At 39.7% G+C, this 64,534-nt stretch overlaps 4 protein-coding genes across 14 annotated transcripts in view; 2 read left to right on the plus strand and 2 right to left on the minus strand.

Annotated features, from left to right (window-relative positions):
• The window catches only part of unc5a (unc-5 netrin receptor A), a 171,900-nt gene extending 163,822 nt beyond the window's left edge, over nt 1-8,078 (plus strand). For all 4 annotated transcript variants that reach the window (XM_008419931.2, XM_008419932.2, XM_008419933.2 and 1 more), the window contains 3 exons: nt 1-85; nt 206-384; nt 4,619-8,078. The exon at nt 1-85 is cut by the window's left edge and continues 80 nt beyond it. In XM_008419931.2, coding sequence (XP_008418153.1) covers nt 1-85; nt 206-384; nt 4,619-4,784 — 430 coding nt within the window. In that variant the 3' untranslated portion in view covers nt 4,785-8,078. The remainder of the gene's footprint in view (nt 86-205; nt 385-4,618) is intronic.
• A 1,486-nt stretch (nt 8,079-9,564) lies between these two features.
• On the minus strand, nt 9,565-49,078 carry pdlim7 (PDZ and LIM domain 7). 3 transcript variants are annotated; one of them, XM_017307191.1, is made up of 11 exons: nt 48,903-49,078; nt 45,139-45,237; nt 32,493-32,644; nt 27,001-27,028; nt 25,957-26,153; nt 15,428-15,480; nt 14,552-14,795; nt 13,959-14,139; nt 13,701-13,821; nt 10,794-10,909; nt 9,565-10,502 (listed from the first exon to the last, which is right to left on the minus strand). In XM_017307191.1, exons 2-11 carry the CDS (start codon nt 45,232-45,234, stop codon nt 10,416-10,418), a joined length of 1,275 nt encoding a protein of 424 aa, XP_017162680.1. In that variant the 5' UTR covers nt 45,235-45,237; nt 48,903-49,078; the 3' UTR covers nt 9,565-10,415. The 3 variants fall into 3 exon arrangements, with proteins under 3 accessions (XP_017162680.1, XP_017162678.1, XP_017162679.1); XM_017307189.1 differs by having other exon boundaries at nt 48,919-49,077; XM_017307190.1 differs by lacking the exon at nt 48,903-49,078 and adding an exon at nt 47,203-47,306.
• Nucleotides 49,079-50,804: 1,726 nt separating this feature from the next.
• cltb (clathrin, light chain B) lies at nt 50,805-56,944 on the plus strand. 6 transcript variants are annotated; one of them, XM_008419936.1, is made up of 7 exons: nt 50,805-51,231; nt 52,555-52,589; nt 52,695-52,812; nt 52,922-53,033; nt 53,338-53,358; nt 53,810-53,863; nt 55,805-56,944. In XM_008419936.1, exons 1-7 carry the CDS (start codon nt 51,075-51,077, stop codon nt 55,974-55,976), a joined length of 669 nt encoding a protein of 222 aa, XP_008418158.1. In that variant the 5' UTR covers nt 50,805-51,074; the 3' UTR covers nt 55,977-56,944. The 6 variants fall into 6 exon arrangements, with proteins under 6 accessions (XP_008418158.1, XP_008418157.1, XP_008418160.1 ...); XM_008419935.1 differs by having other exon boundaries at nt 50,805-51,230; nt 52,545-52,589; XM_008419938.1 differs by lacking the exon at nt 53,338-53,358.
• A 492-nt stretch (nt 56,945-57,436) lies between these two features.
• Nucleotides 57,437-59,318, minus strand: higd2a (HIG1 hypoxia inducible domain family, member 2A). Its single transcript, XM_008419941.2, has 2 exons — nt 58,975-59,318; nt 57,437-57,904 (listed from the first exon to the last, which is right to left on the minus strand). Exons 1-2 carry the CDS (start codon nt 59,159-59,161, stop codon nt 57,738-57,740), a joined length of 354 nt encoding a protein of 117 aa, XP_008418163.1. The 5' UTR covers nt 59,162-59,318; the 3' UTR covers nt 57,437-57,737.
• Nucleotides 59,319-64,534: the final 5,216 nt, after the last annotated feature.

Genomic DNA, 64,534 nt, shown 5'->3' on the forward strand with positions numbered 1-64,534 from the left:
CACCTGCGAGCTCACCTGCCAGCTGTGCGTATGGCAGGTGGAGGGGGAGGGCCAGAGCTTTGCCCTCGACTTTAACATTGCCAAGGTAACAGTCGGAGCATGCAACCGCTGCGATCTCGCTTTTGGATTACTCACACACGCAGGCTGTTTTCGGTTCTGAGCTTAGAAAGGTGTGTATCTTGTGTCTTTCGGCCGCTCTCACCAGGACACGCGAGGTCTGGACTCCGAGTTCCTGCTAATGGACAGTAATGCGACGGCTCTGGCTGGGCCCAGCGCCTTTCAGATCCCGTATCTCATCAGACAGAAGATCTGCGGCAGCCTGGATGCGCCCTGTCCCAACGGAGCAGACTGGAGAATGCTAGCACAAAGACTTAAACTTGAAAGGTAAATGCAAACTTTGTAATGATCTAAAACGCGATCCGATAACCCGATCTGAGAATGAGGGAACTTGCAAAGAGTCATCTTAGACTATAAAGCGCATCCTCAGATATGCAGACTTCTTCTGTGGAAATGTTAGACATCAGTGTATAAAGGAGTAACCTTTAAAGGTATTCAAATATTTAAAATTTTAAACTGTCCTCATGGTGAAACATGGCTGGGGTAGCTTCATGGTTTGGGGATGCTTTTCTTCATGAGTATTTGAAAGTCCATCTGGAGTTTGTTGCAATGAAAGTTATTTAACTCAGAAAGGCTGCAGAATCAAATGACTGCCATGCTTTTAAAATTTATATTTGTAAGAATAACATTGTGAAACGAACTTTCTTTTTACATTTTAGGTCATAATCATACACTCAGTTGTACATAAAATCCAGAAAAAACGATTTGTATATTTTTATGTGACACAATGTTGAAAAGCCCAGCACTGCATTTAGAAAACAGAACCGGAGTTTCATGGGGGGGTTTTTTCTATGTATTTGTAAAACTCTTCACCATCAATGAACGTGAAGTGCATCCATGTTCGTCCTAAAGTTCAGGTAAACAAGGTAATGCCTTAGCAAACTAATCCTCTTTCGACTCAGCTAACATTATGGGATTAATGTGGACTTGATGGATACAGCTATCATTCCTCCAAGAAAACATGACCCCTGTCTTCCCTTTTCCCTCAGAAACAGGTAAGCAGCTTAAAGTCTGCCGCTAAACTTCTGGCTGCGACATCCTGCTTAACAGCTGTAATTGGAAAGGCTGCAAGCTAGCTGCCCATCAGCGACCGAAAAGAAAAAAGAAAAAAAAACAGAGATGGAATAGTTTTGGATCTGTGCCGACCTCAGTCCAATTTGTTCTCCCGGTTACTGTACTTTATCACCCAAGCATCTGTAACAGAGTGAGGCCAGACATTGATCCCCTATCCGCCAATTTAATTTCTACCTCGTAATGAAATCAAATAGGAGCACCTAATTTGTCCAATCAACTTTATTTACCCCAATTAATTCCAGCCTGGAATTGATGCGCTGCAGGTTTAATTAGCGACGTTCAGCTCAACATAATCAATTCTCATTTAGGTCCTAAGGAAGGAACAACTTCTTTGTTGTTTGATCTGTCCTTAACAACATGTTTTCCTGAAAAGGCGGCAGCTGCTTGGCATTCTGTCATGCTGTATTTCTGTGTTTGTCTCTGACTGCGTAAAGCGTTCAGACCAAGCGGAACAGGACCGATCAATAAAACTTAAAATGCCAAGAACCTTTTATTTGATCTTTCTCTCTCCCAAGACCGAGCTAACGTCTGTGTCTGAGCTGCACAAGATAAGCCGGGGTTTCACACAGCGAGGTGAATAAGCACKGCTGACGCGTTGGACGCCAGGCTGCTTTTTTTTCTTCTTCTTCTTCTTTTTAAATCTGGTTAATGACACAGAAGCTCATCTCCAGATATTTTTTTTTGACCAACACTCGTCTTTGTTGTTCTCAGGAAGTCGCTTACGCTATAAAATCCAGCTGGCTCGAAATGACACAGTGTTGTCGGCACTGCGTGTACAGCCAAAGCAGTCACATGTTCGTAGCCGTCGACGAAACGCTCCAACAGGCAGACGGCAGCAGACGCGAGGAAACAACAGACTCTTTGGCTTTTCTAAAACACATCTCATTGTCTGTCTCTTCCCTTACAAAAAACAAACAAAAAAACCACTCCAGAGTGTGTGCTGCTCTTTTAATGTCATACGTGCAGACCCTGGACATTTGGGGAACAGAAAAAGGCTTTTAAATCAAACAAGCGTCCTCAGCTACTGCAGGGATCAGGTCCCGCACGACATCAAAACTGCAGCCGGCCGGGGCCACCGCTTTGTTGTCATTGATTGGGTTTGATTGAGGAAGGTGCCGCGCCTAAGACGGAAAAGGTCACCTCCGACTTAACTGTCAAAAGTTCATATAGGATTTGCCGTATGAGATTTGGGGGCCAATTGTAGCATCAAATAAAAAGCGGTGAAGGCTATGCAGTAAGCACACATGTGGACAAATTCGCGATTGTTAATGTTGTTTTAAAACAAAACAAAAAAAAAAAGTCTTAAAACGAGTTCTTTTTTTCATGGAAGAGTAGCAACATAAGGGAGAAAGCAATCTTTAATGTGCATTACATTTATTCAGTSAAGAAGAAAAATCCTTATTAGGTGACATCATTGTTGGTACTTTTACTGTGCAGAAGCCTCTTCTGCCAATATCTCAGCAGTTTTATCCTAATGTGACTTCTCACAGACTAGGAGTACAATCTCTCTCTCTCATTTAGAGCGAGAGAGATCTCTCTTTTATTCAACTCACATCACAGGATTTATTAGGCCTGTGGACTGAAATGGAAGGAGGCTGATTTTATGTCTGATGTCTAGTAGCGTGTTGATTGGGCCGTATAGTTTGGATCAATCTCAAAGCTGAAAGACCCGATGGCCCACCAGAATTTTATTTAAAACCACATAGGGACATTTTATAGAACAATCAAGTAACTATTTTACCTTCAGCTGTTATGAAAATGCTGCATGTATCAAATCGTCACCTTACTAAAATAACGGCCTAAGTCATCTTAATGACTTAAACCATTATTTTTGGGATGGTGACAAAATATTACCCTAAAGAAATCTGACTTCACAATTGGCTTTTGTCTCTTTAAGAAGCTCCGTCTCTTTCCGACAATGCCTTTTCATTAAGGTGTTTACTAGCGTGTTTAGGAGATGAGATGTCGTTTGTACGATTAGCTCAGCAGGTGTGCAGTTCCACCAGGTGTTTGCTAACTGCTGCTGCCACCAGTGGCGCAAAAAGTGGGTATTGCAGGGTATGCAACGCATAGGGGCGCAGCACCAGACGGGGCGCCAAAACCCCGTCTTGAGGGAGCGGCGCGCTGATGATGTTTTCCCATACACTTCAGCGCGCCTTACGCTTCTTCACCTGGCGCACATAACGAGGTAAATGTAGYGAGTTTTACCCTTCACGTATCGTCGCCTCTGGATGTTTTCGCATCCACCTGAATAATGTGTAGTTGCGCCACTGGCTGCCACTAGTCTGATGGAGCTGTGCAGGKAGAAACTCAGCAAAGGGGCTCAAGCTCCAAAGATGAGCAGTGATTTGTGAGTCAATGGCTGCTATGTTATATAAAGCTAGGACTCTAACAAGTAGTCTGTGGAGCAGAAACACCCTAATGAAATCATACAGTCTCACAGCTCCTCCTAACATGAAAAGATGGTTCATTATTTGCTTCAAGCTAACTCAACCTGGAGTGTTTATTGGTGGATCTCAAGGCAAGTTTGAACTATTCCACTATTACCTGGTTGTTTCTACCATGATTTCCTCTGACTGTGCCCTTTTTTTTTTTTTTTTAAAGAATGTACTACTTCATTTGTAGCCGTGTGTTAATGATTTAAAACTGACAGCTATAGATAACAAAATATGAACTGAGGATATTTATTCATGTGAAATTCCACATCCTTAGCACTTCCTCTCCAAAACTCCACCCAAACGTTCTCGTCTACCCTGGTGATTAATTTTTTTCCTTGTACACGTAGAGTAGAAGCAGAGGAAAACTAGTGTGTGGAAAAGGTTTCTGCTGTTGATCCCATCTGATCAAAGCAGTTAAAGTCGCAAACGTGATTAGGAAACTCCCGGCGTGTGTTTGGTATGGTAGGCATTCTCTGTGTTTGTGACACACGTTGCAGTTTTTATCTGTGAAGGATGCTATATGACTGAAAACTACTTGGGTTACTATGTAGAGGTTTGTTGAAACTCTGCTTTAATTATATTTATTTTAAAAGAGGGCTAGGAGGACCAAAATGTGTGCCAATGGGGATTTTATTTATTTATTTTTTTTAAATAATTTTGTGCTGACTGAATACATGTACTCAAAGGTTGGGCTTTTCAAAAATCTTTTCAGTTTGAGATGCGGCATTGAAGGCCAACACATTGGTCCACATTTGCTATTTTGGATTTGGTTTCAGCTTCAAGAGGCTGAACTGGTTGGGATGTAGTGCTGTGGTGCAGAACAAAAGCTGACATTGACAGAGCTACAAAAACCACAGAAGCGCCACAAAATATCAGCTGAAAGGGTTTTTTTCTCTCTCTCTCTACGACTTCTCCAAAGGAGAGAAAATGCAAAGCTGTCTTTTCTGATCTCTCATTATCCTCTGCCTCTCGTCTCCTTTGCTCCGCAGACACATGAGTTTCTTTGCATCCAAAGCGAGCCCGACCTCTGTGATCCTGGACCTGTGGGAGGCGCAGCACTTCCACAGCGGCAACATCAACCAGCTGGCTACGGTCATGGCTGACATCGGCAAACAGGAGGCCATGATTTTCCTAGTCTCTGACGGCGAATGCTAACCCAGAAACGGAGAGAGAAGAGAGGGAGGAAGAAGAAGAAGAAGAAGAAGGAGAGAGAGAGAGAGAGAGAGAGACTGGTGCAGAACACAGCAACATGCAGACATAACACTAAGAGCAGCTGGAAACAAAGAGCAGCGTTGTCCCAATGTGTCTCTTCTTTATTTTTAGGAGATAGCGGAAAGTTTATCTAGGATTGTGTCCTTTTACTCACACCCCCAAAACAGTAAGGGACGTCTGTAAACAACGGATTTCATTAGGGCGAAGGCTGAGCCGTGCGTTTCTGTCAGAAGGTTTTACGATATGTTTAACATGATATCACTTTCACTTTTTGTTCAGCGAGCTAAGAAGGAGCAATATGCAAATGCAATGTTCTAACTTACAGCCGATGTTGCAAATTCCTCTCAATCTTTTATGAACTTGGTTCGGAAAAACCTGCGTTCCACCCGGAATAACAAGGAGGGCCGGTCAGTCAGTTCAGGTGAAATATGCAATTGGCAGGTGACCATGACATTATCTCAAGACACGTTGTCCTGCGTGTAAGCGACCACGACGGCGCGTAGCACCGCCTGCACCGCTGCAGGTTTAAAAGCAGATTGTACGCCCCAGAAGTCCCGTCTCATCACGGTCTGTGCTTTTTTTTTTTTCCTTTTTTGTGTTACTCCAGCCGGTATCACTACTGTGAATGTAACATCTTGACATCTTGATTCAGCGAGACGCTTCGCAGCTTTTTCTGCTTCGAAATCAATACGTGTGTGTGGTTGGAACCTTTCTTCTTTAGGAGAGCAGTCGGTTTTAGTGCATCTCCACTCTGAGAATGAAGTCCTTTGATTTTGTTTCATCTCGTGCAGAATGTTACTCTGATCGTTCATCGTGTGAAGTTTTTTCTTGGGTTGTTGTTTTTGTGCGTTTTAGATTTCTCAGCTAATGAAGGAGCCATAAGCACTAAAAGGCGTTCTCGCTGCATTTATGCGAACAGCGAATGTCGTCAAAAGTGACATTTTTCACCTCCTTGATTACATTCATTCTCCAGCACACAAACATTGGCCACAAAAAAAACAGGGTTATTAAACTCCATGGATAATGTAGCGCACTTTGCCACAGAAAAATCTGAAAACAAATTCTTCAAAATTGTCACGTCAAAAGGGAAAACTGCAGCTTTGTTTATGTTATTTATAAAGCAATTTTGGTGGTAATTCAATATTTGCCGCGCAGCAAACGCTATTTCCACATGAGACGAGCCGTCTCAGTCAAAAATTCACACAGTCTTTTTGTTTGTCCATAGCAACGCTGGAAAGTGTGTGTTTTCTCTCCCTTTTTTTTTTTTAGCATTAATTTCCACAGTAATTTCTTAGTAATGGATGTGTCAAGTCATGAGCAGAGCTTGATGAAAACCCCACAGGTCGAGCGGTGCACTTCACAGACGGTGTGAGCAATCCCAAACTAGCCATAGTTCTGTCTGCCTCAGGGTTGCATGTGAAGCTGTCTGTTTAAAGATGGAAGGAAAGGCCCTTTCTCCATCCCGCCATCCGTGTCTCAGCCTTTAAACTTCAACGGATTCCTTTTGCGATTGTCGGATATCTGGAATGTACCTTTACGTTTTTCTTTTCAGTGGGGGGGAAGGGGGAGCACCTGTTTTTCTTTCACCGGGTTTAAAACTTGTGTTTCCCATGGCAACTCGGATCTTTCCACCCCTTTATAAACACTTTCAACCCCTTTTTATATGAAGATGCCATAAAAATCCAATGTTACCTTTTTAAGAACCCTTGGATTATTCCCTCAAAGAAGAAAAAGAAAAAAAAAAAAGATGATTACGCTCAATCATCGCCACATTGTAATATGTAAATAGTTTTTCTATACCAGCCACGTGCTGTCACTTTGCATACTGTATATCAGCAGAGTTGGTAACCAAAGTTTTAGGAATATCATTTGAGTCCACCACATCCTCGTATTGTATCCATCAGAACCGTTTTGACACCGTTTGTACTTGCAGAATCAGTCAGTTTACCATCATTTAACTTTTTTTTTTCTTTTCCTTCTGAAAGTCGATGCATAATTTGATCACTTTGTAAACAAATGTAAATTATATTTTAATATGAAGCCAAAAAAAAAAGAAAAAAAAAAAGAAGAACGCAACACTTAACTGGCGCAGCATTTGTCAAGTCTAAAAACCGTGACGTGTTTGCCTATATCCTGTTCTTTGGCGATCTAGCAGTGATTTGCAGTGTTAAGGGTTTAGAGGCCGTTTTCGCAGGACGTTTCTGTTCGCTCTCATCCTGGGTCTTTTCATTCCCACCACTTGTTGGAAAGCATTTAAACACAAAGGTGGAAGCAGTCGCCGACGCTCTCGGTGAGTCAGCAAGGCTAATCGCCGGAGGACGTCAGTCCTCGGACGGCGTCGACGCAGCAGCATGTTCGGGGGAAGGGGGGGGGAAATGAGCCGCGGTAGTTGTACAGTCAGACTGTAGCTGGGGAAGTKTTAGCACCCTCGTCATCGTCTTGGATGTGTTGCCTAAGTACATTTTCAGTGATGTTGCACAGCATCTGTCTTCACATCTGAGTCATGCAGCACATCTGCAGTTACTGTGTGATGAACACCGGCTACTTCATGATAGAATCTCAGACTGATAGCTCTGTGGAAGACTCGCCGTGTCTGTAACACRAATGCTTTGTTCGAGGGTTTATGCTGTCAGTTCACCCTGTGATACATCTCAGCACTGTATTCTTTGTCACTCATTACTATTCGGTGTGGAGGACGTGCGCATATTTAAGTATGTGTGTGTGTGTTGTGTATGTATGCGTGCGTGTGTGTGTGCAGACCTCCCTGTCACTGACTGAACTGTTTTCTTTTTTGAACTAAGAACAATAGACTTCTGTACTTGTGAATGGTTTTCTATTTAGTTCCTTGGTTCAATGTCCCTTGCCTTTCTGCAAGTCAAAAATGCTGTATTTATTACATGCCACAGCGCTTATGCAATTGTATAATCCTTCTATTGTTTTCTTTGTTTGGAGTTTTTCTTTTTTTTTAACAAAAAAAAAAAAAACCTTTTGTGTTCCTTATCGTCAATGTAAACTGTTGTCAAAACTTTTGTGGCAGTGGAAAAACTTCTGCTAAGGGAGATTTTCTGTACTTTTGGACAATGTTATGGATTTGTGGGTAGAATTTTGGAAATTCGTTTCTAAGTGCTTTCAAGTATTTACTTGGCCTTATGTATATATATCTATCTATGACATTTCAAAAACCTATGTATAGTAATTCAATCGGAAATTGTTGTAAATAAATTATATATTGTTACATCAAGGACTGGATTCTTTACATTAAAACGGATAATAATAAAAAAATGATCATGTGTTCAGGTCGTCTTAAAACAACTATTAAGACTTTCATTACGTTATATTTTGCTTAAATTCTCCAATTCCAGCAAAAACATTCAGTCCCAGTTAAAGCAGAAACAGCAGAAGACAACAAATCCATGTTCACCCACGTCAGCAATTTCTGCAGACAGCAGCAGTTTCTACTAGCAGAAAATGAAATTATGTTGCGCATAGGCAGTCAACATATTCATTCAAGATTTTTTTTAATGGATAATTTATTCATTTTCATCAGATAATTTGTCTCCATCCCAAAACATCCATGCCATTCTTTTTTTTAAATTTAACGATGGGTTGAAATTAGTGACATTTAAGCTGAAAGGTTCAGCCAATTAAAAAAAAGACACCTCAGCATCTGATGGTTTAACTTCACTATCATGTCTAAAACAATAGCTTGATGCAGAAGCAGTAAAACTGAGAAGTCAGAGCAAAGCAAAGCTCACATTATTAGACTATTAGACTTCATCCTGGCGCCACACAGGAAGGCAGCCGGTCGCAATAAGGGATACGTCTGTAACAGAAGCAAATGATGACATCTTTTACTTTTCAGCAAACCTCCAACATAAACGGTTATATTTTGGAAAAAAAAAAAAAAAAAGTTACTTTCGAGTAAAGAACACTTGCGCAACAAATGTGCAAGGTCAGCACAAAATTTGCTGACCTCGCAACGGACCGTCTCCACCGCAGCGGTCCGCCGAGTTAAAACTCGGTTCACGTTGCAGAGACGCTGCGCATTTCTATGACTTAGTGATTCTATTTGTTATTTTGGATGTTTCAGCTATTCATCGTTTGGAAAATCTCTCGRTTTAAGTAACCAACTTCAAAGGACCCTCAGCGTTTCCTGMCTTYCACATTTTGTACTTTTCCATTCTATGATTATTTTTGCACAATAAAAGTCTCCAGGCAACAATTGATATAAACCATAGGTCAAATCGCATCTCCCATACAGAGAGAATGTGGTTAATAATCCAGCAGGAGGGTTGCTCACATTCAGATCTACAGACAAGGTTAATAAGGTGCATAATTCTTAGAATGTAATGCAGTATTATTATTATTATTATCTTCAATATTCATCAAAATACCAGAGAAATKAACCGATTCACAAGAGAACAATAAATGTATTCAAAATAGTARGTATGAAAGACAGAGATGATTTGGTTAAAAAATAAACCCAAAGCTCTTTGAAGGCAAAAGTTAGGGCTGCAAGATATTTGGAAAATATTTTAAGTTGAACAATAWATACTAAACACTGAAGCAACCCACTGTTGGAGATTTAAAGATAATTATCCATCAAGGCCATGTGACAAAGAAACAAATGTTTTTTTARCTCATCAAGACCTACTAAGAAGGTTTGGGTTTAACATTTTAATAAAAATAAAAAAACAACAAAAAGAAGGGCCTCAGTCTTTTCTGTGGGTTAAGTAAATAGTTTTATTTGAAAATGTAAGCTATAAACACACGCAGCCCAGATCTGAAGCAGTTTAAATACATGGTATGGAGCGAAAGCAATGAGGTGTCGTGATATTATGTCACAATGAAAAAAAAATTTGAGTTTGATTCCCTTTTCAGCTTGGAAATGTGAAAAGGGGAATTTCTTTACATTATGGAGGTTCTCCATTAAACACATCTGTGACATTTTAAAATGGGACCAATTAAGGATTTCACCATAAAACATTCTCATCTATTGGCTCCGACTTGTCAGCACTGAGGTGGAACCTGCAGCACTTCATGCTTCTTGAGGAAGAGGAGGAGGAGGAGGAGGAGGGGTTGGCGGTTCGGTCCAATCAGGCAGAAAGCAGCAGCCCTGACTGCTTCCCAACACATTAAAGGGCACTGCAGGTGTGTGATTACTACAGGCTCACTGACTCCTTTAGACCACCGATGTCACTTCACAAAGATTGAGGATGATTGCAATGAATCTCGAAAAAAAAAAAAAAAACAAGAGCGACTTTTTTCATTTTTAGATAAAAAATCAAGTAGGCACGGAGTTGGAATAATTCTTTGCTTGCATCCAGTTTTGCAGCGCAGCTTTTGTCTTCGCGGGCAGCGAGGTGGACTGTGTGTGAAGCTAGCGTTGAGCTTGGCGTATAAAAACAAAGTCTGCGGGATAGAAAAGAAGCTTGCGCTCAACTCCGTGTGTGTGTGTGTGTGTGTGTGTGTGGCTGGCAAAGGACGGGATGTGGAGTTTGTCGGAGGGCGGGGTGGGATAAAGAGGAGGTGGTGGGAGATGCGTTGCTTCCTCTGAAGGTGTAGCCGGCTCTCTTACACCGGAGCAAAAGCGTGGCCTTTGCACAGGGGCTTATCCTTTTTCGAGTAGAACGTCTTCCCCTCCAGGTTGATTTGGCAGAGCTTTAAAAGATGAAAGACAGACAGAGAGACAGATTGAGAAACCAGGGCAGAGGAGACAGACTTCACCAGTGCACCGTTTTCAACAGGGCAGAGATTGTAGACATTATTTACTCGACTCGGGAGTTTTCCCTCACAGAAATGAGCGGGAGCCGGAGATCGMGAGACAGACAGCAGGTGACGAGTTAAAGGACAAAAACCGAGGGAAGAGGCAGATTGTGCAGRTGCGGTTGGACGGGGACAGACGAGAGATGTGGGCCGAAGAGAGGAGCCGAATCAATCAAAATGACTTACAGCACAGACGAAGCACGTGTCATGCCAGCTGTAGCCCAAGGCCTCCAGAAAGCGATCGCCRGCATCAATCTTGAAGTCGCAACCATGGCATTTGGTACCGAACATCTTTTCGTAGTCTGGAGAGAGAAAAAAAAAACATGAAAGAATGAAAGAGAGGGAAAAAAATTAACTGTTCTCATCTATGAGATCAGATCAGGACATCTCCATGACCTCCTCTCTTGCATCACTTCACCTGAAAGGGGAGTTCAGAAACACAGATTGTGAAAGCCTTTTATGTTTAATAAAACCSGAGGTCTCGGCTGTTTACGATGATATGTCCCACCAAACAGCCACTTAAAGGAATTGAACCGCGGCGGGAACAACGTGCCGAAGCCAGGCGGCGGCTCCTCTCCTCATCGCCGTGGAAGTTTTGTGGCATTTTGTGCAGCAGTCGGGGATTTTTCTGCACAGTTTAAGGAAGGATTAGGATGGGGGGAGCGGAAGTATTACTCTGGATACTTGACCGGTCTWTGCTGGTCTCTTTCATCACAAGGWCTCTGGGGGGAAGCGTCGGGTTATAATGCTGCTTCTCAGGAGCGAGTGGCTGAGAGCTGCTCAATCCCTGCAAGATGCTGAGGCAGCAGAATGTTTATCAGAGCTAAAGGCGTTATTCAGAATATGAGCACTTGGCTTCCTGGCTTCTGCTCTGATAAAGCAGTCGTGCAACGTCGGGAGCGTCAGCGGTGAGCAAGGAGCCCGCCGCCCCGCTAAATCATTTATGGCATAATGGAAGCGTACGCACCATTCATAAAAGCCAGCAGAGAAATGCATGGTAAACTGGAGCTAAATAGATTACAGCAGATGAAAACATCACACTTTATGATCGACTGCTACGCGCCGCCTAATTCTACGACACAAAAGCTCGGAGCGATGCTGCGCCCGCGTTTTACAAAACTCTCTGACAAATAGCCTGATAAAGGGAAGGGGTGGGTGGGGGGGGGGATAAAAACGTCTTCGAGAAGAAACTGGGGAAGGGATGCGCTGCGGTGAGTTTCTGTTACAAAGGAGGCAGATTTGAAGAAAAACAAACAGTGAGAAAGTCCTTTGTTCCACCCAGCGGCTGCGTTTCTTCTGTTCTGTGGCCTGAACTGCTTCCTCCATCTGAAGGGAAAAGATCAAACATCCATCACAAAGTCAACGCTGTGTGATGGCGTGTCAGCCCTCCTCACTTCACCCGCCGATTTATCACCAGTAAGCATTTATAATAAATATGTAGAACCGGATCCGGGAGTGAAGCTACACGGGTTGAGATGTTTCTCAGTTGGCAGTGGAACTAATCAATCTGTGCATGCAGATTTTCAGCACTTTTTTTTTTTTTTTTTTTTTTTTTTTACTTGTTTGCCAAAGCTTTGTATTATGTTGCTGTTAAATGGAGTCTGTCTTTATCTCCGATTTGAAAATAAGCCTCCTGTTACATTTTTTTTTCCTTTCTGAATGTCACTGTCTGTTCAGCTTATCCTTCCACCTCCCAACAGATCCACCAAAACCCACATGCGGTGCTTTGAAAAAGTATTTATACCCTTTGAACTATTGCACATTTTGTCATGTTAGAAAGATGAGAAAACATTTGCATCCCACGTGTGTTTGTTCATTATACTGAGAAACAAAAAAACAAAAAAAACACTTGAAGCTTAGTCACACCGGATGACGAGCATCACTAATCATATCCTGCYGTAGATCCTCAAAAGGATTTCAATCTGAACTTTGACTGGGCCATTTCAACACACAAATAGGCTTTTATGTAAACCATTCCATTGTAGCTCTGGCTAAAAGTCGAGAGCCCGTTTAGCACATCCAGACGTTTYAGATGCCAATCAAAAAAGCCAGAGAAGATAAACACCTCATAACATAAACTAGAGTTTTATGTGTGACAAACCTTAAGCTAGCTGCTGGAAGCAACAYTAAAAGAGCAACGTGTGGCTGCGGAAAGGCAACTGGACGTCACATCAGAGCAGAAGAYTCCGTGTCCTACATAAATGGAGCCAAAACGGAAAGTAAACTTTCCTCGGAGCCCTTCAGCGGTGATCGAGCAGAGCTGAGGCAGAGCAGCTGCAGCCAGACTGTGCTGATTTGCATACCCACACGTTAAATGAGGTAACGCTGGAGAGTCATTCAACATCTGAGCCATTTTAAGCCATAAAGGATCATTTTTTGTAAAAGAAAAAAAAAAAACGCAAGTTTGATAAATGGAGACCCGCTAAATAACCCCAACACTTGAGCAACAAACATATTTAAACATGCCATTAGCCAAGCATTCCCGTTGCAACGTTCCTAAAAGGATTTCAMATTTTTTATATCGGCGATAGACGCATTAACGTTTTATTTTCTCACCCTGTTTTGTGGAGATGGTTACATCGCATATTAAGAGAGGACATGCATCATAGGGATCACTTTACCGAGGCACGAAAGCAGCAGATGTGGCTGTGCTTCTATTGACCATGTAATCGCACAAATTGGAATTAAGAAAATAAATCTGCAAAATTGGAAACACTGATTTTGGGGGGGAAAAAAGTCACATTTTTCGCTAAAAAGTTTTGGCTAAGATGAGATTTTTCCGCCGTCTCAAAATCAGTGTGATCAACAACCGATTGTCATTACTGGTGGAAATAACACTCGGTTAGGAGGACGACGGCGTGGCATGTTTTTTTAACGATTCACGTGTGATTTCAATTGCATTTTTTTATTTAATTGCGAAATTGTGCTTTTTCGACATTAGCAGAATATCGACAAAGGTTTGCACACATTTGGAATAGAAGCCCAGCTTGTGAGTGTGAAGATGTTTGTGTGTGTGTGTCAGATGGACCGCTGTCGTTGCCACAGCTGGACGCTGAACCCAGGGTGCGCATTGTGTGCTGTCCGGTGTCTCACCTCTCTCACAGTAGGGCTCGCCCTCCTCCATGTAGAAGGCCTGGTTCCTGATGGGATTCTTACAGGCTGCACACTTGAAACACTGAACGTGGTAGGTCATCTTCAGGGCGTGCATGATTTCCTACAAGCGGATGAAAGATTTGCATCAGGCCAGCCGTGGGGAACATAATCTCCTCGCAGAGCAGCAACTATCATTTTTCCACATTCGATGCATCTCCCGTGTATTAACGGATTTCGCGCGGATTTTGCTGGCTTTACCCCTGTTATTATCTTCTTGCACTTGGCACAGTTGGGCGCGTAGCGGTTATCGTGGCACTTTGTGCAGTAGACGGAGCCCCTTTCCTCGAAGAAGCCGCCCTCCTCCAGGACCGCCTTGCACTGGGAGCACGTGAACTCCTCTGGGTGCCAGGAACGCCCCAAGGCCACCAGGTACCGACCCCTGGAAAACATTCACATTGCATCAAAGTTCACTCCAGAATCCACTGCAAAACAGAGATGCACTAACAATAGCAGCCAGCAGAAGCCCAGTGATCTCTGTAAACAAAAACTAGGCATGTTTTCAGCTCTCCTAAGCGCTCTGTGTCTTTGCATGTTAAAGAACAGCTCCTCTGTTTGCTTGCAGAATAAGAACTAAGGTCTCTCACAGAGATGACAGGATAATCCTTGTCCTCTGTGATAAAAGATGTCTCCAGACGCTGTGAATTATGCTGACGGCCTTAATTTGCAGCAGACACGCAGCCCGTCGTTGTGCATATTAACCACCTTAAATTATTCATCATCTCAAACAGGACTCTGGAAGGAGCAAACGGCGACATTATTCCAYGGCGCAGACGCCGTGGGCACRGAGTTACCTGATGATTTTGTTGCAGGCGCCACACACCGGGGTCCTCCCGCTGTCTTCGGGCGCCTGCTGCGCTGCCTGCAGGATGGAGCTGCGGTTCTGCATGGGCGTCGGCTGGACCGGCTGCTGGTGCTGGGTCACCACGGTGCTGGTTTTGTCCGGCCGGTAGCGATCAGCAAAGTTCGGGTCCGTGACCCACGGCGGCCTGCAGGAGGGACCGGAAGTCCCCGCTGCCGCCGCTGCCGTTTTTGAACCTGGGGTCGGATATACGGGCRATTTTAGCGAGGGGTGGGCATTTATCGCTTATCATGATAAACTTCTCGTCGTAAGATTCGATTTATCATTATGATAAATTCTATTTAATGATGTTTAAAAAAAAACTGTCTGTATTGCCGGGATTGTTATTTTTACCATTTCCTCCACTGTTTTATCAATGACAGTATCAATGAATATAAATAAATTTGAAAATGCAGTTACTGTGAGCAGTTTAATGATAAAAAAAAAAAAAAATTTTTTAAAAATCACACTTCTTTATGTGACCGGTGTCTTCAAGAAGCAAATGGGAATGTTTTTCAAAAGCGGTATTTGTGTTTGTGGGGCGACAATTACTGTGACACACAGTCCCAGCTACTTAAAAAAAAAAGACGTAATAACTAGTTCTTATCGTCGCTTTTATCATTACAGCAATATTGCCACAGAAAATTGTGTTAAAACTTTAAAGTCCATCTCGCCCAAACCTAGTTTTAGCTTTGATAAAGCGCTCTCTTTTCAAACGGCAGTCGGCTCATGAGCACCTATTAACACTTAAGAATAATAATCTATTAGCGTAACCTCCCCCAGATGCTGCTGGGGTTCGTTTTATGCATCAGGGGGWGCAGAAACTCACCATCTGGTTTATCTGCGGCTTGGGTCTTGGCAGAGGAAGGAGTTGGCTCGAGGCTGCGGGGAGAAAATGACTAATTAGGAAAAAAAATACAACACACTATGCGCAGTAACCAAGACACCTTCTGATTGAATGTCATGTCAGAATATCAGCATTCATGTCCATCTGTATTGGCTTCTGCATGGTGGAGTTGGAGCACCAGCCTCAATAAGGAGACATGGGAATCACTGGTTTACATCAAAGCATCACTGGACAATTGATTTATTTCTGTAAGAAATCAAAAAGTGGAAAATCTCGTAAAGATTCATGACAAACGGAGTGACTGAGTGGCTTGCAGCTRGTACAAAGCTGAAATCCAGTTTCTCAGGCAATTAGAATATTAAACAAGACGATTAAAAAATATATATTTTTAATAGGGAAATATCAGCTTAGCTGTGCCCAATCTCAATACTTGGCTGGAGTTGTTTTTGGACAAACTACTGCATCAATGTAGCGTAGCATGGAGAGAATCAGCTTGTGACTCTGCCAAGCTAAGGCTGAGTCTGGTGTTTCTCTTGACAACTCCTCCAAATAAGGTGGCAGGAATTGAACTTTACAATCCAAAGAAACATTTTTACTCTTGCTCCTACTAAACACAGCGTCTAGATCAGTAAAACTGACTGTGTTTGACTTCACAATCCTCTCAAGGCTGTGTTATCACTTTTGCTTTCACATCTTTTTCTATACTTTGTCCTTCCACCCAACCTTTCTTTWATATGCCTGAACAACCAGCTTCTTTAACAATGACCTTAAGTGATTTAGCCTTCATGTGAGGGAAGGTCAGCTGTCTTACCCATGACTGTGCACAAAAGCGAGATTTATCTATTGAAATTAAATTTTTCAATAAAATTGCCTTGTGCAATATTACTTTTCGAAGAAAATCTCATCGAGTCATGATAATCTAATTTAAATGCTTAAAATACAACAAATAAAACACGCGTCTTGCTTTTTGAACTGAAACACTGAGATTAACGTTTTGATGACATTCCAGTGCATTAAGATGAATCTGCACATGAAGTTTAAAGTTGAAGAAAACAYACCGCACTAGAGGTTTCTCCAGTGGTGATGAAATAAAGTGAGAGGCTTACGTTCAGTCGTCGTGTCTGCAGAACATTTTCCATGATTATCCAAAGCTTTTGAGAGACAGAATCRCATCATTTAATGTGCTTCAAAAACCAAGGCTGCCCAGCAGATGTACATTCAGTAAAAACTTCCGACTCGAGTTAATAAGAGACGTTCAAAAGCTTCTACTCAAATGAGGGTAATAAGCGGCCCCCGTAAAAAAAATAAATAAATCAGCTGAGTGACTGACGTTCACAGGCAGAAGCGCTGAAACGTATCCTTGGCAGATCTGGATGCAGAGGAGCTCGTTTCAAGCCTGCATGTGAAGGAAATAAAGAGCTTCCCTCATTTCAAAGTTCTGTTACCCGCAGCAAGCGCAACTATATTTCCGACAATCTTCAAACTACGACTGAAGGGGGGAAAAAAAAAAACAACTTCTGAGCCAACACACTGAGCTCTGGAGAGGTTTTATTGTGAGAAAGCAGAAGGGGGGGGGGGGAATGTCACCCTGCCTTAGGCATCACTCATGTTTACATCATCAACTGTGCCATCATGCACCATCCACTAATGAAACATCACGAAATTGTGTCTCATTAGTTAAGAGGAAGCTGCGAACTCAATCACCCTCCATCAAACTCATCCTGTAGCATATCAATCCATGTATTGATTGTTCTGCTTATGAATCCCCCCCCCCCAAAAAAAAAACAAAAAAACACGAACTTCAGACAAAGAAGTTTGTGGAGGTGGGAGAAGCTGCGAGATTTCTTACTATATGGCCGCAAAGAGAGAAAACATAATGCTCTGRTTGGAAAGAAAAACCTTCTCCAAACGGTGTGTTTTTAATAATAAAGGAAGTTGAAACTCAGATGTCTGGAGAAATAAGATGGCTGACAGTGGAGAGGTTCAGGAAGGTAAAGACCTTCTAGCTGAGAAAAATACAGGCGAACAAAGCAAAAGGAAGGCAGAACGAGAGGGATCTCTGGTGGCCAGGTTAAATGAAGGGCAGCGCCTCTTACAGAGCGTTTGGCACGCAGACCCTGGGTCAGCCGGCCTCTACTCCGCACACTGATAGACTGCGCCTTCTGGGACCCAACCTAACAACTCACAAAGCCACGTCCTGGTCAAACCGTGCTGACCTTGGTTTACTCTCCCCCCTGTCTGGCTGCCCTACATGGCAACAGGCCAGTTTCACACAACTTTAGGAGGTTTTGTTAGTTGCGCTTCTCTAAGTGAAGGTCAGAGGTGCAAATTGCTCAACATCCTTGATGGCAGGTTTCTCCCACCTTGAGTGACCTGGATTGTGTTTTCTTGACATTACCGCAGCCTTCGAAATCCCCCACGATTCTCCTCCTGTCAGCAAAAAGGCGCGATGTGAAGCAGGTGCCTTTTCACTGCGTCGGAGATCTTTTTCCCCTCCAATGTGCAACGTTTCCTTTCACACGTCGTTCTGCCTCTTACACCTGGGATATCACATTCACCTCCGTTGTCTAGCTTGCTCTCCTCTGGGATTTAACCGACCAGATCGATGTGGAAAAAAAAAAAAAATTACTGGAGTTTTTTGGCAGCTCATCTGGCAGCAAAAGATGACTTTCTGATCTTTTTTGAGGAGCTATACAAACCCTGACGAGTTTTTCTCTTGTAATGGAGAACTACAATATTATGAGTTTAGGAAAGACAAGCAGGGCAGAGAGGAGAAGCAAAAGATCATGAAATATTTGCCAAAATGTTTTGTTTTTCTACAACTTCTCCTTTTTAAGGCACTTAATCTCAGAAGACTGACTTTTTTTTTTAAATAATGAAGTTTATGATGTGTAGGTCTGTTTTGTTTTTTGGTCAAATGTCTTCACTTTAACATTTATTCATTACAAACAAAGATTAAAGAAATTTCTAAACCTGTCATGCATATGTTAGAATGACCTAGTTAAAGTCCAGACCTAAAATCTAACTGAGACTCTAGTAATAAGTTGAAGGAAAGTAAGCAAATCCAGCAGACATAAGCAACTATTTTTAGGTGATTTCTGGATGCATTCAAAGTGTCTAACCAAGTTAATGACTGATAATTGTTAAACGACTTGCAAAAGTTATTGAACACTTCACAAATATTGGGGTTCAGAACCAAACTATCCAAGTTAAATAGGGCATGGACATATTTACAGCTTGTTTTAATATCTGACAGCTTCTCTTTTTAACACGTACACATAACTAAATGACTGTGGGACATGGCAGGATCGTTTCATGTTTATCTTTTCATTTGTTATCACACACAGTATGATGCTGTGTTTTAGACACACTGGAAAAACTTGCATGTTTTACCTTAACTTGGTTGCTGGTTTTAGGCTTCAACAACCAAGTTTCTCTAACATGTTTACAGATACTAACCAGAGGTAAACATTAGGGTGGAGGTAAAAGCTGTTTACAACATGTAATACAAAACTACCTGTTTATTTAGCTTCTGTATTCACAAGGACTCCTTTTGAACTATGACACCCTACCTTCACAGCTGTCTGGCCTTAGAGAGCTGGCTAGTTAGTCAGCAGTCGCCAACAACAATTATCGTCTTTCAGATCCATTTTTAAAACTTATTCATAAAACATTTAGGGCCGTACGCTTGGATTCCCAACACCACCAAACTGTCACACACTTACACATTTTCTGTGAAGCAGTAAAGGTATTTTAATAAATTTAGATGATTTTGACATAGCTTTAGTGAAAATGTATAATGAGCTACAAGTTTTCCACTATATCTTTACACCTGAGCTAAATAAGGGAGGGTTTGAGGTGTTTGTATGTGCTGCAAGAACACTAAAGCAGAGTTAACTTTGATGTAAATAGTCCTGTCCTTTGTTTATTACTATGTTCTGAATGCCTATAAGTGTTTATTTCGAGGAACAGCAGAGGAGAAGAAGCTGAATTTCCTCACAGCTCACCTCTGACCCGAACGAGTCTGTATCATTTCATGTCTGTGCCCATTTGTTGCTTTTATGCCTGAATGCGCAACAATTTTCTCTTGCGGGAAGCTGTGAATGCCGATCTCAAACCATAAATCAAAAACACATAATAACTTCTACATAATTCTGTCAGCCACGGAAAAAGAGAGAAAAAAAAGTGATGTATACGGAGTTCAAACAATGAGGACAAGATGGGGAAAAGAGGACAGAGAAACAGAAGGTCGTTTTTTTTTAAGATTTTTTATGTTTTAGTTATTAGTGATAACAGCAGGAGGAAAAAAAACAAAGCACAATTTTTTTTGCTTTTCTTTCTTGAAGCTTGATGAGGAGATGAGATGGGTAATGAAAACCTTTAGATGACTGTAAACATGCAAAGAAAGAGACGATTCTAAACCCCAGACATGTAATAGGAGTCCCATCTTCGCACCAGTTTACTCCCAGCAATGCAATGAAATAGCAACTCGTCAAGTCGGAAATTCAAAGATAGACTTTCCCACTAAGGCTCAGTRTGCAAGGCTCCACTTTGGACTTTATCATCTAAACTTTGTTTCTTTTTTTGGTTTCATTTTTTTTTTTTTTTTTGTTCCGTATCCACAAACTTCCTTATTTGTTTTTTCACCCCATGCGTATGTGAAAGGTGAATTTGCAAACCACCAATTTGACAGTTGGATTAATCTTCGCCGTCTTTGTGGTGCGGCTGTCGTGAGCAGGTTCCGTCTCCAGGGGGACTTCCTGGCGCGTTGTCGCTCAGACTTTGATATTGAGGGCACGAGCGGACCTGTCGTGGTGCCAGTCTCTCAGACGGGCGTAACGAGGACTCTGAATCTCAGTGAGGAACTTTTCCCTGACCGGAGGCAAACACAGATATGAAAAACGGAGAGACAGACAAGGAGGAAATGGAGTGAAGGAGAGAAAATGAATAAAACACAATAGTAGATTGTGGAGTAAAGTGAACGAATTGACAAGATGACAGATTAGAGGAAAAGTAACAGGCAAGAAAGGCTACACTGCAAAACAATAAACAAGATTTGCAGAGCAAATATTGTGTCATAATGTGTTTGAAATGTTCTTTTGAGATGCCAAATATTCAGATACTAAACTGGATGAATATCTGGATTTTAGATATTAAAACTAAGGTCAAAACTTTACATTTTTAATTAAATATAATGCRTCCTGTAATCAAACAGAGGGAAAACCTCTGTAAAAAACACACATAATTTTGCATACTTCTGATTACTTTCCCAATATGTTTCCAGTTACCCTGTGGATACCAAATGCCTATCCCTTTGTAAATTCTTGTTCAGCTTCTCCAAATGCATGCATGAAACGATGCAGAACAATTATTTAGCTGCTTAAGAGTTCCCCACAAGACTGTCAGCAGCCTTTACAAGATAAAGAGTCATTTTTGACCCCAAGTCCAGCAACATAAAATACGTATGCTTGAGGTCACAAAATCTTTTGTTGGAGATTTATCTCCAACAAAAGATAAATCTCTGCCAAAACACATGAGTTCCAATTTTTATGCTAAAGACTTGCCACTTTTCCTCTGTGCTTCAGTTTTTCCTGACCCAGTGGGACTAAAAATCTAAAATCAATTTTTTTTTCCCCTCATTAGTTTTATATTTTAAGACATTACTCACTCAGACTTTTTCATTTTTGGCCAGAGCCATTAAGAGCCACTGCGGAGGCCCCTAAGAGCCACTTGCAGCTCAGCGTCAGGTTGCAAAGCCCTGCCTTAGAGCCTCTTTAGGATTATTACAGACATCGACATTCGTTATTGAAGCATTACTGCCAAGAGTGGAGAATTTCCTGAAATCACATCAACTTTTGAGACATTCTGCAGCTCGAGTACCATCAATGTTCCCAAATTTTTCAAAAATAAGTTTGGTTTTACACCACAATACAAGTTGATCAATGTTATAATCAAATGGAGCTCATCACAACTTATTATTACCCCCACTGATGATCCTACTTMACTTTCAAATTATATTTCTACTTCAACCAATCACAAATGTTTAATACTGGATCATTTCAATCAATCAAAACAACTAAATTACTATTTTCAGGTTTTTCCACCGTTTATGAAAAGCAATAGTCCAGGAAGAATTTTTAAAAAGTGCCATCTCTTCCCATTTGCAGTCTGCATGCAGCTGAAAAAGCTTTTAATTCTAATAGTTACATTTGCTAAGACTAGAGAATGTAAAATATGCCAATGAACAATTTACTTGCAAAAACAAACGTTTTCAGTCTACATTAAGCAACATACCAGACTCTGTTCTGAACAGCACACATTTTTCAAATGCCAAAGGATAATGCATGCACAACGCTCATGCCACCTTAAGCAGTCAAATCACAACGAGCTACTAATGGTAGATTTAAAAGTAGAGATGCGTTTAAAACAAAACGCCTGAATGAAAGCTTTTGCAAAACAAACCGGTGCACAAACACAAATAGCCGTGACTGTGATCAGTTTACCTTGACCTCTTCATATTCTCATCATCTGGGTCCTGCACTGAGAGATCCAGGAAAGATAAGGATATCAGACAGAGCTCACCTACCCTTTGTTTTATTCAAAGTAGTCATAAAGATGAATAAGACGCTATGCTTTCTACCGTTTTCTCCCATTTTTCTAGCCGACATGTCAGGGAACTGACAGATGTAAGGCAATAAGTTCATAGCTGTCACTGTAGACATCTGGAAATTGGTAAAAAAAAATGGACAAAGCTGCCATCTGCCTTCCTGTGTCACTCACTCATCTGTCACCCTCACCGAGAGCCTCTATGCTCACATCACATCAAATCGGCAGCAACCTCCCTCCTACATGTGATCTCTGCTTCCCCTTCACACCCGACCTGTCCGACTGTCCTGTCCGCCCGGCTCAGGCTGTGACTTACTGAAGTCGGTGCCTGTGAGCTGGGCCAGGATGCGGAAGGAGCGAGACTGGGTGGTGCCGGTGCGGGGCTGCCAGTCCTCGGTGTCCTCGATCAGCCTCTTCTTGCTTCGGTCGTTGGGGATAAAACAGGGCACGTTCTCCACCCTGAGGCCGTGCCTGCACACACAGGCAGCAGCAGCAGGAGCAAACAGCAGGCATGGTTAACACCACGCCGTCTGAACAGACCCACACCATGCAGCCATTTATGCAAAAGATGCGCTTTGCACGCCACGGCTCACATTGCATTAAAAAGCCGATAGAAAAATAAAAAATAATATACTAAGGGTTTTATTTTTGATAAACAACTTCAAAAGCTGCATAAGAAGCTTTTTATCCCCCCCTCTTTCAATCATCTTTCTAACATAGCTCTAGGTCAACTGTAGCGTACATTCATCAACAAGCAAGACGAGGGGAGAGGATGAATGCTCACTAATGAATTGCCATCTCCATCCTGTAAACCAATGCACCAAAGAGCATCTGCTGCTCGCTATCTTTTCATAAACAACCTGATCATAATAAGCTACTGAGCTGACAAACCAGCCTGCATGCAGCTGCCTCTTACTTGGACTGTTGGTATATATCATCATAATAAGTGGCTTCGCCCCTGTGGAACAGACCAGAAAACAAATAAGGACACGAAACGAGAGGAGAGTAAATGGTATGCGATTTTGATAGAGCAAGAGCCGAAGCTAAAATGAAGCTCGTTTCCCTTTCTCCTAAAAACAACGGAAATAAAGGAAGAAATTATTCATATTTACAACGTCTGTGTTTTCAGAGGGAATAATCCGGTACCGATCAGTTAGTGAACGTGATGACTCAACACTCCCGTCTCTCACTTCCGATGTTTGTCATGGTGCTTCGCGTGGTTAAGTGGCGCAGTTGATGAGAGTCATGACCCTTTGATTGTAACGTCATAATCATGGGCATAAATGCCAGATTAATTTAAGTCTTTTAAAGGTTTATATGAAATGTTTTTTGAGCCAGGGTTGAATGATGATACAAAAACAAGCTCGGTTAATTTAAAACAAAAAATAGAATCCAGTTTTAATCCGTTGTGAATTGAAATATTGCACATACATTCTCAAAAAGATACAGACTTTTATTGTAATTGTCCAATAGCAGGTTGTTACTGGATGCTTTTTGTGGCCAAGTTAGAGGACATTTATTTAAATATTAGTGAGGGTGCTCAAATATTTGAACATGTATGAATAGTATTGACCCTATGTGGTTTAGAGAAATTTTATGCAATCAGTCCATCAAAAACTCAAAAAATCTCACAATGTTTTCATCTTCTAAATAAAATGAACAATAAAACTTAAAATCAATTTTAAAAAAAACTTTAGAAGCTATTCTTTAAATTGATCCAAACTGGTCATTCAAATGCAAACTTTAAGTACAGGACTGTAAAAATCCAAAGCATACTAACTTGTCAAGGACTTCCATCTGTGAAGTTAAAAGAAAGGAGGAAAACACAAAGTGAGAGAAAGAGGTCAGAGCTCGGCTTGAGGGAGAGGGAGGGAAAAGAAACTGAACATGTCAATATGTGACGAAGGCCAAACACAGCAGAAGATATGCAGATAGCACGCGAGAAGTGACACGAGACATGCTGTTATTGTCAACAAGCTCAGAGAGAGAAGGACAGCATTGTTTGTCAAATCATCTGCTGTCACTCTGACCCAGAATGAATCAGAAGACTGGCACAAAACCTTTGGCTGTGCCACTCCTCTTGTCCCCTTTTGCTTTTCACGGGGATGCAAATTGATGTTTCTGCCAAGGAAAAACAACAAAAAAAAAACCTCCTGTGCCTAATTTCCGTGCCGACGGAGTTAGTCAAATCTTTGTTGTACTCCGAAACCCCGTGAATAATGAGAAATGCCACAGCGGTGACACATGATGTTGGTGTAATCTCCACAGAGGAAAATAAATCACAAAATCTGTCTTTGCGCCCCTAACCTGGGTACATTACGCATCCCATTTGCACTCATCCAGTTTCTGTGGAGAACATCTTAAGAAAAACTATCACTAGTTACTGCAGTTACACATGATTTTCAAACTCTCTATTCAGTCTGTTTAGAGTGCAAATAAAGCTGTGTGAGAAGTCAGAGTTTACGAGTGGGGCTAAATAAAGAGACGGACCATATTTCAATAGCAGCTACAAGCAGAGCACCACCATTACCCAAATTACTAGAAGCGACCAATCCTTTCCTTGAAGACTCTTCAATGTCACGCAGCCACTTTTAGAATTGGTTAGGATTTGAGTTTATTCTTCTAAGTATCCTTGAAAGATATTCAGGAGAGAGTAAATGTAGCTGAACAGGAAAAAATGCTTCAAAGAATTTAGTTTCTTTGAAAAGGAGAACAGATATGACGTTGAAGGACAGACTGTTTCAGCGTCTTTGTCTTCTTGGTATGTCCATATGTCCATTTTGTTTGACAAGTACTTTAATTTGTTCTGAAAGTCTGCCTGCCTGAATACATATGAACACGCAGTGTTATGAACAAGAACATGCGTCAGTCTCAATATTAACACAGTGTGAGATTCTGCTACTGAATGAGTTTATATTAAAGGGTGGAGTTTGATGTAAAATCTACATTTTTGATCTTTGTATCATTTTATACTGTTAATCCCTCATCAAAAGCATTCCTGGAGTGTTGCTTAGATTTTTTTTGATGCATGTTTGAGAAACGGACTAAAAAACACCATCAATTGGAGTTGTGAGTCTGCTGAGCTCATCATACAAACTACTTTTGCTCCTAAGAATGGATGTAAACAGCATCACAGAGAAGCACTGTTGTGATGTTGTACTGAAGGTGTAGTGTAGGAAAGAGAAGAAGCTTCTTAAAAGAAACAGAGGCTAAATTTCAAGGCGACATCACATTTTTTTAAAGTCATGTTGGATGGATACAGTACTTTCAACTGAAGGTAACATAGTTACTTGATTGTGCACCATGCGCCTGGAAAATACATAAATACATGAAGGGTTTGTGCACATCTTTGCCAATAAATATAGATAGTGCTTCCAATAGACCACTGATTCAATTTCTGGTGGGTTTTGTAAAGTTTTGCCATTAATCAACAATAAGAAAGCCAAAGTATTTACAATCATTTGTAGTGAATGTAAAGGAGACTACATTCACTGCAACGACGACTCATGGGTTCTATCCACATTTTAGGTTAAATTAGCTTTTTGTCTTCGCTGTAAGGATGTATTAAATGGAGCATATTCCAGCAGCAAGTGGCACTAAAACTCCAAGGCTATCAATCTAAAGCACATTCAATGTTTGCCATCTGGTGGCAAACTTATTACGTTGAGTTGAGCAGTGAGTCAGCATACATTAGCTGTGTTTATCTACTCTGTAATGTTTTTTACATGGTGACATAATTTTGGCAGTACACAGCAGCAGTGACTGAACTACATTCTCCTCGATACTGAAGGAGTTACTTTCTCTTTTTAATGAGACGCCAGAATAATGAAACTTCAAAAAAAAAAAAAAACACATTAGTCACATTGCAGCTCTGAAGGTAAGTGCGCTCGTTTTTTTCCACCTACCCATTCTGAGGTTGCTGCATGCTGGCGAGGCCCGGCGAGTGCGTGGTGTTAAGCTTAGGTGTGTAGGCCACAGGTTTAATAATGGGTCCTGAGTTAGTGCTAGCACCACCTGCTGTAAATGGCCTCGCCATCTTGTTAATGGTTGTGCTTGGGGCAAAGGAGTACTTTGGAGGAGCAGAAGCCGAGGAAAGCGAGCCCTGCGTGGGTGTGGGAGAGGGAGACAGTGCAGCACAGGGCACAACATGCAGTTAAGACATTTGACACGCACAAAATAAAAACAACAAAAAAAAGGTCTGCTCTTGCACAATCCCATCAAGTTTTTTTTTGTTTTGTTTTTTTCAGTCTCTCAGCAAATGATTAGAGTGTACTCCAGCTGCAGCAGCAGCGGCTCTGTCAGAGCCTGCAGGCTTTTCTCCACACAGACAGAAGGAGCGCTTAAGAAGTGCGGACACTGCTATTTTATTTGTGTTGGCTGTCAGCCAGGAGCTGGCCAAAGTAATCTGCTGCTGCAGTTGAAATGAAAATGCTCAAAGTGAGAATGTGTCATGTATAACCATCATCTCTCACTAATGAGATTTCTAACCGAACATTATGTGTGGAGTGCTGAACGCCTACTAAAACGGAACATTGACTTTGTGTTTGTATGTGCCAGCTGCTTTACCAACACAGAACGGTTCATGACTCCATTGTGCTACGAAAAGTGCAATCAGTTGGTCAAAGTAGCTGTCAAAAGGCCTCACAAAGAGACCAAATGAATCAATACTTATTCAAGTGTCGGGGATTGTGCAAGGTGTGACAATCGAAACTACAGTCACTTCCGCAAGCGCTTGGTCCTCACTCGCTGGTGTTTGGCTAATGCACCGTGCATGTACAATGCAGGTGATTCAGATTCGTTTAAACACAAAGTGGCATAATACAGCCTTTAATCCAAGAGCGAGTAAAGATTACAGGAAGTTTCCCATTTAAAAACGATCCATGCCATTACAAACCATCCAGGTGTTCACAAAGGCGTCAGCTCACTGCTAAAGATAAACATGTTCTTACCTTCCTCTCTTCACCTCCTTTAAGAGCTCTAAGGAAAAAAGAAKAGAAAAAAAAATCAAGATGTTAGTCTTTCTTTGACTTACGTTGATCAGCATCAACATGAACTGCACTGAAATAAAATCAAAAGTGAAAAAAACTTTAAGGTGTTCACTTAAAAGTTGTAGTAGTTAGAAATGATATGACAGGATCACAGTAGAAGATCAGGGTCCATATGAATCATTTAATTGCTCAAATTAAATTGCACAGACGACAAAATCTGAACAAAGTTAAACCATGTAAATGTGAAACATTAAAAACATAGGTCCTGCTGAAGGAACTTTTGATAATGACATTCAGGAAATAGGAATTATACATTTACCTTAGTGTTTTATCGTTTTTACTAAAGCTTAATATCATATTTAAATTACAATTGGAGGTAAAGATTTTTTTTTTTAAAGTCTTAATCTCAAATGAAAATCTGGTTGATTAACAAAACTGATTGAAAGGTTTCCCCATTGTCCCAATTAGTTTTACAAGAAAAGCCCACAAACTGTTTAATCCTCTGGAGTCTGTGCTGCTTGAGTCAATCTAAACCAGAAATGTCACAACATTAACAACAACATGCTTCAGTAGAGAAGTTGTTACTGAAATTAACTACTTAGTATCAGAAAGGTGTTTATGAATGAAAATAAAGCAAAGCAGCTATGAAAAGCCAAGCAGTTTATTCAGGCCCAGACGTCAGGCCATTTACTCCTGAATTGCTGGCAGACTTTTGGAAAGAAGGGAGTTACATAAAGGTGTTAAACAAGGTTAATCATGAATCAAGATTCTTAAGATCACTTAAGCTGTCATCTTCTGATACTTTGCTATAAAACAGTAAAACCTGGTTGAACAATGACTGCTCTCTCGTTCAGTGACATTCCCTCTATATATCTAATAACCACTCATGTCACAAAGGCTTAAAAGACAGTGGTGATAAGTTTTAGTTCTTACAGAGAAATCAAGAATGGTTCAAATCAGCACCGGCAAGTCAAATGTTTTAAAACACAAAGATCAGAAAGTTGCTGTAAATGTCATACTCATCCACCTCTGAACTCAACATCTCACCGGGATAATTAAAGTCACGATTAGGATTATAAAAACTTGCAAGGATAGCTCAAAACTAAAATCCTTCAGAAAATGCAATTTGATCCCAATTTAGCACAGAAAATCCAAAAATTTAAAGGGGATTTATTCCTAATCTAATGTACGTATTAACGTTTCTTTCCACATTAAACTCTGAGCCACACATTGCACCTAGTTCTGCAACAAAACTACCATCCAAATTTAAATGCAACCCAAAGCTGTAACCAAGTTAAACCGCCCCTTATTGTTTCAGACTGGAGTCTCTCAGCAACCTACAAATGACACTTCCTGTGACAATAAGGAATGACTAACAGTTCCTGTCATTACCTGCTCAACCACTGAGGGTGCAGAGTTATAGAGGATGACAACAGAGCCGAAAAGGACAGAGAGGCGGAGGAAAGCATAGGTCTATATTTATGGAAGCCACAATTTGATGAGTCAAATGTTATGAGGAATGTGTATGATTGCTGTCCTGTGGCTGTGTTTATTCTGGCTCAGAGATATGTGCGTGATTAAATCACTGTTTCTCGGAAGAAATTAGTTTTCCCCCAGCTGGCTCTGACCTGCGTTGGATCTGAATGTGAAAACGGCATGAGATCATTCTCTAACTCATTTCACGGATCACCAATTTCAGTTGATGCATACTTGGCTTTCAGGCTGATGTTAGATAAAGTCAGAAATTTCACCGCAAAGAACTCCCCAACGACGCCGTAATCAACCCTGCAACACATCACAAACAATTCAACCACATCCCAACGGGCCAGTCGCAGACGCCTAAAAGTATGACCCTAATGTGTTCCTGGAGATGCTGCATGAACCAATTTCTCTGCACCAAAGAACCTATAGTTTAAACCATAACCACGAAATGATTATTGGCACTGAAGAAAATGAGTTACTAAACCAAAACAGAGCATCTCTCATCGCCATGCAGCTGTTCTCCCTTCTCGACATAAAACAACAGTGGACGTGAGCCAAGATGCAAATAAATAGAAAAACTGACAACAGTTCCTCTCTGAAAACATTTGCTTTGCTTTCAGCATGACAACAACAATAGGTCGGGGTGAGATAAACAGGAAACCTGGGATTTATAGGAGACAATTCACTGGTGCAAAAACGACAGGAGGAAGACTGTGAAATGTTTACAAAAACTTGACTCCGTGAGGAGATGAGAACTGGAGGAGGCAAACCACAGAGTGGAGCAAAAATATAGCTGGTGTGAAGAACACTTATTAAGGTCAATCAAAACCATTTCACCATAAAGTGAAGATTAACAAGAAGACATAAATTAAACAAGGAGTTTCCTTTAACATTCCGGGAGTGGGATAAAAGAGCCATTTATTTAAGAAAAAAAAATTCAAGGGCTTTTAAAGTTTCATGATCATTCATATTTTATTTAACTCCGAAAACTAAACCAATTTCCCTCTTACTCGTTTAAAGGAGTTTGGCTGGTTAAGGCTGGAGACACAAGAAGAAGCCAATTGGTGACTGGAATTGGCCAATTTACAACTTGGTCTACTTTTTGTAGATCTATGTATGCACGTATGCATTGTGCATTACCATGACATTATTATTATAGAGAAATCAGGATAGTATAGCACAGTGTAGTGCAGATTCCACAGACTGTACTGTAGCATTGTTTAGACATCCCAATTTTAAAATTGTACAAGAGTACAATTTTAAAGTACAGCAAAACTTGAATTATTGTACAGATAAAAAWWTTTTTAAAAAGCTCAATTTGCCTTATATTAACATCCTCTGTGCTCTTTAGTTGAACTTTAAAGATAAATTGTATAAAATTGCTAGTTGCCTCGAATGCTGTAAATGATACCCTACAAATCAGAATCGCCAAATCTCAAACTTCTCTGTAAGGTTTGGACTCTGCTATCTGGAAAGACTTGAAATACCCTGCAGCTGTTCTCTCAAACTAAGTGAATAGAAAGAAGAAAAAAAAGACATGTAACAATTTAAAAGCAGAGTCTCCTGGCAGGCAACAATGAGGTGAACGAGATAACAAAGCTTTACTCCTATTACTTATAAAGGATCAAAAAAGAAAAAAGAAAAGAAAATCAAAACGAGTCCCGCGGCAGCAGCAAGCTCCGCTTTATTACTTGGAAAGTCGATATCTTCTTTTATATTGAAGGTGCTTGGGCCTTGAATGATTACATTTCATCTTTCTCTGAGACTAAAATCTTTTTTCCCCCCTATAATTAAGCTACTGATTAAACATTTTTGTATTCCTGACACTTTGTCAGAATTTCTGGCAAGACTTATGTGAGCAGGTGTAAGTGCTGCCCGTAGGAGGCCTATTCAGTACTGATTAAAAGATTTCATTGTTTTAGTCCGAGGAAAGTTTGCTTTCTTCTGACATCTTGAAGTTCAGGCAACGCAAAGAACCCAAAGACTCCTTTGAGAAGTTATTTCTATTAGAAAAAGGAGACTGGAGTACATCCATCCAAATCCGTATACACTTGCTGTATTTGCTGCCTGTTTTTGTCACATTTAAATATTTTACAGTATAAGATATATTAAGAAAAGAGTATGAAAACCTGCATGAATACAAAATGCAATGCTCAAATGATTTAACTGGAAAAAGCTATTCAAACCAAACCAGGCTTGGGTGAAAAACTTTACCTTTCCCTTGTTAAATCAAGAATAATAATATTAAATAATAATAATAATCACTCAATATAACCTGTATGAATCACGTATTACATGTAATTAGGTAACATATTTTTGATTCAGTTTCATCCAAGCCTGATTACTGCCTGACCTGTACAATCAGGAAATCTCTTTAATCAGCGGTGTCCAGCTCCCGTCCTCAAGGGTCGGTTTCCTGCAGTGTTTGGATGCGTCTCTGCTCCAACACAGCTCAATCAAACAGCTGAATTATTTCCTTTGCATATTACCTAGCTCTGCATAGACCTGCTAATGAGTCATTCATTGGATTCAGGTTTGTTTCATCAGGGCAGCATTTAAGACATGAAGGTCACCAGCCCTTGAGGACAGACTTTGGACACCGCTGTCTTAAATAGAAGTGATACAGCATATTTAATATGCCTTGATCTAAAGAAATTCAAGAACAGATGAGAAGCAGAGTCTCTGACATTTGGATACAACGTTATTTCTCAGACTTAACTACTGAAGCAAACCAGAATGATAAACTAATCTACCAAAACTAATCAAACAGATCATCAGTGGCTGATTCTGGAGGTCACAACACAAACCAGAACATCTAAACTGCTTCACTTGCCTTAAAGTCAAGCTTTCTGGTTCAACAATAAGACTGAGATTGGATAAAGATGGTAACCATTGAAGAGTTCTAGAGAGAAAAGCACAGCTGGCCAAAAACGAACAGGAAGACCCGTCTCACAGTTGCCAAAAACATCTTATGATCATCAAGACTCTGAGGGAAATAATATGTGGACTGATGAGACAAACATGGAACATTATGGAATCACCTCACATCTGGTAAAAAGAGAGCTTCAGAAAAAGAGCCAATGGTCAAACATGGTGGTGGCAGTGTAATGCTCTGGGGCTGCTTCAGCACATGGAAAACTTGCTGCAATTGATGGAACCCGTTTTCCAGCAGAAATCCTGAAGGACAATTATCCAGCCATCCTTTTGTGACCTTAAGTCTTACTGAACTTCAGTTATGCAGTAAGGACAATAACCCAAAACACACCAGCAAGTCCATCTCTAAATGGCTAAAAAGGAAAAAAGCATGATGCTTTGTCTGGACTTATTTACAATTGAGATTTGGTGGGGTGACTTTAAAACAGGCCGTTAATAGTCAAAAACCCTCCAATTAAATTTTTATGTAGGGTCATGTTGGTTTGGAAAGCTTTTTTCCAGCTAATTTATGAATCTCGAAAACAGATTTTCTATGAATTAAGGTTATGTATGTCTGAAAATACATTTTTTTAATTTTCTGAAACTCTTAAGAACAACTCAAAAGTGAAAACATCACATTAGTAAAAAGGGAAATAATTTGTCACAGCATTGTTTGAAAAGTTACAGAAAAAATCTTTGAAAAAAATAAATTTGCTCATTTGGCCAGTAGTTGTAAAGTAAGAAAACTTCAAAAAACATTAAAAGTTAAAAGCACCTCAGGCAAGACCTTGTTTCGTCAAGCCTGGACTGGAAATTAAAGATAAAACGCACTGCTGAAATAAAACTAAAGCTGTACCTAAACCTTGGAGAAATGGATAGTAGACTGAAATGACAATGCGTCTTGCAAACAGTCTGGGAACAATTTCAAAGGTCTTGATGGGATCTAATTTTGTCTAAATGAAAATGAAGGAGGCCATACGCTCTGTGGCGGTTTCTGCTGCTGTGTGCATGAGATAAAATTAGCACTTTGTTGCATCATGAGCTGCCAGACGACCTACCTGCTGAGGGTGAGGGTGAGGGAGTCTGTTGCTGCTCTAATCTTGTTTTGCGCTTCCACGTGGGTCATCTCCTCGGCATTGGCGTCACAGATGGAGACCACCCAGTCGCCCACCCCAACTCCGGCCTGAGCTGCCTTTCCACCCGGTGTAAGCTGAAGGAAAACAACAATTCAGTTCGAGGGGGTTATCAGAGCAGGTATAACAGGAAATTACAGTGATCACTCAGGGGAATAAAAAAAAAAAATGCTCGGATGAAGAGAAAGGTGGAGCTTTTGTGGCTGCAAAGATCACGCTGTTGATTACAATATAATTAACTTGTAAAATGAACATAATGTACAACAGAAAAAACAACTTAAAATGAAAGTCATACTACATTTAAAAAAAAATGTAATGCTTCCTTTAATATTTCAGAACTGGTGAGACACAGATTATAGCTTTGAAGGACCATCCAGCTGAGAACAGCTTGCTAAAGGTTTTCTTACCTTTAGCTGCAGATAAACTAACTACTTAAAACATTTCCACAGGATTCCTCTTCAAAAAGTCTAAACTTTTAGACTATACTGAAAATAAAAATGTTTGGGTTATTGTACAATTAATATGTATTAACTTAGTCTTTAATGAAAAAATTAAAGTACAAAATGAGTTATATTAATAATATTAGCAAGTGAAATTCCCTAAAGCAATGACAATACATGCCAACTTCTTTAATATTTCTTCAGCAGTGAATTAAGGATGGAAAGTTTTTATACAGGAGAAAAAAATATGGCAAGAATTGTGATTTATGTTGGCAATAGTATGCTTTAAATGACAATGTTTGAAAACATTAAGAATATATATATATATATATATATATATATTATACAGAATGTATCATTGAGATTTTTTGTCTTTTGTAATTCGAAATGTAACAATCCTTCCCCCAGGCGAACATCAATTGATGTCAATATTTGTGATTAAATGCAGTTATTTGTGGTAAAATTGTACTACTTAGTGTAATTGGTTCACTGAAGCAGCTGATTTAATAGAAAGCTTTTATTGATGAAACAGTATTTATGTTTGTAAAGCTCTAACTCAGTGTTTCTCAACCTTTTTTGGGCCAGCGCCCCCCTAGCCTTTATCCAGGTCCCTCACCGCCCCCCACTATAGATTTTGTAGGCTACTTTGCATTGACTATTATTTTATTATTAATATTACTATCACTATTGTGACAGTATCACAATAGTGATAAATATGTTTTATTTTTATGCTTGTTTCTGTATTTATCATCAAAAATAATTTCCTAGAGAACAAAAAAGCCAGGGGAATAGAAATTATTTTCACAGGTGTCTACAAAAAATGCAATGAACATTGAACTTAAAATTGGTAGGCCCAACAGCAGCCAATCAGAGTGGGAAAAAATTATTGTTCTTTGCCATTTTCTAGTAGTTAAATCTTCCACAAAATGACCAGATAAAAGATGAACAACATGCCAGTTTAAACTTTGAGCTATTTGAAAAACGACTGAGCTCTGCAACATTAAAACATGGATAGAACTGTAACTACATTAATCATAGCTCTTCTTCTCTTCAGTGTTTCTGTCAGTTTCTGGTGGTGCAGCTCTGTGCTGCCTTCAGGAGAATGGGATATCAGAGTATCATCCATAAAACTTCACCCACATGGCATTTACTGTGCAAACCAGAGCTTTCAGTGGAAAAACAAAAGTTCCAGGTCCKTTTAATGCCATACAAATATGAGACAGAAACATGGATTATATCTTTATATAGACCTGTCTATTGATTTATAGATTGATAGTTTTACTGGACAGAAATTACAAAGAACAAATCTGGTTCTTAATCAAATCCTAATGAGTCAAATTGAAAGTGTCATGGAGTCATCAGCCTCATGACATTAACACTGACATGAAAAATTATACTGAAGAAATAAATCAAATTTAATTAAAAACATAAATAAGTGATAAGTTATTTACTGTTATGGTCTGTAAGATATATTTATTCTCAGTATTAGATATGGTCTCAACAAACCCACGGCACTTCAATATTATTTTACCTTTTATCTGGAAATAGTGTCTGTTTCTTGCCATACATCTTCTGTATTAAATTTTGATCAAAAGGTCTTGCCATACCAGTTTATTCCTCTGTATTAATTATTGCTCGAAATGTCTTGAAATACCAGTTTATTCCTCTGTATTTACTTTGGTTTCTTAGTTTATTCTTGCATTTTGTTCTTCATTCATTTCCATTTAGTTTCCTTTGATTAGTATTATCCTCTCTTGGTTTATTGCTATGTCCAACTTTAGTTTCTTTCCTGTTGCTAGACTTATTTGATTGTTTATTGACACTCACCATCAGTAATCTTCACTCATCACCTGCTGTGCCGCCTAATCGTCATGTGTTTCACATTATGTGTTGATTTTTCACTGTTCAGCTTTGGATTCTCTGTTTTTATGCCATAATTCACATCTAGTTCKTCGCTCCGTTTTATGTCCCGCTTCACCTGTTTCAGAGTTTTGCGCAATGTGCGCGTCTTTTATTATTATTTTTTTTAACCCCCTAAGGTGCAGGGCGGTCGGGAAACGTATCAATGGGAAAAAGGCAGACTGACATAAACCTTTTAAAACAATGGAAACAATTTCGGTATTCTGATTCTTGAAATTTAAAAGTGCTGTGGTACCGTTGTTCTATCACACCCGTTTCATACCGGACCACTTACAGCGCCGGTGTTAACGCTATAAAATGAACGCTCTCTATCGTGGTATCACCCATGGAGGGATTTCTTTATTTAAATGGGTTCATTATTCAGAGGGATACAAAGTGAGGGTATCGTGATTTTAGTAATTACATGTTTATAAGAGCGATTTTCTGTTATCCTCCCATGGAAGCGGGCAGCTTTCAAACGGAAATAAAACCCTTTTTAATATAAGTTGCTGCTTAACATGATCAGAGAACTGCCTAAACATATGCACAAAAATACCAGACAAAGTGAATCACAGCAACATCATCAGCCGGTGTAACGCTGAACTGATGCGGTGAAGCTACCAGTAGCAGGAGAGGAGCTGCGCCAAAAAGCTAACAGAAGCCAACAAACACTGAATAGAAGGAGAAGAAGAAGAGCTGCCATCTATACAGTTGCAGCCAAGCATGATTTAATGTTTCACAATACAGTTTTACCAAGTTGCTCAAAGTCTAAACTGGTATTGTTGTGCATTTAAGGTGTAAAGTTTACCTTTGACTAAAAGCCCCCCAAAGGAATCCCAGCGCACCCCTTTTGTAAAAATTTCCGCCAGCGCCCCCTGCCGTCCTCTGAATGCCCCCTGGGGGGCGGTATCGCCCACGTTGAGAACCACTACTCTAACTAATGGCAGATGTATTGCCTCTGTCCACAAATATTAATAAACTGTAAGTCGTAAGGTACAGTTTTTAAGCCAAATCTTTAGACAGTGTGAAACTAATAGGAGCATTTCTGACCAAGAACATCTCTCATAAACACATCTGCTGCCATAATGGAGCAAAATAGCATGTGTTTAACATTCTAAGCTGTCAAACAAACCTTGAAACAACCTTAGTAATTTAGAGAAGAGTTGCGTGTCTCTAATGTTTCCATCCATCATACTGAGTAATCAGAGGCAGAAATGCATGTTTTGAGGTTGGAAAAATGTTAAGCATTCCTCTGGCTTCATCGGGTCTAAACAACAGAAACTGTTCATCCAAACCACAGTGTAGGAAGTCTCTAACATTTCCTATAGCAGCATTACACTACTGTACCCCTAACCTCATACCTGAACAAACAAACAATCGTTCTCGGTTGACACGGTTGTAATGTCCGACACCTACTAATTAACTCGAGGAGCCTGTTTGTCTGTTTCACTCAGCACTACCAGGAACAGCCATTATAAGGTCACCATGATGTCATTAGTCGACAGCTTGTGATTTACTGCAGATGTAACTGGTGACTGTAGGATAAATGTTTGACAGCTACAGACGAGGCCCAGATGTTGCCATTACTCATACCATTAGACGGAACGATCTGTCCACCTTTTCTCAGTCTGACAGGTAAGCTGCTGACTGACACAGCAATGACATCATCCTCTCCCTCTGTCACTGAGGCTGTGAGAGCATTAGTCAGTGCTGAAGTCAAGCATAGAGTTATGTTACAACAAGACACAAAGCAATGAACACGTACAACCCGGCCTCCCATGTCCTCTATTACACAGATCAGAGATGCTACGCTGTGAATAGCAAGGGCTTAGTCCGCTTACCCATGCAGCTTAATGAAATCTGAGACCTGTGTCAAATACTAAGATAACCAGAGGAAACGCGTGCAGCATCAGATAAGTAAGCAGGAGCCTGGATTTCTGGCAAACAGAACCCCCATTAGGATTACTCTCAAATGCCACGGATCTCTGCAAATGTTAGTTCATCAAAAGCTCAGAGGACTCAGCCGTTCGATCAATAGTTTCCTGTCATGTTTGGCTCAGCTAATCACACTTGCTGCTTTGATTGGGAACATGAAACATGAACGGTTGCACAAGAGCAGAGAAGACACCATAAAAACGATAACGTCTCTGCTCATAAAAAAAAAAAAGGTACAAAAATAAATACTTGGCTCTCGACAGATAAAATCAAAACTGCAGCCAGGCTTAAAACACAGAGCAAGACTTAAATGTGGAAATGTCTTGGCCCATGTTCACGCAGCAGGCAAATGCAATCCTTATAGGATTTTTCACATCAGTCTGAACCAAAAGAAAATTATAACACATGCCACTTCCATATGTGGTTCTAAGTCAGATTTGTATCCAATTGATTTCAAAGTGTCTTAAGTCACATTTTATCAGACTTTTATGTCATTGATTTGAGGTGTGCATCATAATTCCAGAACAAGCCAGACGCGGCAAATGACGTAAACAATGGTGGAAAACGACAGAAGTCTCTGTCAGCATTACATCATAATCCCACCACTCTTGCTCTGACTACACATCCAAACAGATTTTGCTACAGAAGTTGCAGTCAATATCCGCAGAGGCCATAGCTACTAGTTGAGCTTTTATGTTAGCTTCCCTTGTGTTATGGTTTTGTGACAATGTTGGCTCTGAATAACTGATCCGTAGACGGTTATTATTTCTTTTTGTAAACAGTGTGCTGCTGTGTGACGTCTATGTTCTTGTTCAGTCCAACAAAGCAAAAAAAAACGTTCAACCAGGATTCTGATTTCAAAGATCACTTTAATTCTCATGGATTTGCATTTGCTGGAAGCAATTATAGGCACTTTTGTTTCAATTTTACAAACAAGTTTAACATTTTAAGCATTTTTTTAAGGAGAAAAATAACCGGAGACCCAAATACATGACTTGAAGCCTCCCCTTCACGTGGCAGGCTATTCAATCAGGATCCCCACAGAGATAAATGCAGCCCTGCCTCCATTATTCATACTTTACTTGACACCGTTTGGACATGCTTCTCAAAGCCGTTTTTCATTGTGCATTTTAGAAAAGCTTTTTGTGGGTTATAGATCCATACTCAAAATTATGATCAAAAAAAATATTAAACTTCTTATGTTTATAACTAAGAATGTCTTAATCACAAGCAGTGCTGCTGATAAGCAGCTTTTACCACAGATACTAAAAGGTATGACTTATCAGTCACAGATGACGCAAAATTGAAGTAAAGGCTCAGCAAGCACAGCAGAGGAGATCTACACAGTAATGAAGAAAAAGAAGAAGAAGAAATCTTCAATTTGGGAGAAAATTTCTGTCCAAATTGTCCCATTAAGTATGTTTTCAAAAATATTTTTAAAAAGTCACGACTCCAGAACCACCAAGACTTCCCATCATACTGAATATTACTTATAGTTAAACAACAGTAAGCATAACCAGCAAAATAAATCCTCTTCTCCAATGATCACTTATATTAAATCCTATTTTTCAACAAGTATACAGTGGAAAAACATTTTACATTAATATCCAATTTCAATCCCAATTAGTTCACGTTTGTTAGATTGGTGACCCCTGTAGTTCGCTTAATGTCTGATTTTAAATTAAATATTTTATAACTTACCTACAGTAAAACAAATATTATGGAAAATATAGAATGAAATAAGGCACCATGTTAAAATAAAAGAGAAACTCAGAAGCCACATACAACTCTTATAATTGAGTTCTCTCTCAAGGCGGCAGTGATGGAGCCAAATTCACCACCACTACATTATTCAGACACACAATCCAAGACGGATACAAGGAGTTCACCATATTTTTACACCTTGTTCATTTAAAACGTTCTTAGGGGAACAGCATGAACTTAACTTTTGTTGACTGCTCTGTGGCTCTACTGACTTGTCAAGCAACTATGAGCTGTAATAACTTTGATATATATTCAAAATATCTATGGCTGACACAGATTTAAACTTTGGAAAGAAGTATAATAGTGGCGTTTTACTCCAGTTTATTATACCCGTATCATCACAATTTCACAGTTTATTATGTTAACCATCTGTACAATGTTTATTTTATGCATTTAGGAGACCACTGCGTTAGATACCTCCAGCTGGCTCTCCTTCAGGAGTATCAACTCACTAACATATTGAGGTAAATAAAAAAAGTAAACTCACTACATAAAAGCACCTATTACTACCATTCAAATGTACAGTAAAAAATGAAAAAAAACTTTTACGGCCGTTAGATTGTGCACTCAATTAATTTGTATGAATTTAGTTGTGTTGATGGACGCAGACACCTGCGTTTCTGGCTCAGGTTCAGAGTGCAGCTGCTCCCTCACTTCAGAAGCCAGCAGTCAAAGTTGCTGCGTTCAGACCTTTCGGTTGGTAAGGGGCGGACAGAAACCCAACACCTGCCTCGTCCTCCGTGTAGGAGTCAATACAGGGAAGGACACTGGAAAACATGCACTTGCTATTGCAACACACTCTACTGTACCTCACAAAACCAGGGATTTCTCGTGGTTGTTGAGATATGATTGCAAAGATGACGTCTACACAGACTTTTCATTCAACCACTGTGAACCTTGCTTGGACTGAAGGGAATATTACTTTAGTTGTTTAACATCGGTGAAGCTTATAGAGTTGGTGAATCTGGGTCTCAGTGGATCTAAATGGTTCGACTAACAGTTCACGGCCGGTTTCAAAGCCGTCTGGCAGAGTGCAGCAGCAGAACCGTTTTTGTGTACTATCAAATTTCAAAGCTTGAGCCAACCTTTCAGGATGCATCACGCTAAATTCACCTTTGAAGTACATTCCTTGAGGCAAGCCAAAGCCTCATACGTATTCTCAGCTCGTTTTGGTTAATAATGCACCAAGGTTTATCAAACCGCTGGTGATATACAGGCTGGGTAGCTATGTACCATCGCAATTTTATTCTTTCCATGGCTATTTGGGGGCTAAGAGACCGTCTGTCCTTACATCACTCGCAGCACAGCTGATGCAAAGCCATAAATATCACTCTGAGAAATGGAAAACCAAACCTGCAAGTATGCAATCTCCCCTGCTGCCCCCCATAATGACTGCAGAGGAACACCTCCCACCAACTCACCTTAAAACACAACACGTATGTTGGACATATCCGACAACAACGAAGGCCTCCGAGACCAATGCATGTTACAAAATTAATTATTAATGCCCTCTAACAACGCCTCCTTTCTCACAGCTTTTGCAAGTGTGAGAAAAAGAGCGCACCGATAATGAAGCAACAGATGGTCTTCAAGTTAAGACAGAAACCCAGGGAAACAGAATCATAAGACTTAATGACAGCTGTAGATGTGGACTGGGGAGGCATTTTTAACATCTCTCCACCCGTTTATTGCTGTGACATCATTGGCAATTTTCTCCAAAACTTTGAAGTCAGTGGGGTGGCATGTGTTTGTTGATAGAAACCAGATGGTGCTCACAAGTTATGTGGGGTTATCATAATGTTTACTGAATTGCGATGGCATGGGATCTGGAGCAGAAATGTGGTAAAACTTCTCTAATCAGAAGGGACAGACTTAACCGAAGCAGCTTCACTTTCTACACCTTCATGCCAATTCTCTTCATATGGAATATTCCAACAAATGTGATGAGACATAAAGTAATGCAAATGTCTTCATTTCTAAAGTCACAAAAGTTTCTGGAAATTTGCACGGAAAAAAAGGAAGAGGAAAAGAAAATGGATAAGGGGAAAAAAATTACTCGAGGAGTGGATTAAATTGGGTGTGTTAAAATCCCCGTATCACAAGAGTGTTTCAGAAACAATATAAGATAGCATCATTTTCAGTACGAGTTGAAAATTATGTTATAAGTAATGAAGTTCACTTTCAAACATTGCCAATAAACTAAACTTAGATATTGTGGGACATTATGGACTACAACTAAACAAGAAAGAAAGACTCAACAAGCAACACAAAATCTACAAACCCCATTTGCAGAACTGTTCAGAAGTGCAAAGATGTTTCAGCAGAAACGTAATCTTCTCCATCTTGTGAAAATGCCTTAATAATGGAGACTGCTCAAAATGCTTGATAGGCCATGTCTTTGTCTCCCTTGCTGAATTTAAAAGCCTCTCTTTATCACTGTTATTTCTATTGAGCAATAAAACATTGCAACYGTTTGACTATAATGCCTCTGTTCCTCATAACATAACCATCACTTTTGAATTTTAGTATAGAATAGATTATATTTACTGTAATTATAATAAAGTTTTGCTAATTGTTAGTTAATATACTTTTGGTCTATAAATTATGAATACAAACTTTTAATCACAAAATAGAATAAAGAAGGAGTTGTATTGCTTTATCATTATTTTTATAGTTCAATAAAGACCTAAACACCACACTGGTCGGCAGTATAACTGGTCAAGATAGACACACACACACAAGACAAGTGTGTATGTGTATATAAACACACTCACTTCTCAGGGCAATTATAGGGTCAAATTTGTAATGGTAGATCAGCGGTTAGCACCGTTGCCTTACAAGCAGGAGGTCCCAGGTTTGAACCCTGACTGAGGGGTTTTCTGAAAACAACCTGGTGAACAGAATATGTGGATATAGACATTTGATGGCTATATGAAATGACTGAACTTGAAGGAATAAATAAATCTGTTGAAGGAAACTGGAGTACCTGGAGAGAATCCATGCATGTATTGAGAGAAAATGCAAACTCTAGTCAGAAAGACCTCAAAAGCCAGGATTCAAACCCAGAAACTTCTTAGTGGAAGACAACAGTGCTACTAGCCACTCCATCACTTTGTAACAGATATCTTAAAATTAATTTTCACTTTTGTGAAATCTGTACTTGATTTTTTTTTTTTAAAGGGAATCAATGTCTTAAAAATCTTTTCAAAATCGAGTCTCAGGCCGATGTGAACCTAATTTTGAATATCATCTCCTCTTGTAAACTGACTGGATAATTACGAGTGTTTAACATTGTTTTCTCAGCGTCTGATACACAAACGTATTAACGTCCAGAAAAATGCAGAGGCACATTGCCAGTGAATTCCTGTGAATCCTAAGCAATACTTAATTCTCCATTCTTATTAAAAATGAACAACATCCAGCTTCACTATCAAGAAAATGACTTGTCCGTTACTGGTGTCACGAGGTGTCCTTAAAGAGCTTTTTGTGTTATATTTGGCACCAGAATTAAACAAAACCTTATTGCTTAGCAATAAAGTCCAGGACAGAGATTGCTCATACACATCTGGAGAAGGCAGTTTGCAGTTTAACATAAATAAAACATTCTGTCTGCTTTCATTGGAAAAGCTGTCACTCCAGTCAGTGAAACGTGGTGTACGTTTTTACAGCTGATGGATGAGAACCCATCCTGCTAAGCTCAAAATCTCAGCTTTCCTTTTCCATTCGCATCCACTTAAAAATTATGGTCTTCATTCCTCTGATCGCACTTGGAGACAATTCCTTTGAGACTGGGGGAGTTCGTCATATGGATGGGAGAAGTGAGTGGTGAAGACAGACGCAGAAGGGAGACAACAGGATTGCCTGTTGGCAGCGGCAGGGTGGATATGAGAAAAATGTCTGGAATGCTGAGAAAGCACAAGCTCGGTCGGCACAGAGACCAAGGAAGGAAATACAAGCGATTGAAGAGCTCAGAAACTCCTGAACCCACTCACAATTGAGAGGTGACAAGTGAGAAATACACAAACTTTCCAGATCAATGAAAAGTTAATCAGAGGTTCAATTTGCGGCGCATCAATTGGAGTCTAAATTATAAAATAAAAAGTGATACTCTGTTTTGTAATCTTCCATCTTTTATATCCAGTCTCAAGCAGAGCAAATCATCTTCTAATATGCACAAAAAACAGACACACTGATCTTTCAGGAGTTATTGCCTGCAGTCTCATTGCCTCACTGAGAAACGAAAAGTCTTTTGTCATTTCCCTCCACGTGTTCATCGTTTTCTACAGACTTGCTTTAGATTGTTATCAGCAACAAGCTGTGAAGAAAAGAAATGGACCACCCACTGGATTTATCTAATGGAAACTCTTCAAGTAAAAGCTAGATCTCTTCCTGTTACGGAGAAATCCTGTGTAGCTAAGTTTCACTCTCTCTTGACCAAGACTTCATTGTTTGTTCTTTCTTGAAAGCCAAAATGAGAGTCAAATGTCCCCAAGTCAGGCAAAGGAGACATGCATGCTGGATGTTCATAGGCTGCCTTAATAAAAGTATTCTTTCCTCTTTCAGAGCTTTTGAGTCAGTATTTTGGAGAATCTAGTTTTACTGCAAGCATTTAGGAGAATCTCCCTACCACCTTAGTAAATCTATAACTTGTAAATAGCACTACCAGGTTCCCAGCTAAGGAAAAGTCTCTGCACAGTACAACCTGGCCTCCACCGTGTGTCACTGTGAGGATAGGAGGATAGTTCAATGCTGTGCTAGTTTTCTGTCACACATTTTGGACAGAAAATTCAACCTGAGTCTTTTCTCAGCAAAGATAACTCAGGTTTCTTCTGCATATTTGCTGTGTCCTGATTGATCCTTTTCTCGCTCAGCTCAACAGTCAGTTAGCAGGCTTGTAGTCGTGCCGGACACTTGCCATCGTCTTTTCAGATAATGGACTGAAACTTTGTGAGATGCTCTGAGTTTTTTTTTTTTAAACATTTTATAACCTTCCTTTTATCCATTGTTTATTCCTGATCTGCCTTGGTTCCTTGGTTTTTGTGTGTTTTCCCTCCTAATCTTCACTGAACAGTTGGCTTTATGTAGAGATTAGACTGTTTACAAATCAGGTAAGCTCTGACTGCAATTGGTGGCACTGGATTTTATTTTGGATAGCAAGGTAAAGGGGGCTTAGTTTATCTAGGAATTTTCAAAACCATCTTTATTAAATGACACTTTGTGTTGACCCATAATACAAATTACAATAAAACGCATTAAGATTTTAAAGTGACAAATGTGAAAAGGTTAGAGATACACGGACATTTTTTGCGGTGGACCATAGCGCCTAAACAAGCACGGCACTGACGAAATAAGAATATCAGAACTCCAAGATTAGGAATACAGCTTTCTCTTTGTGCAATAACCATGAACAGTGGAAAACTAGCCTCCAGACATATGTTAGGCGTATTTGACGGTGTTTAACAGACAACCTCATTGATATTCACCCCAGAAGTAAACCCCGCTTGTCTAGACTGAAATTCCCCTAAGCAATCATCTATAATCTGCTAGAAAAATGCATCTTTTGTGTAAAGCCATTCCTCCAACTGCTTGTGCTTATGGAAGAAACTCTGCTGGCTGAAACCAAAAGAAGAACATGAGGTTTCTTATCGAGATGAGCTGAGAAAATACAGGACATGTGCTGACACGAAGGGTGATACCTGCTGCCATCATCAAGGGATTACATCACCCTAAACGTACCCGCCTCGGTGAGATTCTACCCGCAATGCGATGCAGACTCTATTCTGCAAAATAAAAACATTAACTGCATTTGACCACTCTGCCTTTAATTGGTGTTCTGTTTGGATTAAGAGAGGCAAAGCTTCCGCATATGATGTGCCTTCAAATTATCTTTGTAAAAGGAAACAGCACATCCTGAACGAAGCTGATAAAGTAATAAACGTCAGTCAGCCGTGATGTTTATGCATTATCTTAACTTTTAAGGGAACAATGTAACAATCCCAGTGTGCTAAGGAGAGCCAGATCTGTGTATGAACTAGTTGGCTGCAACCGTGGAATTATTTTATGTGAGTGCGTTCATGCGTGACTGCAAGATCGAGCCTGTACCTTTGTCAGGCAAAGCAGCAGTGCACTTATAAGGCCTGGAAAGCAGTTGCTGCTCTCATCAGCATAAGCATAGTTTATCTGAAACTTAATTCTGAAGAATGGTTGTATCCCAACATGGAGCGTACGAAGCATTTTGGGACAAATGACAGTGTGTTTGTGTGATCAGTACATACCAGTCGTGCAAAAGCTCATAAAACTGAAGCACCGTCTGCAGACAATACCCATTGTGAGAGTGAGACAGGATATTCCTGTGCTCTCTGTATACCAGGAAGGTGTTTCTCACTGAAAGTTTTTTGTTATTTAGCCACAAATTCAAACTGGAGCTCAGGGAAAACCATAAAAGGCTGACGAGAGCAATCCTCAATGCAAAACATCAAGCAAATTCCTGAAACCTTAATGAACACAAACACAGAGAAGAGCTTGTTTCTTACCCTTGACACAGTGAGTGGCATGCTGAAGTCTTTGCCTCCCTGCAGCCTGAAGCCCCACGGCGCTGGGCCGCTGAGGGTAACAGAGTACATGTTCATAGCCTTGAGGAAGAGAGGAGAGGAAATGTTGAAATTAGCAAGAAAACCAGGAAAAGTTTTACAAGGTCACGCATCCTTTCCTGCTTTCTCCAAATGTCTTTGCTGTCGACTGTGGGAGTTTTCTTTCTAAAACTAATATTTCAGGCAAAGAAGGAAAGAACAGAAAAAAAAAAATTACATAACTTTTTTTTCACATAAACTGTCAAAACTTTTGAATGGGTAACTATAGGAGAAAAAAAATGTCTGACAATAAAGAACTAAATCGAACGCATGATGAAGTTTTTGGCTTTTCCAGTTTCCATTGTACTTTTAGCTCTGACCCGATTCTTTGACAGAGAAACTGGTTATTACAGAAAACAAAAGCATTAGAAGATGAACCCCATCAATGCATCACATCATTCATTTAAGCTCCAAATTATTTCTTTACATCACTGATTTTCTTTGACATTTTTACTTAACCAAGAAATTTGTTTACGATGGGTAAGGAGACAAGCAAAGCTCAGTAGATAATACAGTAATATATTGGGGTGGGGGGTTTTATGCCTTTTATGTTTTTTTATATATATAAATGTCTCAAATTATTTATCAATAATCAGTGATAAGCTCCAAGTCTTTGAGATTGGAAGGTCTTCTTAACTAACATTTAGCTCTCTCCATTGATTATCTGTCAAAGTCTGGGTCACTCCAAAAAGAGCCATGCTGGTAAAATTAAAAGATAACTAAACCTATCTCTGCAAAAAATGTGCATTTTTATAAATAAAAGAAAACCTGTTGTTGGTTTATGTTTTCATAAAATTATAGAGATTCTTAGTTTTGATAAATTTGGTGAAATGAAACTAATCTTTCACACATGAACTGACCAAGGGAAAATTGGTCAATTCAAATTTCTGGTCTTTCTGTCTTTAACAGAAATATGGCAGATTTAATTATTTATTTGAGTTTCTAAAATGAGGAGAAAAACTATTTAGATGTGTGCTGATTGACATGGTCAGTAACTTCAAAACTGAGCAAATCACACTGGCTTTCTAACTTTCAACTACAACTTGTCCCAACTCTTACGCAACAAGATGCTCAAAACATTGTTCCAACTTTTAGGAAAATTCCCATACACGTATGAGTTATTCTGTCAGAAAGCCATACCATGTGCCCGAGCTTTCACATGGAAAACTTTCATGTGAAATATCACTTTGGAATTTGAAAAGGTTTTTACTGCAACATAAAAACTACTGGCGTAACACATTTCATGGAGAATAAAATTCAGCTTTTCCTGTCCAATAAGGCTCTGTGACATCATACTCTCACCATTTTCAACAAGTTTCAGTCTACAGCAAACAAGAGAAATATGTTCTGTATAGGTTATTTGTTAGAGGTGATCATTTTGAGTCCAACAAAAAAAAATCCAGGAATTATAATAAAGTCTTTATATATCAATTAATATATCCTAAACCTTTAGAGGATATTTTATTAAAGTCAAAATGTGCATCAAAGTACATGCTAATGAGTAATTAGCTTTGATGTGTTTAATGAATTTTCCAACCAAAAAAAAAATGATCCTGTTTCGCTCTCCAGCTAATCAATTTGTGCACCTTTGGCCAACACATCAATCAACCCTCGTTTTTGGGATGAAAATAGGTAACTCGTAAATGTCACGAAACGTCATCAAACACTGGCTGCTCGTCTTTAACCTCTCAACCTGCTAAGCCGTTTAACCTTACCGGTACATTTTGTACATTAAAATGTAAAAATGAAGAACTCTTTAGATCTTACTTCTAAAATGCAACAAAAATAAACCCAAGACGACAGACATTTTAAGAATTAAAGCCAGCTTTCAGACATTGGCTCCCTCTGTGATCTCTGAGCAGGCACCCCTACACTTAGTCCTCTTCCTTCTCTTCCGCAGGCTTACCAGGTGTGATCATTCTTCCTGACACATGTCTATCCAGCCAAGAGAGCGCCATGGCAACTTACCTTATCCGTGAGGGGCCAGCTGGTAGCCCAAACCTGAGAGAAAAGCTGGGGAGTCAGTGATCTGACTGTGCCTCAGCGAGGAGACTGTGCCTACCCCTGATGCTGCGTATGACACAGACGAGCCTTAGTCTCTGCTCAATCCTCAGAGGCTATATAAGGAATGTAAAACTACACCAAACTATTTCAGCCCAACACCCACATGAGTCACAGGGAGAAGGAGGGTGAGGAGGGTTGCTGGAGGAGGACCGGGAGAGGTAACGTCAACTGCCTTGAAATTTTGGCCAAGGGCCTCTACATAGACTTCTTCTCCGCCTTTCTTCTGAAACTACACTTGAAAACCGGCAGACAGCCACGAGTTAAATAAAACTAATGAGAGAGTGCATTCTTCTCCAAAGGAACAAGATGTATTACAAATAAACCGGCAATTACATTTCAACTTCTTAAAGCAACAGGGCCAGCGTGGGATGATTGAGAAGTGAAGCAGCCGTCTGCTCACAGATAACTTAACAATAATAATAAAAACAGATCATTTAACATGAGTCCTTGTAGTGTAAATAGAAAGCTGGAGGCTTAATACAAGTAAAACATGCAAGCAGCAATAATTTCGGGTAGAAAGGCACCGATCAGACTTTTCACGTGAATAAAAAAGAAAAACGTCTTGAAGACTGATAGAGATAGCAATTCTGATTTCAAAAGAATATAAACAAAATACAAGATTATCTCTATTAATGCATTACAGTACAATGAATTTACTGTGTTATAAAGTGTCCTTTTGGGGCACTTTATAACAGAAGTCAATGTAATTCATCTACAGACATAGAGCAGTCCAATCCAATTTATTAAACTCAAAACAGTGCATAATGTCACTTTTACAAACCAAATCATAAATGAGAGCCGTTAATTTTGATGCAGATGGTTTCATAAAAGTTTGGATTTTGTTGTTTGGTTTTAGTTTGAATTTGTTATGCTGATCACTGATCAAGAAAAGAATGGCTCATGTAAATCTCTGGCCTATTCGTTTGGTGCATCTCTAATTTCAAGACTTCTAATTGTTTATTCACTTGTGCATGATTAAATTCTAGACTGCATCAGCATATGTTTTAGTTGCAAAAACTCGAGGTTGGCATTTCGAGACAATGTGTATCAGCAGCACAGATGGCTTCAACAGCAACATCCTGGTAACAGAGGTCACATTTCGCTTGTGAGGCCACCACATAGCAAAATGATCATTTGGTTGTTAATCACCGTTTAAAGCTTCAATGTTTATTAAATGCAACCTTGTGAAGGTAAAGCTGGGAAATGAATCATCCAGCTAATGTTGAATTACTGAAAATCATAACCTAATATTTGCAACATATTATCCTAAAACAAAATGTTACATTATGTGGGGAACTTGTTTTGTTTTGGGGGGGTGGGGGGGGGTTCTCCTATACAGGGAGTTTATATAGCTACGTTTCAAATGGTTTTAAGAGAAGTGCTAATTAAAGATCATGCTGTGCAGACTCAGAAGTTTACACTCACAAAAGTACAGGAAGTTGTACGTAAAAAAAAAATCCAAAAAGCTGCAAAACGTCTTGAAGAACAACCAGGCAAAGCCATAAAAGCTCATTAGACAGCACAACACACCCCGCACAGTTACTAACACTGCGACAAAAAGTTAGTTTAAAAGTTACGTCGTACACAAGACACCAAATACAGACCTTTGAATTAGCTTACCTCTTGTGGCTCCTTCTGTTCGCCGGACATAGCGAGTTATAAGAGTTGCGAGCGATAAAGAGCAAAGTCAGTCCTAACTTTGTAGTTTTCCTCAGAGCGGAGGTCAAGAAGCCGCAGCGAGTCTCCCTCCTGTTGAGGCACAAATTTATTCCCTCAAAGTCTTTCCAGCAGGACCAGTCTGTGACGTCACATGTCACGTGGTTTGGGCTCGTTGGGCGCGCGCATGTCAGCTCGTTCACTGTTCAGAGGCTATCGCAGCTCTCCCATTGTAAAACCAGATATGTTTTGTGACAAAAAATTTTTTATCAACACATAAAGCTGGCTTTAATTATTGACCAAATGTGTGGAGGGAGAAAACCGGAAATACATTCAGAGGCCAGCTATATTACAAACACAAACTTCAGTCTATTTACGCATACTAATTAAAGCAAGATAGTTTTCAACATCTTTTAGAAACAAGTAAAATTTGACAAGCATCTGTTTCGAACTCCTTCATCACGTTGTCCCTGAATAAAATCCATTGCAGCCAGTTGCTTTAATAGATCCCTTCTAAAGATTAAATAGAGTGCATGTGTATGATTTAATAAAAATTTTATACAGAGGCCTCAGAGATTTGGCAGAAAGAAAGCATTAGTGAAAAATCAAAATATCATCTAAAAATTAAAACTGTATGGTATAACTGCGAACCAAATGGCTGAGTTAGGAGGGCATTAGTCAGAGAAATAGCCAAGAAGCTAGTGGGAACTGTGGAGGAGCTGTAGAGATCTGCTTTATAGCTCAGCCAGTTAAACTTTATGCAAATTGATCAACATGAGAGCAGCAACAGTATGTAAGCAATTCAGTGAGCAAGAAGAGATTTAAAGTCCAGAATACTTTTCACAGTTCCTATGTGGTTGTGTGATGTCAGTTATGTCAATTATTATGAACAACTCTCTTCGTGAGGTTGTTTTACAACAATATTGTTTTCAATTGGAAGCTTCGAAGAACCTGAGATAACATAAGTTACAAAATACTTTATTTCCCCTTTTGAACTAATGAAGTATTTTCTGAATTTGAATGCTCAGAGTCTGACTCACTGCTTGCACTGAGACCTCACCCTGCTGACCAGAGAGACCAGCAATATCCTTCCACTGTGAGCTTCTCTATCGATTCAGTAAAGCTATTTTGTGATATTTTCACCACCCTCTCTGGGTGCTTTTCTTGTGAGTCCACTGTGTTGTATATTTTCAGCTAGTGGTACATAATAAACTGTATTAAAGAGCACTCAGTGTCATTATGTGTAACCTCATTTACATATTAAGTACAACCTTGAGATTCTTATTTAAGTTACATTTATCTTTAGCTATATTTCAAAGGGAGTGCTGTATAATCTAACTTTGTTGCAGAGTTAAGGGAAGTGACTATTTAACAAGGTCTTAAACAGTAACACATTGTTATATATTTAACAAGTACGAGATCATGTGTGGTCTCCAATTTCCAGAGTGGTTAAGGTAACAATAATAATAATACAAAACACTTTTAGGTTTCTAGAATAAGTCCAGTCCTCTGAAGAAAGAAGCAAGCCAAGAGCATGATGCTGCCACCACTGTGTTTCACTGTGGAAGTAGTGTTCTTTGTGGTGAAGCTGAGTTCTGTTTAATACCAAATTTACCTAAGAGGGGGCAATATGGTGGCAGAGTGTTTCCATATTTTCTCCTATTATTGAAGCTAGTACCGTTCCTTGGTGTGTGTGTGTGTGTGTAAGTGTAAAGAAATACCAAACACGACAAGTTAAGTTTAATATTTGGTTATATATCTGATATCGAACCCTCGTCCTGCAGTTCCTAGTTCAGCCAGCAGATGCAGACAAAGGCTAACAAAACAGCGGTGGTACCCTCGGGGTGCTGCCCTTCTTCTATCATCACAGTGGACGAACAAGTGGAGAAATCATGAATCACCAGTGAGGGCCTTACATTGAAGCCTTTATTGTTGGTTGTAGATAGCTTAGTTGCTGTCTCCATTAGCTCCTGTAGCGTTTTTGAAACGGAAGCAAGGGCAACGAGTTAAAAATTTTTTTTAATACAACAGAACTGTTCTTTTATTTTTTGTGTGTGTGGCTTCAGCGTCAGCTAGCTAAACCAACTAGCCTCAGTTAAACTTGCACTTTTTTGTGTACTATGGCCGACAACGGGGCGCACCTGACCGAGGAAGATCCTGCGGCGGCTTTCCTGGCCCAACAGGAAAGTGAGATTGCGGGGATCGAGAATGACGGAGAAGGGTTCGGGGTGCTGGAAGGAGCGGACGACGTGCAGCCTTCTCAGACAGCAAACTATGGTAAGTTTGGAGTAGAACTAACGTCCGCTTGATGCTAGCAGGCTAATGAGCAGACTGGCTAATCTGCTTTATGGCAGCTGTTACGAAATGATGTAAGTTTAAGATAAAAGGCCACACCTACATAGGTGCGTAGTAACACAACTGGCTAATGTAGTAAGGAGGTGTAAATGATTTTAGATTACGAAGAAGATGCATCTCTTGATAAAACAACTGACAAAGCGTTAGCTTTTTAGCATAGTACATAGCCAGGAGTATGTTTGTTTAGCTCACCTGCTCCGCGCGGTTTATATTTGAATAAGCTTTATTCTGAGGGTTTTAGGGCGACCCACAAACACAACGAAGCATACATTCATAAAATTATCAATTGGTAAAAAAATTTTAATCAATACATAAATATAACACGCAGTTTTTTTAACCCGTGATAACATTACAAAAAAATGCAATGTTATCTAAACTCAATTGAAAGTAAAATCTAAAGATGATTGACGCACAAATGTTAGGAGGATCATTGTAATGTTTTATCCCACAAAGTTTTGTTGTTGGATATAAGCTGAAGTGAACTAAAACGCAATTATATAAGTAGCTAAGAGAGTTCCTTTAAAAATGGTCCTGCTTTTAAAAAGCCATTTTTGCATGTCTGAAAAAGCCTTTTTTGGATTATTGGCTGAGAGCTTGTAAATAAAATCGTCGTTTCTGACGCCATGTTTTCAATTTCAAATAAAACCTTTTAATCTTTCATTATGTTTGTGCATTTAAATGACAGCAATGTGAACGTGATGTTAAAAAAATAATTCAAATTTCATAATTTAACGCAGCAGCACTGAGTACTCCCACATTTTTCAGTCTGTAAATGCATAAAAACATGTTCTCTTCACTTTGTTTAGACTTCAGAAAAATCAGATAAAACCATTATGCATGAATGGGTTCAATCACAAAACGATCTCCTTTTTTTTTCCCAAGGCATGAAAACATAAGTCTCAGAATCAGACACGTCACAGATCTTGATTTTTTTAAATTTTTTTATTTAAAAAATTTAAATAAAAATTTTATTTAAATTTTTAAATAAAATTTAAAAATTTCGCTGGCAAACGAGAAAATCCTGTCTCGTTTGCCAGCGAAGCAACAGAGACGACAGCAGCGCCCAAACAGGTGTGGCAGCATTTCTAAGATCTTAACAGTTTCAAGACCAGTGACGGTTAAGAACATTCAGTCGGTGAAGTTACAGCAGAGGAGACGACGGGATTACTGGGAAAAACTCCTAGAAACTGTGTTTAACTTTAAATGTGTGTGTGTCTCTAATCGTTATGCTTGACGACTTTGAAGAGGAGCCTGCGACGGTGAACGGAGACTTTTTCCAGGTGAGGTTCTTCCTGTTCGTGAGCGTGTGGTTCACCTGAATCCTATCTAAATAGCAACATTGGAAGCGGTAATGGATTTATGATTGTTTGTTATTTGATCGAAAGGAGTCTAATGGCCCAACAGACAGCTATGCAGCCATTGCCCAGGTGGACATTCAGAGGCAAGAACCAGAAAGTTTGCGCAAGTGGAAGGAGGAGCAGAAGGCTCGCCTCGAAGCATTAGGTAGCAAAAGATGATTACTTTTGGTTCTCAGTAGTATGACAGTTTTGAACTCGTGCATAAAACATGACGCTTTTCTTCTTTTTTTTGGGTTGTTTCACCCTGTATTAAGACTCGGCTTCCAAGGCAGCGGAGGCAGAGTGGAGAGAGAAGGCCAAGAAGGAGCTGGAGGACTGGCATGTCCACCAAAACGAGCAGATGGAGAAGAATAAGGCCAACAACAGGTGAGAAAGGGCAACACTTCACCCGTTTGCACATAGAGATGTTCTTGTAGACAAGCGTATGCCGATCACTACAGTAAATATGGTTTATTCAGATTTAATAGTCCATTTTTGAGGCAAGATTATTAAAAAAAAAAACAGTTGAATGTTAAATATTTTATTAATAGCTCTATTTTACTTCTTTTTTTTTTAAGAACTGTTTTGCTACTGCCAAAAAAAACTCTTGGTTTCTATGTTTTCACATGTGTTGTAGCCTTTCCTTTTCTCGTTCAGGCTAACTAGATCTTTTCTCACCACTTTCCAACAGACTCTGTCCAAGTCTGGCACGGTATCACTCTGCATCTGTTAGCTGTAGTGTTTTTTTGTTTTTTTTTGTTTGTTTTTTTTTTCCCAGAGCCCTGAGAAATAATCCTCTGATGAGATATTAATCCGGAACTGTCCCGTTAAAGTAAAAAAAAAAAAAAATGCCTGGAACCAAAAAAAAATTCCAGGAAGTTAATTTTTTTCAGATTCCAAGGAGCAGAGAGCCCATTTTTCATCCAAAATACCACCCCAAGGGTGTTTGAATCTTCTCAGCTTGTTGACTCCTGGCAGATTTGTTTTGGACCTTTTAAAACTCTCCTCCATCCTTTTCCCCCCACTCATCAAAACTTTCTCTCAGCGCTTATAAATCGCAGCCTAACATTGCTCTGCTTGTTGTTTGTTTGTTTGTTTGTTTACTAAAACTGTTCTCCTCTCTCCTTCTTTTTCCTGCTTTCTGGGCCTTGCCTGTGCACTAGGATTGCTGACAAGGCTTTCTACAAACAGCCCAACTCTGATGTTATAGGCTTTGTGTACGTTTAGAGTTCTTGTGCTTTCTAATGTTGTACGCTCTGCCGCCCTTTTACCTGATGCATGCCTCCCTGCAASCTTTGGCTCGTAGTCAGATTTCAGTAGATGTTTTTATTTTATTTTTTGCGTTCAGATCTTTGCAGTGCATCTCAAAACAAAAAGGGAAAAGTAAAGTGCACGATGAGTAGCACTAAGTGAGTAGCACAAAGTATTCACACTCCTTACACTTCTTCACATTTTGTCACATTGCAACCTTAAACGTGTTTAGTTGTTTTTAAGTGTGGCTTGCCTTTGTATTCAGTCAGAACTATATTTTGCTTCAAAACGTTACATCTAAAGCACATTTAAAACAGAACTGACCAGAGGAGTGTACAATCATAAAAAAGAATATTAAAGGAAAAACAAGTTACGAGACAAATACAAATAAAAGAACATATTTTAAAAATACATAAAATTTGATATGTGAAGTAAGACGAGGAAATGAACAAAATCCCGGAAGAAACAACTTAGTTGCCTGTCAACAGATTGTGAATCTCTGCTGCTCCTCCAGAGCAGATTGGAAGTATTGTTTGTTTCCCTGATTAAAGCTTTTCTTGGACAGCCAAGTTTTTGTGAGTTTAACAGCGCCGTTTGTTTGTCCAAAGCTTGGGAGATTATCGTTATCTCTAGCCAATTTTAAACGGCTTCATCTGTGACTCCACTGCTGTGTTTGTTGGTCTTCACGGTGGTGTTTGTCTACCCCAAAAGGAAATTAAATGTTGTATCTTGTCTTCAAAAGAGTTGTCGTGCATGGCGATGCTGCAGGCAGGAAGAACCTCAGGTAGCAGTCAGTCTTGCAACTAATCTGAAGAAACCTCTGACTGAACACTGTTGCTGTGTGAGAGTTGCATGTCATTACAGTTTGGTATTCAACAAAGTATTTCACAGTAACATGCCCTAGATGACACCATCAGTGTTTGCCACGCACTGCTAATCCATCTTGTTTTTTGCTGCTCCGACTGTAAATTTCTGTCTGTCCGTACGATTAGAGTGCCAGGCAGAGACGTTCAAGTTATCTCTTCCATCGATCAAAACGTCCTTCTTCTGCTCTCAAGTAATTATTTGAGCTTTCGAGGTGCTAATCGGCTGGTCCCAGTGGTTAAAGACGATGCTTTGTTGCCATGGTTACACAACATCCGTCCGAAAGTTAAAAAGTAAGGGCAGAAATTCTTCCTGCTACAAAGCATCCAAAAACGACTCGATCAAAACAAAAATTATGAACAGAAGTCTACAAAAAAGAACAAATCAGAACTTGCCTAACAAAATGCTGCCACCATGTAATTCTAGATTTATAATAAAACTCTATATTAAGATTGTTACACTGATATTTTTTTACTACCGTATTTTCCGCACTATAAGGTGTACCGGATTATAGGGCGCATAGAATAGACACTACTGTTGCCACCCGTCCCGTATTGAACCTATACGGGACAAGGGTCCCCGAGTACTTTATATAGTAGTCTGCCCCAGTCATTGTTTCACTCACGGTTTTGGTGTTGCAAAATTGTGCCCAACTGCTTTCTGGGTAACACAGACCAACCGACACGCCGCCGCCACCGCAGACTGTCTCTCCTCTACCCTAGTAACCCTAGTCGAAGCACTCCGGATGAATATCTAAGAATAAGAATAAAGGAGATTTAATCCAAACATGCCACACTATTCAGATATTTGCTGGCCAAACATTTCAATAATCTTTGCACCCTTCTCCTTTAAAATCCAAGTAAAGTTGCAATGTTATGAAATATGAAAAATTCAAGCGTTACGAATACTTCTGCAAGGCGCCGTATGTAAAGACGTCAGTGGTTGTAGCTTGCATCGTGTGACAAAGCTCAGTAGGTGAGCCGCTTTTCACCCTCTTCCCCACACACCATCTAATTTTCTCTCCCTCTGGCTGCGTCCCACAGAGCGTCCGAGGAGGCCTTCCTGGCGGAGACTGACGGCGACAGCCCTGGATCCGAGTGGGAACGAGTGGCGCGCCTGTGCGACTTCAATCCCAAAACCAGCAAGCAGGCGAAGGATGTCTCCCGAATGCGCTCCGTTCTCATCTCTCTAAAACAGACACCTTTAGTCCGCTAGCCGGAGCGCTTCGGAGAATGTTCTCGGCAACATCGCCTTTTCGGTTTTAGCGACACGTTGTATCCAAATGATTTTAGTTCCTTTTCCAAAAGAATTCCCTGACATGTTAAAAACCTTTTAAAACTTCCTGCCTTTCTTGATGCCTATATATTGATATACTTAACCTGAGGCTGCTGTGAGAAGACGGACTGCTCTGTTACACCTTTCTAGTGTCTGCTTTAATGTCACTATACTGAAGAAAATACTGTTACTGTAAGTAAATGGGTTTTTTCCCCCCCCCTCTTTAACTTATAATTTTTAGGCCAACTTTGTTTCTATCAATATTTTTGAATGCCTAGTTTTTATTCATTCTTTAAATTAACATTTTGGTCAGATGCTTACTAAATGCAAACTAGATTGTATCCATTTATGCCTCTCATCAATTTATAACCATGAATCACAAATGTTCACGTTTTATTTGGCATGAAATCACTAATTACTTTGGTTCTAGGTAGCAAACATGTTTTGTTTTATTTCACAGACATACGCTTGTGGCCTTTCTGATCTCGCTTAGAGTATTAAGCCAGATAGTTTTCTCACTGATGAGGCTTTTTTTTTTTTTTTACTTTGCAAAAAAAAAAAGAAAAAAAAGGTAAGACTCACAACCAAAGACATCTGCTACAGTCTGAATTTAGAAATTAAAATGTGCACTTTTTTTGTTTCACTTATCTTTCTCTCCATCTTTGTGTTACACCAGCACACAAAACGTTAAATACAGGTATTCATTTCAACAGTGATGTCTGCATTGTTCACATGTTGCCTATTTGGAAATGAACAAAACGCCGAATGTTTAAAGGGACGCGGAAAATTAAAAACGGGTGGAATCTGCAGATCACTTAATTTAACTTCAAATATTCTCCTGCTGAGCTTGTTGCCATTTCATAAACCTTGGAGATGATCACTTGAATAAAGTCATGTGTAGCCCAGAATCCCTTGCATATTGTCACACCTTTCTTTTGGGGATTTATTTAGAATGTAGGGCATAAAGATGAAGGTAAAATCTCCAACCGTACAGAAAGGTTTCAGATCCATTTGTGAATGTTAAAGTGCCTTTACATTCCTAATGTGCTGTGAAAAAGTACTTGCCCCAGCAATTCCCTGTTTTTGCTTCCCCCCCTCCCAATATCTGAATGTTTTAAGTAAAACTCAAACATTTACATCAGGGTTGCCAATATCCAGTTGTAGAGCTGCTTTCCTCTAACATACCCAAATCAAATGGCTGAAATCCTTCGTCAGCAATCAGTCAGGATTGGTAACGAGCTCCTTGTTTGATTTTGCAAAAGGGCGAATATTTTCTCACAGCACTTATAACTCTAGATGTGGTTTCAGATAAAAGTCCCAAGAAGACTTTGACGGCATCATTTTAAAGATCCTCCCAGAAAGACGCTTTTTCCACGCAGAATAATAAAAAACAACACAAATATGGCTAATGTTATCAACAGAAGAAACATTTAATGCAAAGTTGAAAAGTCTTAGCGCTATTAAACCAATTTCCCATTTGCTTACTTGAGCGGACACCACTTTGCTGTTCCGCACAGCCGATTTTTAACAAATGGGCAGTTCAATATTTTTCTTTAAAAAAAACAAACTATAAATAGGATGTGTAACTGAACAATGTTGGCTATATTACACATCATTCAGTTATTCAGAGGCCATTTCAACAATGGATCTGGTCTGAGTCCAGAGTGAATGGACACTTTCAAGAAGCGCGAGATTTCGTTTTCACTGCTTGGGTTTCAACGATGTGGCAAAGATGCCAACGATGATGGCGACTACGGTGAAGCCTTGAGCAAAAATACGACCCCTCATCAACAGCTGGGACTGTCTGGTTTTTCCTTGGTGGAAGGCGCGAAGACCATATATCAGCGCTCCGGCTGTTGCCGCACAACCTGAAGAACATAAAGGACGGGAGAAATTAAATATATAAATATAAATAAATAAAATATCTGTATTGACAATGCCAGAATCATGTTTCACTGCAGGGCTGGTGTGTTCAAGGATTGCTAGAAGGCTATCTTTTTCCACCACGATGTTGGTCCATCACATAGAATTCCAAAGAAATACACAAAGATTACACCTTCACAATATTAGAAAATCTTCCATAGGCAATAATATTGATTAATCCTGCAATCAGTTATGATAAATAACTATTTCCTGCTTTCTTGTTCTCATCTGTGCTTTCATGACTGTGGCCTTCAGTATTTTTAAGCAATGTTATTTGTGTTCAGTGTGACCATCTAGCCCACTAGCTAGTGGGAAAATGCAAGTTCATAACACTGGAAATACAGCAGCCAACAGATATGCATATACCACACAGAGATACTATATTGTATCTCTGTGTCTAAATACTACATGTAATACTGCATGTATCTCTAGCTACACATATTGTGTAGCTAGAGATACATGTTTGTACCTCCTCAAGACTTTAGTTCAAAGGACAAAATAAATTTTAAAACATTTTGTATGTTTGGGAAAATAAAATGGGAAAGGCAAAAAACTACATATAGACATAAAAATGGCTTAGCTAAACAAAATGTTTTAATAGTGCAACTTTGCTTCAGGAAGAATAAAAAGCAATCATAATTTTCGAATAAACATGTCACGGACACGTCAAATACATGTAAGGTCGAAGGTACAGTCAGGTCTTTTTACCTCTGATTAGTATTCCTTCCTAATCATCCAACCATTACCGTGTGTTAGCACAAAAAAGTTACGGGAGTAAAGTGTCCCTACTAACGGTATCATTACCAAAAAGTTGCACTGAAATATTAATTTATAGTTTTCTAAGTTTTGTGACTTACTGGGGTTTTCTTGTTTCAACTACCGCACTTTACACTTCAAGGTTGCACTGTCATATTAACGTATGTAATGGGAAATAATTACACCAGCCGATAATAGAGGACATAGCGTAGTACACTTGTCTAACATCCGTCTGCAGTGTCTTGTTTGTATAACTCACCTATCGGGACGAAAGGATTTTCCTTGGTTTTCCTCATGAACTTTTCCTTAAAGCTCTCATTTTTGGCCAGCGTTATTGGGGTGAAGCCTTCGATAACCGGGGCCTGAGACGGGTCAAACGGCACCTGCCCCGGTGCCTGCATTTTAGGCGCTTGATCGGGAACCGCTGGAGTTGCTGCCGCCGCCATGACAGTACTGGATCGCTGACTAAATAAAAGCACTTCCGGCTGCACTTTCCGACAGTTTCACAATAAAAGTCTGGTTGTTTATCAAGAAGGAAAACAAGGGAAGGTCATCGATAGTAACATCTCTTCCTTGCCCTTTCCAAGTACCAATCCCATACCGTGGCTTACAAATAAAGTTATTTTTAAGCGGACATTAATTTTTAAAGTATGGAGCCCGCCTGGTGATATCTGGGAAAAATGTCGTAGCGTTAAGTAGCTCCCACGTCACGAGTCATTGTCGTGGCCATGATTTTTTTTTTTTTTTTCTCGATGCTACCAGACCGGCTACGGATTAAAAATTATAATACTCACACTTTTTTTTCCCCTAAACTACCTACAAAAAACATGTAGAGACATGTTATGGCTAAATTTACACCAACACCCACCGCCAGATGGCAGTATCGTACAACTCCAATCCTGTTTACCACTGGTAGTCAATATACACCACAGACATGAATGTTTGGGGCCTGCCCATTAAAGGCATGGCAGGAACCTATTGTTCTACACCCAATAAGCGATCTCTTTATTATTTTTGGGGCCTGTCCATGAACAAAGACTTGGACTTCCTCGCCCAAATTATAATTTTCCTCCCTCGCCTCCCAACCTTCCCTTAAACACATCGTTTAGGCTTTCCGGCCCTCCTCATCATCCTTTTCCCCTTTTTCAACACCGATCCCATCAGACAAGCTGGCTGATCAAAGGATGCGTCGCCCCCCATCATAACGTAGAAATGAGATCAATTGACCAAAGCGTATTTAAAACTATGACATCTGTTGAGTGGGGGAATGTGAAGGAGGAAGAAACAATGAAAAATGAAGAAGTTAAAGGAGAAGCACAATCTAAATGTCTGCGGTGGAATTTTGAGAACAAGTCCTAAACGATGTCTCATCGTGCTTCGTTCTGCGAGTCATGCATAATTGCTTTTAGATCCGTTCCTATGGAAACTGTGATGCTCTTTCGGCCTGGCAGGGATGTTTCATCACCTTTGCCTCCTCAGGTTTTGGCTCACCATTATGGAGTTTGGATGCAGTGAGAGGCCCACAGGGGACCCAGTTGCTTGGGCTTCACAGGACAAACCACACAGATTAGGAGAAATGGGGACTGCAGGAGCTTCATTTTAAGAAAATGTTAAAAGTAAAGCTCTCACAGAAAAAGAGAACGAACAGGCATTGGGTTGTATGTGTGGATTAAAGTATCATGAAGGGCAAATTCACCTTGTCTGATGAAAAAAAAACTTTTATCTAGCTGCTTGGCCACAATAAAAAGTATATTTATGTCTATAGCAAACTCTTATTATAGATGTCATACAACTACAACACAACATTAATGCCATAATAAAACAGTGTGTTTCGCTGCAGTCACACAATATTACTTTGTAGCTGTAATGGATGGCTTCATATACTATTATCTGTATGAACATACCTTCTATATATATATAATTCCCTTCTCACCCTCTGCAGGTGGTCTCTCTCTCTCTCTTTCTCTCTCTCTCATCATCTGAGCTCGGTCCTCTACCAGAGGCCTGGGAGCTTGAGGTTGTATCTTGGTTGTGCCTAGAACACTCTAAAAGGCTATACCTATTCTTACTTAAATTAGGTTTGTATGCTTTACTCAAGTCTCACTAAATTGTTTAATCAAATCAGGTAATGTGAGTAATGTACATGTTTGGCCTGAGAAAAGTACAAGACTACGTTATTTTGAGTAAACTGGATTTGACTATTTTTGTTACTGGAGTGAATGCTTCAGCTCAGCGATGCGCAGTAAAGTGCGGGAAGCTTCCAGAACGTTTGTGGACTTGAACATTGGAAGAAACAGAGCTTCTTTAAAGGTGAGTTATCCATCTTCAGTATATTTTCATGTGTCACGTATGCCTTTACTACTCGCATATATGGTTACAGGTGGATTTTTCTTTAAAAAGATGACGCATAAAAGTCTTTGCAGGCTAATATGCTAATGTTAGCATGGGCTCATGGGTCCAACATAATCTAAAACTGCTACGCCTTTTACTTGAGAGCCTTTAATGTTTTTGTCCATTGTTGTGTAAAAAAAATATTACCAAACACTGTTCAGGTAAAATCACTCAATCTGGTTTATTTATGAATTGTGCACAACTCAGAGGGCAATTAATCATGAAACAGTTCTGGATGGAAAGCTCTGCCAGGCAGAGACAACACGAGTCTAATATAAAAGGACATTTCTATAATTTTTATGGTGAGAAGTGAAAAATTATTCCATACTTTTTAAGACATGTTCTTAAAATGCAGGAGCAGGAACATTGATCGTCTGTCTACTCAGAAGGATTTGTTACCTCCTGTCAGAAAAGTGTAAATCTTCACTCTCCGCTTCGGTCACTCGCCAGTGGACCAGCAATAGTTCTTTGAGTGGAGAGCCTTTCAGTAACATCTAAACTAGTTGTTGCTATGGACATTGTCCTCTTTGGAGTCAAATGTTGAAGTTCTTGATACTTGGTAGAGTGAAGTTTTGCTGCTCACTCTGTTGCTGTTTCAGCTTTAAAGTCGTGATCTAGATGGACATTACAGACAGGTTGTCCTTCACAGTGGTTGATGTGGATCCAGGTTGTTCCTTCCTTTTCGCTCCTCTCMCCCACTCGGTCTCAGCGTTGCTGCAGTGAAATCCTCCCCCGTCTCTCTCCTCCGGCTTCCTGTCAGTCCAACTGGTTTTGGCGTTGGATCTTTGGGTTGTCCAGATCGTCCCTCAGGAAATGTCCATGTTRTCCACARATKAAACAAGCGTCARCAGTTCAGAGTYGTCTTCTCTCACAGCTCYRAAGCATGTTTAGCTTTTCTTCCTCTACGCTGATACTRGACAGCAGACCAGCGGAGGTTGTTAAAGCTCAGTCTCACACAGTTTTCAGTCCAAATGCCCAACAGGAGACTGACAGTTGTCCCCTGCAGGTGATGTAGGTCTTTTTTGTCTTCTTGATCCTCCAGATCTTCTCCATCATTTTCATCGGCTGGTTTTGTAGGAGGGACATCATCTGGTCCATGGGAGGACAGGTTTGATGGGTTGAGGTCAGCGATCAGATGCACCGCGTGAGGCTCAGACAGAGAAAGAGAAAAAGCAAATATAAATCGATTAGGGTTTGTTTTGTCATTTTCCTTGTTGTTTTCTACACATATACATTTCTATTTATGAATCTTATTTTAACCTTTTTACATGATCATATAGTTTTAGTCATTTATTATCCATCCATTATTATGGCTCCTGTTTTTGGAACAGTTTGTCAAAGAAACCCGAGGGCCAATTGTTGGTACAGCTTAGAGCTGCTTTTAGTATGAAAGGGTCCGTTATAAATAAAATGTATTAATTGATTGATCCTTTTAAGAAATATATATTTTTAATTTATTTATTCAAACACACAAAAGAAAAATTAAACATATTAAGGCCTGTAATTTATCAACAAAAAATTTATGGTCAGCATTTTACTCCAAACAATTCACCCTGAGGAGGAGATCGCTTGCTGGAACCACTTAGACCCATTCTCCTTGAATTGGGTGGGATTTTCTCTTTAGACTGCAAACGTCTTCACAGAATCCAACAAATCAGCTTTGTGGTCGCTCTGCCTCTTAATCCTCTAAGAGGATCTTTATCGGAAAAGATCTTTCCGATAGCAACTAGTTGTTGCTATGGACATTGTCCTCTTTGGAGTCAAATGTTGAAGTTCTTGATACTTGGTAGAGTGAAGTTTTGCTGCTCACTCTGTTGCTGTTTCAGCTTTAAAGTCGTGATCTAGATGGACATTACAGACAGGTCGTCCTTCACAGTGGTTGATGTGGATCCAGGTCTCACCCACTCAGTCTCAGCGTTCCTGCAGTAAAATCCTCCCCCGTCTCTCTTCTCCGGCTTCCTGTCAGTCCAACTGGTTTTGGCGTTGGATCTTTGGAGGAGGATCCTTTAGGATTCTCTAAAGGTTTGGTTCCCTCAATTTAGAAAACCAAAACTCAAGGAATCACCTGCCTTATTTACCATCCTTGCGGCTCATGTTTAGTCAGGGTGATGGATTTGAGGTGGAACCCTCCATGCCTGGTTAGTAGTTTCCGAGTGAATTTTGCAGAAAAGTTAAACATAAGTTCTTTCGAAATAATGCTTACCTAATTAGATACAAGACATTTACCATCGGCAAATTTTGCAAAAGTAAAACTCTAATGTTCACTTGCAAAAGTAAAACTCTGATGTTCACCAGTTACCAGTAAACACACTCAATTGTGGTTACCAGTAAACACACTCATCTCTTAGCAACAGATTATCAACAAAAATTGTTATTGTTCAAAAACGTAAAATTCGTTGTGCTCTTTTGAAATACTACTTATTTTACACTATTTAATAAGAATTGTGCAGTTGATGAATTTTGCAGAAAAGTTTTTTTTTGTTTGTCATTAGTGGTAAATATATTGTAGAACGGACATTCAACACAAAAATAAAAATCTTGATTTATACTTCGTGGCAGTTCGTTACCAGAAAAAAACCCGCTTATCTCTTAACACCAAATTAATAATAAGTAATATTGTTTATAAAACATAAGCTTCAAAATACTGCTTATCTGCTTAGACACAAGAAATTTACAGTTGGTAAATTTAGCAAAAGTGAATATTAAATGTTTACTTTGTCAAACTTGGTTACCAGAAAATCATCTCTTAGCCACAGATTAACACATTAGCAACAAAAAATCTTTTTGTTCAAGAAACATAAAAGATTTCTTCTGCTCTTTTCAAATACTACTTATTTTACACTAACAAGAATTGTCCAGTTGGTTAATTTTGCAGAAAAGTTAAGTTTTTGTCATTAGTGGTAAATATATWAAACACAAACGTAAAAATCTCGATTTGTACTTCGATGCAGTTCGTTACCAGTAGAAAACGCTAATCTCTTAACACCAAATTAATAACAAGTTATATAGTTTATAAAACATAAGCTCTTTCGAAATAATGCTTACCTGATTAGATAAAGACATTTACCATTGGCAAATTTTGCAAAAGTAAAAATCTGAAGTTTACTTTGTGGAACTTGGTTACCACAAAACGCGATCATCTCTTATATAGACAAAACAGACAGAAGTGTACTTACAGATTCTTTAGTAGAACGCCAGCCAACCTGCAGACTCCACGCCAACGGACTGATGAAGAGACTGCGATTTTGAAACCGCACATCCATCCGCAGTTAACAATTGTACGTTTTCCAAGAAACATAAGATTAATTTTGAGAGTGCTACAATGGTTTAACAATTGTAAAACTGATGTAGCACTCACGAACGTTCTCAATTAAAATAAATAAATATAGTCGTCAGTCCTTATTCAAATGTGGTTTGGAACTATTTTC

Source organism: Poecilia reticulata, linkage group LG10, assembly GCF_000633615.1.
Source record: "Poecilia reticulata strain Guanapo linkage group LG10, Guppy_female_1.0+MT, whole genome shotgun sequence".
In the NCBI taxonomy this organism is placed as follows: Eukaryota; Metazoa; Chordata; class Actinopteri; order Cyprinodontiformes; family Poeciliidae; genus Poecilia; species Poecilia reticulata.

Coding starts and splice junctions, on each gene's coding strand:
- cltb (XM_008419935.1), top strand. CDS start 51,075: ATGGCCGACAACGGGGCGCACCTGACCGAGGAAGATCCTGCGGCGGCT. Junction 51,231..52,544: donor CTTCTCAGACAGCAAACTAT/GGTAAGTTTGGA, acceptor GTTATGCTTGAC/GACTTTGAAGAGGAGCCTGC. Junction 53,864..55,804: donor TCTGATGTTATAGGCTTTGT/GTACGTTTAGAG, acceptor TGCGTCCCACAG/AGCGTCCGAGGAGGCCTTCC.
- higd2a (XM_008419941.2), bottom strand. CDS start 59,161: ATGGCGGCGGCAGCAACTCCAGCGGTTCCCGATCAAGCGCCTAAAATG. Junction 57,905..58,974: donor AAATCCTTTCGTCCCGATAG/GTGAGTTATACA, acceptor TATGTTCTTCAG/GTTGTGCGGCAACAGCCGGA.